This window comes from Ostrea edulis, chromosome 7, assembly GCF_947568905.1.
Source record: "Ostrea edulis chromosome 7, xbOstEdul1.1, whole genome shotgun sequence".
Classification (NCBI taxonomy): Eukaryota; Metazoa; Mollusca; class Bivalvia; order Ostreida; family Ostreidae; genus Ostrea; species Ostrea edulis.
In genome coordinates this window covers 52,579,615-52,650,189 of record NC_079170.1, presented here as the reverse complement: position 1 = coordinate 52,650,189, position 70,575 = coordinate 52,579,615, and the positions used below count along the sequence as shown (strand labels likewise).

Here is a 70,575-nt window from a genome sequence, read left to right as displayed (position 1 = left end):
ATTTTACCGTGGTACTAATCATTCGCGTATCACGAGTTTTGCCACCGTGTATGACATCTTAGCTGAATTTGTTCTAACCCCTAAAGCTCCTGTTTCATGTCTTAACGTATGCTTTTGCTGTCATAGTTACATTTGTGTACACATAACAACAGACTCTAATAGCGTCGACCTACATTTCTGTCACTTACATTCCTGAGCGGGTTTGTGATCCATGATTTATGTTCCGCGGAACTAAAATGAATTGCAAAAAACATTACTACGATAATTACTCCCTCCTGAAATCAATGCGAGCCATTTCATTTCTTTGTTTAATTAAACTGTATCCCAGATTAATGAATTCTTATATACTTTGCATTATTTATTTTTTTTTATCTATGAGCAGATTTTCATATTTATCATGACATGTTTTTTAAACGCATCCCACAAACCGGTACCCCTAGTCACTTTATATCAACCGAGAGCTTAAACTGGCGACCCTCCAGTTAATGTAAAGTGTCCACTAGCTGGTATTTCCTTATAATTTAACCACTTGAAGTTTTTCAAATAAAACGTACATCAATCTTAACCTAAATTTCTTCTACGATATACACGCTTCATCAATAAAATTAATTTTAATATTTGTAAATCTACTGTAACATTGTGCATGTAGATATAATTAAGCCTGGGGATCCATGAAAAGAAAGATAACTCATGATAGTATTATAGAATATTTTCATGTTCTCAAACTTGTTGCTACTCTTGGTTGATGCTGACGTTAATAATCCGTTACCTTTACATATATCACATTGACTTGTGGATCGCGTTTAGTCACTTGCTTATATATTTTGCTGTGTGGAATAAAATATCGGCAACAATGTTGCATGCAAGGTTATGTTTTGCTGTAGTTAACAAAATTATGCAATTAAATCCGCAAATCACTTCCTGATATTTGAAAATTTGTTTTTATGGATGAAAAGATTGCAGCTAAGGAAAAACAATGTGAAATTCAGAATGTTTAATGAATTCTTATTCTCAGTCCTAGAAACGTGTATCGTCAATATCGGAATTAAACTATAATATTGTACACGATTTACACATGGTTTACTCAATGATACATTAATTACAAGTAAATGTTAGACATGTAAATATTAGAATGAATTAAACATACAGTCATTGGTACCCGATGGTAATACACGTAGAATGATTTGTGAGCCGACATCCAGCCGTTGGCTTGATAGTGCCACATGTTCCCTGTGGGACGGGGCTAGCCAGGATGTTGAAACCATGAAGATACCTTGAGGTTTAGTCCTTAACAATCAACATTAAGGACATTCTGTCGCCTGCAATATTCGCGCATGCCATCACAGTGATATTTGTCTGGTTGGACAAGGTTCTGCTGAGTGAAGCCATGGATCCTTTCTCAGAAATGACACGGACAGGTTGGTGTTCAAAACTTTTGCCCGTTTCATCGCAATTCCAAATAGAAGCTGACTAATTTCTGAGAAAGACTGTTGATAATGACTTCTAAGTCCTTCAAATAATTATGGATGACTTCTGGATTCCCCATTCTTGCCCATGTGATTGCCAGTTTCTCGGGTTTCCAAATAGAGAGGATGGAGTGGCGTTGCATAAATCCAGCAAACTTGAAATTCCTTGTTTGAGTTGCTTTGTTTCAATTTTCATTTTTGGCAAAGTGCGCCACCTTGACGGAGTGCTTCTCGACGTGAAACGCTTATCCCCCTCAGTGTGTCTACAATAATATTTTATACTCGACCTCGGACGAAATGGCGGTACTCCCGACCAGGTTTACCGGGAGTATTGTACTTTCATGCGGAGTCGATTCAGTAACGATTAATATTCCCGCTGCTTTTCTAACAGAGTAAATTCCCTTCACGACGGAAGTCGCTGTAATTTCCATGTCTTCATCGTTGATAGGTTCTTTTTGTTTTCTTTTATAAACTTTTGGCATATTGTGGGAAACATTTTATATATTTAAAATATTTTGGAATATTGTTGGCTAAAAAGGTATACGTGACTTGTTTTTCATTTGAAATGAGTTGGGGAGGGGGGCGTAAAATAAAAAGGCAATGGATGATCTTGGGAGATGTGTTTTGATGGCGAGGGGTGTCATTTGTAGATAGATTGTGGTTCTCGTGGTAAAATGACTTTTATACATGTAGCATATATTTACAGAATAGGGAATTCCGGACAACCTAAAACGCTGGGTGATTCTTTTCATACTTAGAAAATATATAGTGGTAGGGGGATAAAGAGGTTCGCACCTGAGATTTGGAATAATGTCATTTTTTGGGAAATGTATTTTTGATTTCTACATTGAAGGAGAATTAGGAAATTAAAAAGAAAAGCTGGGGTCTCAACGCTTGTTATTGACCTACCCTTTTGTACTTAACATTTATCCAATTAATTTTGATTTGTCTGTTGGTGTCAACACAACATAAGCAACACAAATTAATCATTACATAAACTCTATACTTATAAATTAATAGTTTATGCCAATAAACTCGGAAACGTTTGCTCCAGAGTTACTGCTTGCACCTTTATTGTTATTACATATGTGAGGTGAAGTCCTTAAACTATAATAGAATCTTACCGATTAGTTAATGTCGTAAATTTAATTAAAAATCTACTTTCGTTTTCGATAAACTACCCTGAAATGGCAAAAATGAGAGTACAGTGGCGGATACGCTTTGGCGGATCTAAGCCAGTTCTATTTTGTTTTCCTTTTTAATGACATTTTCAGATAATTCAATATAGAGTAAATCTGTTGTTTATCGATGCTTGATTTTGATCTTACAGAAGAAATAAGTTTCGATATTTTTTTAATAAATAGAATATGTTAGGAATTGCGGTTAGGGGCGTCCGTTACATTTCAGTAATTTCGCAAAATGTTGTCCAGTCATCCGTTTTAAGCTTGTACATCCTTCCAGATTTTGCAGATGGAATAGGCGGTTCCAGTTTAAATGAAATATCAGTCTTCTTACACCACAAAGTATCCTTGTTGCTTGGCCATTGTGTAACCGGTCTTGGGTGTAAAAATAATCCACAAGATGGTTAAGGTCGTAGATTCGTTTAATAGTGGGAAACAATGAAAACAACCCAGTTTATGGAACTAAGCTACAGCTTCCGAAATAAAGGTGAAGCTGCTTAAAACTCTCTTATGATGACAGTTGTTCGTGTTAGCAAATCCTCTCTAAATCAAATATATACTTTATACTTTTGAGAACTCAATAATAGCAACACCCTTTGGAATCTCTTTCAAAACTAGATTTTCCTGAACTATTTCATAAAAAGAACTCAGGAATTCCCGACAGGAATTCCTATTGGCTAGAACAAAATAATAAAACCAATCAGATGACAGAACAAGTATGACACCTAAGAGATACAATCCAAGTTATGTTTTAACTGGACCCTTACGGATTAAACCATTATATTTAAAAGGGGTGTTAGGTTTCTTTAACACACAACACAAAGTTAGTAAGTAGCGTAGCGCAATATGTATTGAAGTGAATGAATGTGCATGGTAATATAAAACAAGAGATGTTTGTAAAACACATGCCCCTCATGGTGCAAAATTGAAAAGGGTTATACACACATATCATTTAATTGATAGTATCATCAATTCAAAATATTGAGCAGAAAATATCTTCCTATGTCAAGAGTGAATTGACCATGTGACCTAAAAACCAATAGGGGTAATATACTCCTTATGCTATACCAGTGTACCAAGTTTGGTGTCAATCTAGCAAATAATTCTTAAAATATAGGAGACAATATATCACTATGTCCAGTTCAACTATTGACTTTTGACCTCAAAATCAATATGGGTCATCGTCTCCTGAAGATGTACCAGTGTACTAAGGTTGATGTCTGTCAAGCAAAGGGTTCTCAAGATATTGAGCGGACAGTATATTCCTATGTCCAGCTTGACATTTGACCTCAAAATCAATAGGGGTCATCTTCTCCTGAAGATATACCAGTGTACCAAGATTGATGTCTGTCAAGCAAAGGGTTCTCAAGATATTGAGTGGACAGTATATTCCAATGTCCAGGTTAACCCTTGACCTTTAAACATGTGATCTCAAAATCAATATGGATCATCTCCTGAGGATGTACCAATGTACCAAGTTTGATGTCTGTCAAGCAAAGGGTTCTCAAGATATTGAATGGACAGTATATTCCTATGTCCAGTTTGACCCTTGACCTTTAAACACGTGACCTCAAACTCAATAGCCTAGGGATCATCTTCTGAAAATGTACCAGGGTACCAAGTTTGATATCTGTCAAGCAAAGGGTTCTCAAGATATTCAACGGACAGCTTATTCCGATGTCCAGTTTGACCTTTGACCATGTGACCTCAAAATCAATAGGGGTAATCTTCTCTTGAAGAAGTACCAGTGTACCAAGTTTGATGTCTTTCAAGGAAAGGGTTCTCAAGATATTGAGCAGACAGTATATTCCAATGTCCAGTTTGACCCTTGACCTTTTAACATGTGACCTAAAAATCAATAGGGGTCATTTTCTCCTGAAGATGTACCAGTGTACCAAGTTTGAAGTCTGTCAAGCAAAGTGTTCTCAAGATATTGAACGGACAGTATATTCCTATGTCCAGTTTGACCTTTGACCATGTGACCTCAAATTCAATAGAGGTCATCTTCTTCTAAAGATTTACTGGTGTACCAAGTTTGATATCTGTCAAGCAAAGGGTTCTCTAGACATTGAATGATCAGTATACATCTGTATTCCTATGCCCAGTTTGACCTTTGACCATATGACCTCAAAATCAATAGGGGTCATCTACTCCTTACGATGTACCAGTGTGCCAAGTTTGATGTCTTTCAAGCAGAGGGTTCTCAAGATATTGAGCGGACATTATATTCCTATGTCGAGAGTAGATTGACCCTTCACCTTTGACCTTTTGACCTGAAAAACAACAGGGGTCCTCTTCTACTCATAACCAACCCACATATGAAATATCATTATCATCAAGTGAATTGTTCTCAAGATATTGAGCGGACATGTGGTCTACCGACCGACCGACAGGTGCAAACCAATATGCCCATCTTCTTTGAAGGGGGGGGGGGGTATAAATATAAAACTAAACTAAGTACAACTACCACAATTGAAACATGGTTTTGCGTTTTTCCATAAACGATATTTAGTAAATGTAACCATTTTCGTCACCAGGGTCTTCGTCTATGATCTTCCCAATATACCATCTACTCTCGTACTTTATTACAACAACGCCATCACTGCTGTAAGACCTTTCAACCACATTGCAGGTGTCGGACTGTGCTGTATCGATAGCTGAAGTTTCCTCGCCTAGATCTTTTTCAGGGTTTTTTTCTCGAGAGAGAGAGAGAGAGAGAGAGAAGGGAGGGGGTGCTTTCAACCCTCCATAAGTCACAGAGCCTCCCACTGATACAATCATAACAATAACAATTGACTTCCCTTACTAGGATTTTCTGCGACCCCTATCCAATAACTGCGTGAATTTTCATTGTTCCTTTTACTGCTTTGATGGGTAACGTTTCTAACTCTTTGATCTTCCCTTTTTCAAATTACACCCATTAAATTGCTTTAATATCTTACGAAAGAGCGAATGCAAACTTTTCCTAAGCATACCTTTGTCACAAGTCCTGTAAACTTCTTTCAGATCTGCATTTGTCCTTCCTTGCTACAAAGGGCATTAGAATAATATGGCAGGATGTTACTTGCTTCATAAAGGCGCTTTTGTCTTAGTTACGAGGACGTTTTAATCCGCAAAAAGCACATTTGCAGTATCGAACATTTCAAAACAATGGTTACTCTTCAGTTATGTACATCATAACTTTATGTGGTGATTAAGATATTTCATGTTCCTATTACGCTATGCGGGCGTAATATCATAATGAAAATAATTCATGCTATAAAATCTGAAAGAGAAAAAAAAAAGCAAACAAGGTCACAAACATATCATTCTTATTTCTACGCTGAAATCTGAGGATGTATTTCGGTAATGGGTGATCCAATGGAAACGTAAATTACATACAATAGACGGTTATTAGCAATGTAGAACGTCAATGTAAAACGTGAAAGTTTGATTACCCAAATAGCATAGTATTTAATGTTTTATCTTATTGTACGTACGGATGATACGATTCGGCGACAGAGTAAATGAACATTCTTTTGAGCGTAAAAATGCGGTTATGACACTAGAAATTGTGTTTCCCTGACGGATGCTGTAGGAGATTTAAAAATAGTACAAGAGACATTGATTTGACCTCGTTTAAGTTTTAAAAAAGCCGGGGTTTTTCTTCTTCACCAGAACGGCTATCGTCGACAGTAACGAACATTTGAAAATATAATTTCTGTGGCTTATTTTGTTAAGGTGTAAAAAAGGGAGACTGTTCCTAATTTACATGCTACAACAAAACATATTTTTCTTTTTGTCTATCTCTGAAAAATATAGGCGACACCGTTTGTGCCCCTTTATTGAGTTTGGGTGCTTATGACAAACAAGGGGTACTGGAGACCTATTCTAACCCGGATCGAAAGGTTATTTAATAAAATAAAGAGATATTTTTCAGAGTTTTTGGCTTATTAAAAGTTACAACAATCCCGTTACCTCCACCTCAATATGAAGCAATTCAGTGGCGTAGCTAGGTTTGAAATATTTGTAAGTAGGGGTTGTGGGGGGCGACAGCCCCCTAGAAGCTGAGGACATTTTTCGTAATATGTAATAAAAAAATTAACGAAAATATTTGTAAACACGTGCATACAGTGCTACAGTGTAGCTACGCCACTGAGCATGGTACATGTAGGTGAGAAAACGCAAAATAAAGCAACAAAAAGGCGCTTGTGTGTACAGTGTGCCGACTCGACCTTCCTATTGAATGACTGACAGTTAGAGTACTGCTTATTCTGATTTCTGATAGCGAATTTTATTACATTATCATTAAAGTGTACTATATGCTGAGTTTGCTGTGTTTTATGAAAGAACAAGGATATGAAAATTGTCGGTCATGCCACTTAAATTTAAAAATAGTGATTTGTTTTTACTTTTAACACTTAATCCCTACAGTAATCTCGCACAATGTTTCAACACGTACACAAATTGCACCCTTGAACCAAAGATGGAGTTACATGTAGCCATTTCATGCTCTTCTTAAACTGATATAATTTAACGTAAAGAAACGATTTTCAACATTGCTATTTTCTGTATAAAAGATATGAAGATTGTTCTCTTTTACATGCAAACGTTTTCAAGCATGTAATTAAAGGAAAGTTAATGACTTTAAGAACTACATGTAATTAAATCTTCTTTAAAGTAATTCTGTACAAAAATAATACACGAACATCGGATCAAACAGCTCTAAAATGGACACTGGGTGATTAGAAAAAGGATAGAAGGTAATCAAAAGTCTTGAAGGAGGACCACCATCCCTGAAATAAAAAGAATGGACAAAAAACTGAGTGATAAAAAGTGTTGCTAGCGACCAACATAATTGGAGAAGTCGAATATCAGAACTGGCAAGGCAAGTGCTAAACTGATTAACACATTGGGTCATCTTCGTTTTGGTATTTATTTATGAAAGCGGAGCTCACCCTATAGGTAACACGTATATACATGTTTAAAAGAAAACTATAAATGAATAACCAAACCATACTCATGGAACTTGAAAATTGTAGTCAAAATGGTGTGAATTTGAATGCAAGCGCAGACATGAATTTCTCCATTTTAAATTTCGTCTACCCAAGCTCACGTCGTTCTGAAATGTTACACGAAATCCGTGACAGCATGTTAACCTTGTTTTCTTAATCATATTTATGATATACCCACTCCTCGATTAACGCAATTGTACCATGTCTCCTAAACACCGACGCTGAATATGACGTCACAATACACTGTTCACATCATGCGTTATATTTCCCGCTTTCAATGAATAGGCGACTCGTGTAACAAGGTGTTAGCATGCTTTGATAGAGCTCTGTCCCCACACGTTAGGTGCTAACTTTGGGATATTTTTTGTTCTGTTATGGAAATAGATACTAATCCCAATACTTTTTGCGTTGCCCTCAAAGACGATCACGCCGTAAGACATTATAATTGTTAAAATTTGTAGAGGTTTGATAATCCAGTTCATTATATCTCAGTGTATATTTCTCTATATGAAAATATGACGATAACCTAGGGTACCTGTAAAGTGCGAAACGAAACGAAATCTACCGAAACGAAACGAAACAAATTGTATAACCGAACTCTTTTAATTATAATAATTAAAAATGGTATCTTGGGTCGGGTACCTGTAAAGATCGAAACGAAACGAAATCACCGAAACGAAACCTACCGAAACGAAATGAAACAAATTGTATAACCGAACTCTTTTAATTATAATAATTAAAAATGGTATCTTGGGTCCCTGTGAAAGTTACCACTTATAAATAAAATTCGCCTCCCCTTTCATATAGGCTTTCGGCTTGACTGATACAAAGTTTTAAAAGTTAGAGGGGGAGGATGAGTAAGCACAAAGTACATATCCGAAGTTGATTAAATACCATGTGCAATTAGTTTTGGATCCCTAAATTTCAGAACGGAGGGTTACAGTCTCAGAGGTCTGGGGTCACTGGCCTTCGGTCCACCTTTGGGCATAGCTACATTGTTTGAAGAAGCTGGTGTCTGATGTGTACTTTGTGCTTAACCCCCCACCTTCCAATTTTTAAAACTTTGTATCAGTCAAGCCGAAAGCCTACATGAAAGGGGAGGCGAATTTTATCTATATGTGGTAACTTTCACAGGGGCCTACGATACCATTTTAATAAATTGTAATTAAAAGAATTCGGTTGCACAATCTGTTTCGTTTCGGTAGGTTTCGTTTCGGTAGATTTCGTTTCATTTCGATTTCGTTTCGCACTTTACAGGTACCCCGATAAGCCAACATACCTCTGCTGTGTGCTATATGGTTTCTGTGCTAGCTGTAGTCTCTGGTGATAGTCTTCAAACTATTTACCGCCAGCATTCGATTTCCCTCGTTTTGAAGTCACGACTAGAGCAGCTGTGTACAGTACAAAGGAACGATTTGCTTCATTGTCGGAAGAGGACTAATTGTCATCCTCGATTGGAGAGATGCTACAAATACGCAAAGAGTCATTCAATGTTCCAAGAACATCTTGAATAAATATTTAAAGTTCAAAAACGGCGAAGGCAGGGCTTAACGGAGCTGAAACTACCATGATTCATATACAATTACATGTGTATATGTTGTTTTGCATTCAACTCAATTGGTACCGGTGTTAATTGATAAAGGTTCATTCTGCTTTGGCATATTAGAACACCTATCCAAAGACTATAGGAAGACGATAGCGTGTTTGTGTTCCCCGAATATTCCCCAAAGCGGAATAGTTTCTCTCGGGTGACAAAAAACACGCTACACCCTCTTAGCCATTGGATGGGTATATATCTTATACATGTAGATCTTACATAGACAGGACGGTGGATCTTATATAGACATTTAAATAGACTTGTCTGTATTAGTAATATAAAGAACACAGTAAGATGCGGATCCATGCTATGAATAACAAACCTCAGGTTTGAGCAATGTATATAATCAATTTACTTCAATCGATAATTATCGACGCTTTACAACCACTCCTGTCGATCATCACATCTCTGAATTAAGACATTCCATTTTATATTTTGAAATTACAGGTGTGGAGAGGTCTTATATATACTATTTCAACGTACCGGAAACCCAACCATTTCTACTTATCATCAAGAATCACCTGCACAGCTCTTGTAGTACGTACAGTATATATAGCAAGTGAAGGTTTTCCCAAGTGCCTACACACCAATCACATTTGTTAACTACTTTTCTCGACAACATGATCACAAACGTTCATAAACTAATCAACGACGAATCATTACCAGCTATTCTGAATAAACAGCGAAAATGCTTCCATACTCAATTACATTGTCCATGCTTCGTCAATATATAAAATCTGTGTCTCAATGTACAATTCTCCAGTTTACTTATATGCTGTTAGGCTAAGGACAAGTCCGCGAGCCAGCCGTTAAGGAAGGGAGTTTCCCTACTCATCAATTTACATCTCCTCCAGAGAGAAAACGAATCAATTAGCTGGAACCAAAGGCCAGGTATACAGACAGGGATCCTGTGAAAAGCTTCTGAATTAAGGACTGAGTTGTACCTATAATTGGTAGTGATGATGGCGGAGTGTATTTCAAACTCTTTGACGGAGAAAGGATCAGTTGTTATGGCAATAGACTATAGCGAAAATTCGGAGTGGGCTTTTGACTGTAAGTAGATAGGTATTATATATATTGGCAGCATAATTATACATACGATTAACGTATTATTCAACGAAAGAGGAAAACAAAGCCACGAATCGATAGAACTGTTTATTGTAGTGACAGCCAGTATTCCAAAGTATTTCGAACTCACTAATTAAGCAAATCATATTTAACATCTTTCTTGAAACGAACATAATTATTTCAGCGATAGAAACTAATGTAACACAATATTTCTAAATGATCATATTCTTAAAGGCGCCATTTTCTAGAAAGATTAACAGTAATACTTTTGAGTGTTGACTATTCTCCAATTTAGTTAATCGGTAACGCTTTCAATCAGTAAGAATATTTTGTCTTCAAAAATCGAGCATATGTCATAAATCTAACATATCTGAGGTTGAACTATGAGTTTAATGATTAGAGTCTAGGATATGATCTTGCTAAGTTGGAGAATATGCTATACTCTTAATCAATAATAAAAGATGTACTAGAATGAATGATTAAAAAATTACAGTCTGAGACACCTAAGGTGTACTTGATCGGCTCACAAACACATCCGTTTTTAAACCAATAAAGCGCATGATACGTGTATATTCATTGCCGGGATCTATTAACACATTACGTTTCTATGATGTGGAAAGTGTCCACGTATATCTGTAAAAGTAATATGTTGATAGGACTTTGAAAAAGACCTCACAATTCACGATTTCATAGGGGTACGTGTTTGCCCAACTCTCTGTTTTGTATTGCTTATAGGAGCTATGATATTGATTACTGTTCGTTATCTTCGCCTTTCATGTACCACAAATTGAATTTGGATCCGATACGCAAAATTCAGTGTGACGCTGTGTGATATCTCCTCTATTAACTTCAAAATTTAACTTCCTATCTTAAATAAGAATATTTCTCAATATGTTAGGCGAAAACGATATTGCATGCATGGAACAGTATTTACATGTACCTGTAACACAACTTGCACAAGATATGTAAATTTTTTAAAGTATCAGTTGTAGTTTTTTTTTTTTTTTATATATCATACTTACCTCAGTCTAATTACTAATTATTTGATCAACGTCCGTGGATATCAAAAAGGATTTCAAAAAGGCAAATGCAGAAAACTATTTCGTTGACATTTAGATTCTTATAAACTTGCTCTATGATCTGCCTTTATGAGAGAGAAAGTGTACTTTTATTATTGCTTGATTTTGTGGTCAGACACAACCATCAAATTGAAGAAAAGGCATATTGATTTCAAATTCGTTTCTTCTCCATAAATAACGAATTACAGAAATGGCTATTATAAAGATTAAAGAGCAATTTTGGTCTTGTTCTGTGATATAAAATATTGATGTAATATCATGATGTCGTTGGCAAAATAAAAGCTAAAAGCACTTTCTTAATCCCAAGGGATGTGGTATAACAAAATAGTATTAATACAGATTTAAATATTGCGTGATCAATTTCCCTCTATTTTTTTCCTGAACATTTGAACATTTTGTTTTATCATGCAATGAAATTGCAATTTGTGCATTTGAATATGTGAACCGAGACCGTAATTGGAAATTGGCAGACTAAGTAAATGGCATCATTTTACTAGTCCGCAGTATATATTCATGGGTCATTGTATGGTTATGTCATATAGAAACCAAACTCAGAGCTCATCAATTGCTAGGAAGTCTCTAGAAATTGCCATTTTGCCCTTGGGTTCTAAAAGGATACGCCAATCACGGCATTGAGAGTGTATAACAAATCAATTAACACTCGTGACACTGCATGTATCAATCTTAGACAAGTAAAAATGAAACCCACCGGTCAATGGCACGGACGTTTCTAGGTGTCCTCTGTTAATTGTTTGGCTTGGATTGGGATATCTGTAAATGAATTGAAGCCTTTGAATTATTTAGATTTATTTCACGATAGGCTGTAATATTCAGAGATTGACTTAGATCTATAATACATGTATATTCTTAGATCATGTAGATATATAAAGGAGCAGTCCAGCTATGGGTCATGCAATACTGAAAATAATTGATTCATCATTGGAAAGACGACAATAAGGACACATTTTGACATTCTAAATATATTATAGCTCTCTATTATAAAGAAATAGCATAGCTCTCTATTATAAAAAAAAATATTATAGTTCTATATTTTAAAAAAATATCATAGATCTCTATTATAAAAAAATATTATAGCTCTCTATTATGAAAAAAATGTTTGATATATCATTTTTTTGTAAACAATAATCGATTGAAATGTCTAAATTGAATGGTTCTACGTGAACACATTATTTCACTGTAAAATGATGGTCGTAAAATACAAAGCAGTGTCGTCTGCTCCTCGTGTGATAAAACAGTTCAATACTGAAGACATATTATCACCACACTTATTAATTTAAATATGTACAAGATGCTTGAGGATCTGGGATAAAATCAAACATATATCTACATCTATATAGCTCGCACATAGACTGTCTTATAATATATCTACATCTTACATCTAAATAGCTCACACATAGACGTTTTATGAATACATCTATCCCTGATGACGCGCATGTTACGACTTCATCATACTCGTTCATGACGTAATATAATATAATTATATTGATAGGAAAAAACTTTGAGAACTAATCACAATTTTTGATCAAATTGGTTTTAACTCCATCAGGAACTAGTGACATCATTTACATATTCTATTTTAAGATCTACATTAAGCCATTATCACAATGCATTAGAAACAAATTGGATAAATACTTCACGAATATTCATCAATGACATTGTTGTTTTCATACAGCTTTCATTTCTGTCCACTGGCTCTACAGTGCATATAATCAGTAGATGACGTTATTAAATTTTTGTCATTCCTAATTATCTTCTATCATACTCCTCCTAGGCACCTGACCCCACCTCTGGTGTGTCCAGGGGTCCGTGTTTGCCCAACTCTCTATTTTGTATTGCTTATAGGAGGACGAGATTGACCACTGTTCGTTATCTTCACCTTTCATAATGAGGTTGTATCGTACGAAGAACAAAACTTGTATCATGAGTCGTTTTAGGAGAAACATTTTGACTTTGAAGTATATTTTCGACTAATGTTTTCATGACTTCTTTTTTTTTATATTAGCTATCCAAAATTCTTTGTTTCCTTGAGTTATCCATCATTCTTTGTTTTCATGTGTTATACACGAGTCTTGTTAGTTTTCGTGAGTCATCCAGCATTGTTTGTTTTCTTTGAGTTATCCAGTATTGTTGATTTTGTGAGCTATCCAGATTTATTCGTTTTCTTGAGTTATCCATCATTGTTCTTTTCGCGACTTATCCAGCATTATGTTTTCATGACTTATCCGGATTTGTTTGTTTTCGTCAGTTATCCATCATTGTTTTTGTGAGTTATCCATATTCACCTACCTTCTTTACTTCTGCATCGGACTGATCATTATTACATACAGACACGAAAAAGAAACGCAGCCTAAATCAAAAGTCAATAATTTTTATTGATTATTTATTGATAGCGATTTTGAATTGCATGATGCCATACCAATTCCCAAGCAATTCATGGATTAGCAAGTGCTAGATGCATGCAGAATTTTCATGATTCTCAGACCTGTTTGATATCCTTCGGGTATCTGGAAAGAATAATATCATGTTGAAATTCGTGTCGCATTAAGAATGTCTAGGCTACATAGATATGCACGCTACAGGGCAGTGCAGTTACAATGTACTGTTTGTTGGGAACATGGAAAAGCTCTGAGTGTCTGATACACAAAAGCACAATATTTCATTTCTACAAACGCCTTCGACTGACTAGTACAACTGCCGACCCCCTTAATCTTGTCAACCGAAGGTTACGACGCCGCATCAGAATCGTACCATAATGTTGCAGCATTTGCGCAACTGATTAGAACTGCACACAAACGGTAAATGAGATATCAGAGACATATCATCCAAGAATTAATCGTACTGAGGCGAGACGCTTCTATGGGGTCAAATGATGTCGCGTTGCAGTTGGAATCGATGTGACGCCAGACTACAATGGATAACGTTCAAAGGTGTTTCTTAGGCAAAGATGGCACCGACGAATCTAGGTTCACACTTTACCACTCAGATGGGTGTCAGAGTGTGACAGGTTTGGTGATGGTAGGATTCTAGTGTGGGACGGAATTTGTAGTGAACGAAAAACCCACTTGGCTATCACTGAAGGTAATTTGACAGCTCAAGGGCCCCTGTCATCGTGTTGTTTGTCCGCCAGCATAACTTAATTTTCCAACAAGACAATGCCTTGTGTCGTGTGGGTACCATTGCAATGCGCTTTCTTCACCAAAACAATGCGATACGTTACCTTTCCCTTATCTCTTGGCAATGGAGCATGGTGGGATATGTTAAATAGACGTAATCAAACGCACCCAAATCGACCAGAGGCTCTACCCGCTTTTAGTCAAACACTTCTGGAAGGGTTACAGAACTTTCCTTTAGCACAAATAAACCGTGTAAGAACTTTATCAGCAACAAATGCTAAAAGGGACATAAGGAAAATATAAATGGCCACCACCTCTTCAGCCTTGATATTTTTGCATCAATTTTTACAAGTCACGATGGCTAACTTTCAAAACACTGTGTTATGAAATGGAATAGATGTCTATCTTCTATATTAGTTGTAAAAAGTAAACGATATATAGGATTGAAATAATAGAAAATATTTTCGCTGATGGAAGGTTGCGTTTCTTTTGCATATCAGTAAATTAATTGTTTGTTGGTTTACTCCAGTCTATGACTTGAAACGGTTTGTAGCTATATGAAATGTGTTTGGCGGGTAAATATTCTCATGATACTAGTCAGCTCTTAGTTATCCCTTTTAAATCACTCAGATAAACGAAAGGCTTATCTTCCTCTTCGTGAGTACCAGTAAAGAAATAAACCATAAAGTCACGTAGTTGTTAGAAAATGATTTCATTAAAATCATTATATTTTAAGATCACGAGAACTCGTTCAAAATGCATTCATACATGTACAACGTTATCTTGATAGGAAAACTAAAACGAAAATGATGTATAGATGAGTGTGCGAGAAAATCCATATGTTGAATGAAAGCTGATTTCCTAAATATTGCATTGATCTGTAAAATAAGTCTCTGCATACAAGAACTGTTACACACTAGTATAATGTGTCATTCTAAGCTCATTTCCAATTTTACCTTTTGATAAATATTCAATTCTTATTAAATATGAAGCTAAAAGGCTTGAATAAGTAGTGTTCTTATCGCAACATTTACGTCTAAAATCCTGGAATAGCACTAAATATGATGGCAAAATATTTCGCCTCTTTCGGTAGTGATTGCTAAAACCATACAATGCTTAATACTCATGTATAAAATACATGTGTAAGTCTATCTTTTTTTCTTTATCTATTTATCATCACTACTTTGCACAGGTCACATTATAGTGCGCGTTGAGGCATATGTTTTCTGGCATGGATTTCTCGGGGGGGGGGGGGGGGGGGGGCTGAACTTGAGTCAATACGTGGACTTAAACGTGTGATATTTTACTCAAATTTGACTGCTCAAATAAGGATCTTTTCCTCGAGAAATTCAAGCCAGCTCATATTTCGATCAATCAAAAAAAAAAGTTAAAAGATTTTTTTATGATTTGATTAATGCCTAATTTTGATAATATAATCGAAACAGTATCCCGACGTCATAAATCATTTGATACATCGTGAACAAACGTTTTTAATCAATCCGATCGCGACTCGTTGTATTATCACCATTCAAACAAAATGTAAATGATAAATTGACCTTTAAAAGAAGAATGTAAGCTGTTGCTTGGATTTTCCTCGTAATTAACGATCGAGGCTTGATTTGCTTCTTTAAATGTTCAGTTGTGATATGTGAATCATATCTGGCTAATAGATTTATTAACTCTGCTTCTAGAAACTTGTTACTAAGGTGATGGCTGCTGTAACATTTCCCAGGGTTTGCATTTGATTATTAAGTTAGGATGATAAGGAATAAAGACATTCCCATTAGTGAGTATGTATGCGATTCTCAATATTCTAGCTACTCCGGATATAAAATCAAATATGCTGAATGAACTCGAAGGAAAGGTGAAGTCAATTATAGGTTACAGCGTAGAGACCGACAGCAATGCATCAATCTAATCATTGGACAGTTTAGTCTAATGAAAATATAATGAAACTTAATAGTTTCGTCATTACAACGTGGACGAAAATTCCACTTTTTTCAGATTGAAAAATTAGTACATATATTTGTACTCTGTCACGAATTTTATGTTATGAATTAAATGTAGCAATTAAGGTTGATCGATCCTCATTTGATGTCAGGTTTTGCAAAAATCTTAATAATTCAAACTTTGCGCATGATAGAAATATATCTTTCTGAGGAATTTTATTCACTGGATATAATAAAAAATAATCTGGTAAACTATTTAAAATACTGAAAGTATATATTTCCCATAGATAGTCAATTATTTATGATTTTAAAAATGTTGTCAAGGGCAATAACTCCTATGCTGGAATTTCCTCTACTGGGTGTCTATTATACATTGGTTTCCCTAATATCCGCAATTAATCTATACATATTTATGAATTAGCAGGGTGGTTTTTTTTAAAACTGTTGATATTTAAATTTTGTCATTTCATCAAGTTTTTGTCTATTTTTATTATTCTGTTTAATGAAAATGTGTGATTTTCAGATGTTGATGTATACTTCTGTTTTTGTATGTCTGACATCTTTAAAACGGTGGCAACATATACATTTTCTTTGGTTATTAATTAAATTAAACTATATTGAGTGGAAATTAAATAAAAAATGTCCACTTTTAACCATCAATATTGATAAGTCACATGAGGATGGAACTACCTTAAGATTTATTGGCAGCGGTCGAGGTAGAGTGGTGTTTAGGGAAGCCGGAGCACTGGTCGAGTGTTGGTTAAGGGAGCCGGGGCACCGGTCGATGTAAAGTGGTTGTTAGGGGATTGATCCAGTTGTCGCATCAAACCTAACAGTAGTAACTAGGGAAGGCAGATATATTAAGAGCTCAAATTACTCGTGATATTCAGTACTAATATCCCACACACTACATGTAATCTCTACATGATTTTCACCTGGTCAAATCATTTTATACGTCAAACATTTATAAAGTAGTTGTGCACGGAAGCCGGTTAGTGCTAAATGTGAGAAATATATTTAATCTGGCGGCCGCCAAAATATATTTTATCTGGCGGCCACCAGATATAATTAGTTAATTTTATATAGGGGGTCGTCTCATAACCACATAATACTCGACTAAACAAAAATAATAGATGTGGATACGGCTGTTAGACTTTACTCGTGTATTTATGAAAACGTGAAGATAACGAATAGTGATCAATCTGATAGATAGTATAGAAAATACCAAATTTAAAGTAGAGCAATAATCACAGACCCCTAGAAACACCAGAGGTGAGGTTAGGTCCCTAGGAGGAGTAAGCATCCCCTACTGATTGGACACACCCGATGTGAGCCCTATATTTTGATCAATTGAACGGAATAATCCGTATTCAAAATCGGTTTGCCACGAACGTTCCAACAGTTGAAATGAAACATGTCAGACAGCATTTGACCTAATGACAGGTTGTATTTGCAAATTCGATCATTATAACAATCATGCGAAATACTGATTTCAAAGGAGATTGTTTAAACACCTGTAACATTAACTTATTTGACAGTAGCCTGCCTTGATTTAAAGATTTATCTACGCAGCTAGAACATGTTCTTGCGTATAGGCTACATAAATATGGGAAGTTGAAGATGGAGAAGCTGAAGTCATTTGTCATATAGATGACTTGTTACACGTCTCCATATGAGTGAAATATTTTCGAGAGGGGTGTTAAACAATATTCAATCAATAAAATATCCAAAAATGAAGCAGATATGGAAGACTCTTCGGTGTCTTTATAAAATATATGTCAATTTGTTTCATACTACACCAGTTATATATGCGACAAAGTGCAAATCTAACCATTAAAAGATTGGCAGAAATTAATGCGAAAACTGAAAATGATCAAAGGGAATTTCAGAAGCAATCTGGGATACCTTTTATGTTAATATTGATGCGAGTATTTAACCGTTTTGTTTTTGCAAAATGACAGGCGTATGCCCATACATAGTATTTATACTGTGGATTATGACAATATTTGTAATAAACCACACGTACTTACAACTACATTGTAATGCCTGCTCTAACTGAATTTCAATGTCAGACTGCGATTTTGAACTAATATGAAGGAAGAACATAAAATTTGAAATAACAATAGATCTCTTTAGATATTGTGATACAGTTATATCAAACATAAATGTGTTACATGTACCACAAAAAAGGTTCAAATTATTTTAATCGATTAATTTAAAAGAAAGTTTAATTACTTGTATATTGGGTGCGAGACACCGAAAGTGACGTTGTTCATTACCATCAGGAGAAGTGAAGGAATGACACGAAAAGTGAGCGCGAAGAACCCTTCCTGTTACACGCATCGTTTAGGGTGATTTTTATGATGGATCAATGACACACATGTAAATATTGGAATCAGAACTTTGTGGTGGCTGACGAATTCTATAGCTAATTTGACGTTTTTGAGTAATAAAAATCCTGTTTTCATTTCATTCCTTGTGATTAATACGTCCCTCAAAGACGGGATGTACATGTGTATTATGATATGGCGTCGTCCGTCTGTCCGGAACTTGGAATAAGGTGTGTTTGTACCAAGTTTGACGGTCTTAGCCCCAACACTTCGGTCTGTATCCTGCCTGAACTTGTGAGCAGGAGACAGACCGAACTGAAAGCTCCAGGATTTTACAACTTGCAACATTTGATCACCATGATGAGGGGTACATGCCTGTTGTTTTTCAAGGTCAAAGGTGAAGGTCGTAGTGTCACTTTGTGAGGAAAATCTTGTAGGCAGAATACTGAAAAAGTTTATATTTTCCATAGATAATCAATTATTTATGATTTTAAAAAATGTTGTCAAGGGCAATAACTCCTATGCTGGAATTTCCTCTACTGGATGTCTATTATACATTGGTTTCCCTAATATCCACAATTAATCTATACATATTTATGAATTAGTAGTTTTTTAAAAACTGTTGATATTCAAATTTTGCTATTTCAACAAGTTTTTATTATTCTGTTTATCGAAAATGTGTGATTTTCTGATGTTGATGTATACTTCTGTTTTTGTATGTCTGACATGTGGCAACATATACATTTTCTTTGGTTATTAATTAAATTAAGCTATATTGCGTGGAAATAAATAATTTTTTTCCACTTTTAACCATTAATATTGATAAGTCACACGAGGATGGAGCTACCTTAAACTAATGGATTATAGGATTAAACATTCTTTTTGAAGAATTTATCGATGTGTAAACTCCGGACATTTTACTCACAAACTGAATAAAAGTGCGAAGCACTTTTATGTTAAGTTTGTGAGTAACATGTCTGGAGTTTACACATCGATAAATTCTTCAAAAAGAATGTTTAATTCTTATAATTCCAATTGATTCACTTTATTAACAATTGCAAAAATTTGAATAGTTTCCCCGCATTATGTTATTTGTTTTCAGGCGTGTATGAATACATCGCGTTTTCGGATTTACTGATGTATAAACTCTTGTTCAGCTTTATTTTTGTCCAATCAAAACAATTGTAATAAATAACATTGGAATTATACGGTGATAAATGTACGTAATCACACGGTCCCGTTAACAGTTCAAAATCAACAAACCATGTGTACAGTGTATCTAGTAAAATGAAGATGTATTTTTCTAAGACAGTTATAGACTGGGTCCTTGGACAACAGCTGCAAGTTTCGTTTGACCCACGAACAAATCTGCCTACGGCTTCGGGCAGTAGATCGGTTCTTGGGTCAAACAAAGCAGCTGTTGTCCTCGAACCCAGTCAATAACTGTATAATATTGTTATAACTAATTACTAGTTAAATTGTGCGTACCCCCGAGGGCCCTTAATTGGTGAAAAACACGATTCCTATAACTACGTAAGACATCTAGCGAAACTGGTCCTCTCTGTCTGATATCTCATTGGGAGATAGGTGGGTTTGTTTTCAAAGTCAGGCCATAGGTGGCAGTTATCCGAGAACGCGAAAGGAAAAGTGGAAATTCAACTGATGTTTAAAAGCGCTTCGGTGCTTTAGAAAATATACCACTAGAATGATGCGCATACACTCTTCACATGAATAAAGGGATTGTGCTTCATTAATCTTAGGGACTGTTACCACGTATAGTCCATGTATTTCCCCGTGAGGATCCGGGTCAGAAAAAAGTCCTCAGTATCCATTGCTTATCGTAAGAGGCAACTATTAAATGGGATGGTCCTTCGGATGATACCGGAAAAACCGAGGCCCCGTGTCACAGCAGATCTATGTGGCGCGATAAAGATCCCTCCCTCCCTGCTCAAAGGCCGTAAGCGCCGAACATACATGTAGGCTTAAATTTTGCAGCCCTTCATCGGCAATGGTGTTGTCTCCATATAAGTGAAAAATTCTAAACAACATACAATCAGTCAATCAATATAGTCTTTTTGGCACTACGACTGGAGCTGGTGACGTCAAGGCAAGCATATAAGTGGATGATCTTCGAAGGCACCTTATCCTCTAAACAATATCATTTTAATTCAAATATTTTGCTAATAGAATTCAAGGGTATTATATGATGTACAAATTAGATAAAGGAAATTATTTATATATACACATATATGTACATTCAGATGCATCAATTCATTTTTGGTTGTTTGACGCTAACTGAAATGTATGTATCAATTTTCGTCAGATTCAGGCAAATATTATATTATTTTCACTTACCGAACCATGCGGAATGTCTGCTGGGGGTTAAAACAACTCTCGTGTACAATTATTTGTAATCCTTTCACCTGATTTATTTAGAAAGTGGTATAGAGGCAGCTCATCTGCACGCAAATTAAAGAATCTACAATCGCATATAACGATAGCATTTCCATACTAAATCAGTTACAAACAAAGAGAATTATTTCACTTCCATCTGCCTGTCAGTTTCAGGGGTTTATTTCAGCGGACATCACTATACATGTAAATATGAACCGTGATAACACTCGTAAACACTCTATTGATTCCACGTCAGAATTATTTCATTCTGAAATGATACTGAGCGTTCTGTCATTTCTAGGGCACTTCATTTAGAAAGCAAAGCTGGGAGGGGTTTAACACGTCCGTTTTTAAACGGGGGCATACCATGGTTGTATGGTGTTTAACGTCCCACTCGATAATTTTTCACTCATATGGAGATATGCCGGTGCAGGGCTGTCAAATTTAGGCTAGTTAAATTATGTATGCTCGGCGCTTATGACCCTTGAACAGGGAAGGGTCTTTATCATGGCACACCTGCTGTGACACGGGACCCCGGTTTTTGTGGTCTCATCTGAAGGACCATCCTATTTAGTCGCCTCTTACGACAAGGAAGGGGTACTGAGAACCTATTCTAATTCGCATCCCCACGGAAGGGCATATCATGGAACAGCTATATCCGAATGTTCGTCCGTACGGGGTTTTCCATTTCTATTTTCATTTCTCTGTCACATATTTAGCGGACACTTGCTCTGTAGGTAGTTCTTTCAGAATTCTAGGTGTATTAAATTTTGATCCATTTCGATCTCTCCCGCTGGAGTTTTATCACTGTTGATTGTTACATGTACAAATGTACATACATGTACACATGTATATATGAAGGGTAAAAGATTTTCCCTTCAAACCTCACCCACAGATTTCAAGTGAGGACCTCCTTATTTTACAGAGTGTTTCCATTGATATCGAAGATTCTTCATTTTCATACGCTCGTCGTCCCGTATTGTGGTATGGCGTCGTCCGTCTGTCTGCCCGTCCGTCCGGACATCGTGAGCAGTATACAAACCGAACCGTAAGCTCCAAGATTTTACAACTCGATATATTTGATCTCCATGATGAGAGGAAGATACCTATTGTTTTTCAATGTTAGAGGTCAAGGTCACAGTATCACTTAGTAGGAAAACAGTAGGCAGGATACAAATCGAACCGTACGCTCCAGGATATTGCAACTTGGTGCATTTTATCACCCTGATGAGAGAAAGATGCACTTGGTTTTTCAAGGTAAGAGATTAAAGGTCAAGGTCACAGTATCACCTAGTAGAAAAACCTTGTATAAACAGGATACAAACCGAACCGTAAGCTCCAGGATATTGCAACTTGGTACATTTGATCACCATAATGAGAAGAAGATACCTATTATTTTTCAAGATCAGGGTCGCAGTATCATTTTGTCGGCAGTATACAGACCGAACCGTTGGGGCTAGGACCGTCCAACTTGGTACAAATACACTTTATGAAGTGGAGGAGTCCTGTGGGGATCCGGGTTAGAATAGGTCCTCAGTACCCCTTGCTTGTCATAGAAGGCGACTAAATGGGGCGGTCATTCGGATGAGACCGCAAAAACCGAGGTCCCCTGTCACAGCAGGTGTGGCACGATAAAGATCCCTCCCTGCTCAAAAGCCATAAGCGCCGAACATAGGCCTAAATTTTGCAGCCCTTCACCGGCAGTGGTGACGTCTCCATATGAGTGAAATATTCTCGAGAGGGACGTTAAACAATATTTAACCAATCAATTAATTAAGTGGAGGATGCCTATTGGTTGCCAAGGTCGTAGTAACAGGATACAGACCACACCGTTGGGGCTAGGACTATCACAAACTTTGTACACATACATCTTATGCCAAGTGAAAAAAATTACATAGGGAGTATATGATTTTTCTGTTTTTACGATACAAAGAAAGTATGTCACGCCCTGATGATTGCTGATACTACTTGAAGCCAAGTTCTACAAATCATGGTGTAAGAAAAACGCCCTTCATGTATATTAGCTTTTCACAGGCGTATTATGTACCAATGGCGGTACTCTTGTTATAGAAAGTTACAGATTGCTAGACTTAGTCAGTTTTGCGGAATTATTTCATAGAAAGTAGATATTTCTTTCCTAGTTTTCAAACTTGGACCTTCTTATTTTACAGAGTGTTTGTGTGGTCACTATGGATATTGAAGATTCGCATGTGGCAAGGATTATCATTTTCGTCAATTTATTAGAAAATGTGTGGTTGTTGAACTTAGTTCTGTGTAAAACTTATACGGTACCAATTTTGATGCACCAGATGCGCATTTCGACAAATAATGTCTCTTCAGTGATGCTCAGCCGAAATTTTTTATATCCGAAATAACAATTATAAACTTGTAAGAGCTATATTAGGGGGGGGGGGGGTGCCAAAAAGTGAATGATTAGAAATAAATGCACTACATAAAGAGTACATGGTTTGTCCGTCTACTTCGTCTGATAGTTGTAAAAGTAGGGCCTTCTTATTTTACAGATCAGAGTGTTTGTATGGCTATTGAAAATGTGCATATTGCAACGGTTTTGATTTATATTAAATGGTGATACCTTGTTGTACTTGGTCAGCTTGGAGGAAGTATTACAAAATGAGAATAAAGTTTGTCCGTCCAACTTCCTCGCACACTTTTAAAGCTAAGACGTTTGTAAAGAAATTGAAGATATTTCCAACAATTTTCTAAATATCTTTGATGTTTGAAGAAATTACATGTTGTGAAATTTAAATAATTTTTGAGAATATTTTACACACATAGCTCTTTGTTTGATTTTGGTAGCCAGTGTCAATGAAAGCAAACACCTTGATACATGTACATGTAAAAACACCACTCACCCTCCAAAATATTAGGAGGGGAGGGAATTAGTATAAAAAAAAATTTAAATTAAAGTTTAATACAAAAACAATGTTGAGTATATCGCCAAGGATGGGTTTGAACAAATTATTATTAATATTTTAAGTTCTGGAGACATTACTTTCTACTTTAAAAAAAATACACCTGCAGTTTGATTATTCTAATCCCACGGGGATCCAGGTTAGAATATATATTCAGTGTCCCCTTGCTTGTTGTAAGAGCGACTAAATAGGGCGGTCCTTCGGATGAGACCGCAAAAACTGAGGTCCCGTGTCACAGCAGGTGTGGCACGATAAAGACCCATTCCTGACCAATGGCCATAAGCGCCGAGCATAGGCCTAAATTTTGCAGCCTTTCGCCGGCAATGATGACGTCTCCATATGAGTGAAAAATTCTCGTATATTAACTCATACGTAACTGTCTAGTTTTAAGGCTGAAAGAGCGTAAAACAACGAATTATTAAGAGGTATTTGATATTTTTATTTCTATTAAACTTATGGCACAGTACTGTTTTAACAAAATACACAGCTTTACACAGATAAGACCACCGATGATCTGAAAGTTTGAACAGGTCACGTGACTGTCACTTGAAATGGCAGAGTGACGCGATTATTTGTAAACATCAATTTAAAATCAAATAATTTTGGTTAAAACAGGTGAAATAATGTATGATATGTCATACAGCCTCATAACTACATACGTGCGATGATTTAATAGCGTTTTTACGAGATGGAAAAAAAATAATGTAATTCGGACCATACTGGTCTTTGTATGATAAAATGAGATTATATACAACGTGTATGATTCTGCAACTATTACTAGAACTAGAAAAGGTTGACATGTGTTAATCTACTTCTCCAGAGAAAAACAGCAACAATAAGAATATGCAAGCTTGTGGGGAAAGATAAGTGATGTGTTAAATTTGTATAATACAAGTATCTACAGTCATAATTACATATAGTGTGACATACAGACTTATCGGTATTTGTCCTTTACCATTTTAAAAAGAAACCATTTCCTTGGTAATCCAAATTTGCAATATGTAGTATTTGAATTTTTTTAGTAATGTCTAAGAAAATTTCAAAATAAGAATATGCAACCGCTTCTTAGATAAATTATCCTGTGCTTGAGTTTTAAAAGTCACTTACTATACCATTTAATTACCATGTAAAACTTATACGGTACCAATTTTTGATGCACCAGATGCGCATTTCGACAAATAATGTCTCTTCAGTGATGCTCAACCGAAATGTTTGAAATCCGAAATAACTATGAAGTTTTAGAGCTAAATGTAGCCAAAAACAGCGTGGCAAAAAAGTGGAGCCAAATTCGTCCAAGAATAAGAGCTATGCACGAAGGAGATAATCCTTAATTTTGAAATGAATTTCTAAATTTTATAACAGCAATTAAATATACATCCGTATTTTCAATGTAAGAAGTTCAGGAACCAGGCCATATAGTTCGACAATTTTGTTGTGACGTAGGAAATACGTGATTAAAAAGATTTATTGGCGAATTTTCAAATGAATGATATAGAGCCTAGTGTCGAGTAAAACATACTTTTGATAATCGATTCAATGTTGAAAACTATGCAGGTCCTTTTCTCTTAAAACAAAATTCGGATGAATTCGCGCATTATGTGCGTAATTTGGAAAACCTGAGAGAAACAGTTGAATTATTACGTCATATACTAAAAATTTCTGCTATGTATAAGTATATGTCATTGATTGGATATTGTGAATTATACCCATCCGCCGTCGGTGCGCGGAAGCAGACATCGCAAGTTCGGTCCGGTTTTGCCACCCGACAAACCTCAAGTGGGCATATTTTTCGTTATTTCGTTAATAATTCTTTTACTACATATTTTTTAATGCATTTCTAATTGTAGTGGAGCACACGTTAACATTTACAGTAGTAGTTACGTCCATTAATATTAATTTGTAAACAGGTCATGGTTAGATGGAAGTAGATGTTACGTCAGAAATGAGTGAAAGTAGGCCCTGGGTAAAAGTCCCGGTACTCTCTATTATAGAATCTACAAGAAAAATACATAATAAAGGGAGGTATTCATTTAATTTATTTGTCACTGCAGTACCCCGGCAACTTTAATTTGATGCATTTCGGAAATGGATTTTCTAGCTAATGTGTATATGTCCACTTGTATATTGTTCTTTTTATATTATACACATATGAAACCGTTATGGTATGATATATATTTTACTATTCTCTATTCACAAATCAAAAAGTCTGGTCATTCCCATTGCGTGAAATCAAACTACATGTATTGGCTTATGCTCTCTCTCTCTCTCTCTCTCTCTCTCTCTCTCTCTCTTCAGAGCTCTTACTGCAAATTTCTTCTGTCATTATTATCCAAGAGATTTCCTTCTGACGACTGAGAAAAGCTAGAAACTCGTGTTTGCTTAAACAAGATTGAGCAATACTCTTTGTTCACTCCTAGCTGAGAAAACCCAGAATAAATATAACAGCATATATGATGAGAGATGTTCTGACGAGAATAGTTGTATACTGAAATGGTGAAGAGGGTTCTGCTGAATTCTGTTGTTCAAAGTGTATTTTTCATGGCAAATACTTTAGTACCGTATACATTTGGAAGAAACGGTTGAAATATGAAATTCAATGTTTATTCTTTCAGGGGGTAGCACAAAAGCCCTGACCTACACACAAGTTCACACCAAGAAATTAAGTTGTGTATGCCTAAAAAAAAAATATCATATATGCCTACATGTACCTCCGCTCTTTCTGGTTAGGTCACCTTGGTATGTTATTTCCATTAACCAGCCAGGACCAAATAAGTAGTACATGGCGGCTGGTTCTTTAATGTTTACCATAACATCTAGATAATGGTACAGAGTACTAACAAAAATAAAGTTCAATTATTGTACATGCGTATTCAAATTTTTTTGTATCCTGGCTTTAATCTTAATTTTCGTTTGAAATTTTCGACTAGGCTAAATTAAATCAGGGGATTAAAACGTTCTCTCAAGCCTGAATCAATATGAAGATAAATCGGCCATCTTATGGCATTTCAGAAAGCTTAAATCCGTTTTCAGCAGGGGGCTGGACCCCCTACCAGAGCCCTGGCCTGGACCCGTCGGTGCCTACATTTGTTACGTCCATGTCTCTGGATCATCTAGCGAACCTATTTCCAAATTTGTACAGCGTATGCTACAGTTTCTCATAAATGCTACCAATGCATTCAGGTCTCATTTTGTATCCAATGCTCTTCAGGCAGTGAAATATTTGTTCAATACCAGGAAAATGCTATCTGTAATACGTCAGTAACGTGTGTCGCTGTAGGATAATAAATTTTGCATGAAAAACAGTCATTAAAGGAAGGATCTGAAAGGATCGCGTCTTCGGAAGGCATCAAGGAATTTCAGGTATCAAAATTACCTGTACAAATGTGTTATATTATACATGTATATGGGAGAAGCAGTAATTTAAGATTCAAGCATCAGGTAGGTCTAGAAAATAATTAACTCCTCTAAGAGGCATTGTAATAGAAGATAGTATTGATTGCTTCTTGGAGTGTTGTCTTTTGGAAAAGGATCAAAATTGTAATTATGTACTCAGAGCCATGACATAGCGATATAAAATTTGGTTGATAGAATGATGCCTTGTTTTATAGCCAGAATCGAAACCATTATATTGTTGTTGGTTTTTTTTATCTTAAGTTATTTATAGGATTTCAAAATTCCAATCAGATTCCCTGAGACGTAAAATAGTTAATTATTTTATATAGCTGCATGCAATGAGAGTCACACACCACAACCCAATCCAATAATGGTTTAGGAAACATTATCAGCTGTACAAAATCTAGAAACTTGTCGCAACTACACGAGTCGGAGCTGAACGTGTCAGATTAATTAGACAATAACGAGACGAATGTGAAAAGAAGGAATGACGAGGACGGGGTCACCTATCTTGGTTACATATGCATGTTTTCTTCTGTTACCAGGAGACGTTTTCTGGTATGTTTAAGAAGATTTCCAATTTTCGTAACATGTTGGCGGAGTACATCTCCAATGCTCTCTCAGAGAAACGTACTGTAGTCATGGCGATAGATTACAGTGACGATGCAGGACTGGCATTTGATTGTAAGTACTGTTGAAAAAAATTCCATAACTTTGTTCACGGTGACATTAAAGGCACCTAAGACTATATTGTCTTTTGCATAGTTTGAAAAGAAAACATTGTTTCAGAAAAAATAAATGCATATCAGAAAAATGTATTAGTAAAAATAATGTCAGACGTTTTTAATATTGGTTGTCATTCTCGCTAGTTTAAAAATTAAATTAAATCAAATTCAAGAATAACTCACTCTTCCGCAACAAAATTAATGGATGTACAATGTATAGTTAAAGCAGACTGCTCTTTCTTGTGTTGGATTAAATCAGCAATTTAAGTTAACGATACAAATATGGAAGTATGGTTTTTAACGTACAGTGTAATAATGCATTAAAAATTCGAAATAGCTGGCAGCAAATGTTTGGATAAAAGTTTAATGTATATGAGTGTCTCCGACTTTTAACTCACGCTTGCGGGGGATTTTGTAACTAGTTTATGCAACTTTAGATCTTATATAAAAAATGAAATTCCTCTTTCGATCTGTCTTTTTCTGGGAATATTCTCTTTAGTATCTTAATGTTCCAGAGGAAACTCGCAAACGTTATCGGAAAATCGAAGAATTTGTTTCGTGACAATATCTCTGCATATTTCCTCATTTTTGTTCTTTTCCATACAGTTAAATGGTTGATAGGGATATAATCTAAGCAGATTAATCACATGCAGGAAGTCGTGCGTGGTAGCTACAGTACCATTCAGGACTAAGGCCAAATTTCTTTTTTCCTCCTTTTATAGAAATATTACACTGGCTTAAATTTAAGTGAGGAAAACCATACAGAGTTCTATATTAGCGATTAGTGCATAAAAGAGTTTTATACACATATATATTAAGTATATGTACTAGGTTTCAACAACACCAGATAAAGAGTGTTGGATCCTACCATCTTTAATGGTCGTGTGGTTGGTTGGTTGAATAATGTTTAACTTTTCACTCATATGGAGACGTCACGAACTGCAAAAATTTAGGTCTACGCTCGGCGCTTACGGCCTTTAAGCAGGGAGGGATCTTTATCGTGCCACACCTGCTGTGACACGGGGACTCGGTTTTCATTGTTCAAAATCTACCCAAATGCAAAACAGTTTCTCTTCATCCTACAAACCTACTCCCCACTTTCAGTGATTCCAAATTCCAACCTTTCTTTGAATACTTATTTCCTATGCTCAACATTGTCCTCAACGATTATTGTGCAAGTGTACACGTATAACTGTCGTGCGTTTACTTTTTGTGCGCTAGACATACTCTCTAGAGAGCGTATCTTCGCCTTAATCGTCACTTATAACATCTGATGAGGAGCAGTTAATTCGATGCAGCAGTGTAAAAATCGATACAGGAACCTCTCATTTTCCCTTGCGATTTTTGGAATACCTAATTCATCATTAATCTCACAACAAACAGATTTGTTTAGGTTATAATTTGGTAATAGCTACAATTTATAAGTACAAACGGTACTCAGGGGACTTTGTTTTGGAAATAATTCCGCCGTTTGTCTCATTTATAAATACTCAATAATTCACAAGAGTTCACCTGAGATAGAGTTTCCTTGCCAGATATTTGTCTGCACGTCTATCTCTTCTACATGTAGAATTGAATGTTTCACGTACACTTGAAATTCCCCGATAGGAAGAGATAAAAGCATCCCATGTCCCGACGATATATTATATCTATTAACAATAATGATTTTCATTCATGTGTCGATTCGGTGTATCCCAGTGAACTCGAGGTGGGGGACGCCATGGAGTCGTCCAATTCTGCTTCATACTTAGATATTTTATTGAAAGTAGATATTAACGCCAAACTGGCGGCTCAACTTCATGACAAATGGGATTATGTCAACTTCTCCATCGTCAACTTCCCATATTTATGTAGCAATATTCCATTATCACCTGTATATGGTGTTTACCTCTCTCAACTGATTCGATACGCAAGAGCTTGTTCTGCGTATGGTCAGTTTTTAAATCGAAGCAGGCTGCTGATAAACAAGTTGATGGTGCAGGGGTTCCAACAGTCTCGTTTAAAATCAGTATTTCGCAAATTCTATGGTCGTTATAACGATCTAATTTGCCAATACAACCTATCATTGGGTTAAATGCTGTCTGACGTGTTTCATGCCGATTGTTAGGCCGTTCTTGACACACTGATTTTGACTACGAATAACTCCGTTTACCTTATCAAGATATAGGGCTCACGGCGGGTGTGACCGGTCAACAAGAGATGATTACTCCTCCTAGGCACCTGATCCCACCTCTGGTATATCCAGGGGTCCGTGTTTGCCCAGTTCTCTGTTTTGTATTGCTTATAGGAGTTATGAGATTGATCACTGTTCGTTATCTTCACCTTTCATGTAGTTTGCTTAATGAATCCGGTACATGCATGTTCCTTCGATCTGCTTGGTCTGTATGAGTTTAATTTAGGATACTTACTGCAAACCAAATCGAACTTCTCTGTTTTCAGATATTTCAATCTGTACAAAATGTGAATAAATATGTAAAAACATGTAATAATAGCAGCATTACACACTGAATTAATTCAAATTGATCAAATTACTGGGTATTTGTTGTCAGAGCTTTCCAGTATACTCTCTATTTTGTATTGCTTAGAGGAGTTATGAGATTGATCACTGTTCTTTATCTTGACCTTTCATTGATGTAAAACGAAAATGTTCTAGATGCAAGTATCTTAAAACTGTAATCCACCGGTCTACATTAAAAGGTGAAGATAACGAACAGTGATCAATCTCATAACTCTAATAAGGGATTCAAAATTAAGAGTTGGGCAATACCAGAGGTGGGATAAGTTGCCTAAGAGGAGTAAGCATACCCTGTCAGAATTGAGTGTGTAAAGAAGGCCTAACAATCGGTATGAAACACGTCAGACAACATTTGACCCAATGATAGATTGTATTGACAAGCTAGATCGTTATAACAACCATAGAATTTGCGAAATGCTGTCTTTAAACGTGACTGTTGAAACCCCTGTAACTTTAACTTGTTGGTCAGTAGCCTGCCTCGATTTAAAATTGATCATACGGAGAACAAGCTCTTGTGTATCGAATCAGTTGAGAGATATACACACCATATGCAGGTGATAATGCAATATGGGGAGTTGAAGATGTAGAAGCTGGCAAAGGATGCGCACTGTAATTTAGAATCGTCTTTTCCAAACCACTTGATCAAAGATGGTAAAAGTCTGTGAAGGTTTTTTTTTATTAGTGCATATTCGATTGTAATTCGTGGTTCCAAATAAGAATCGGCAATAACACGAATTGACGACTAAGTCTCTGTCGATCAATCGATCGATCGATGCCATGTAGATAGACATATGCATAATGTATATGTGGACTGGGATAACAATGGGTGAGTTGTAGATTTACAACTCATTTTATTTAGTAGATTAGGGTCTGATCGTTAACCCTAGGACTCGAGAGGGTTTATTGGTGGTCTTACTTGAGAGAGACATAATAAACTACACGCGATATTATCTCGGAATAGCAGTATAACTCATGTTCGAGTGCTGTAGAGAAACATTAGCGTAATAAACTAAAATAATTTTGGCCTATCCTTATTTAACAGATTATTTTAAAAGCATTCTGTATGATTAATATTATTATAATATTATCCTTCAATTGCGCAGCTCTGTTTGACATTTTCTGCTGACTCGTTAGATGTCACGGTGATGGTGGGCGTTACTGTATGTGATTGTGATGATGTCACGGTGATGGTGGGCGTTACTGTATGTCATTGTGAGGATGTCACGGTGATGGTGGGCGTTACTGTATGTGATTGTGATAACTAACTGATAACAACTTCTGTCGTCACATCCCAATACAATCGGTAGTTGTGGATGTTGACGTTCTCCCTCTGTAAGTGATTGATAATTCGTTTTTGATAAGACGTTGCCTCTCTCTCTGTTTATATTGGGTTCGCTTGAAGATTCTGGGAAAAAAGATAAAGAGTTCATAAAATTTAGCCTATTTATGTGCATCATGTTCTACACTTTCGACTTTTACTGATGCAATCAAGTGCATGCATATTTCTCATCGGTTCAAAATAATGCATTTGTTTAGAATTTTAGACGTCATTATTTCCCCATTTCCAAACCGTCCCAATATATCGGTCACAAGTGTTATGTATTTAGACCCTGTATTTTTTAAATCTTCTAATTCATAGATGTATACAGGCAGTATTACAACAACCAAAGCAAAGAAAGTAAAGTTAACTGATAGTTAACTTTGATTTATAGTAAACTCTATGCTTCATATATAGTCAATCAAGCTGTTTCCATATACTTTGGTTTACATAGTGATCTATTTGATAAGGTTTAAGGGTGTTTGTCGTAGCTACATTTAAGCTGTTCCCCGCACTGAAAATTTTAGAATAATAAAACAAAATCAATGAATATAACTTTGTTAAAATCTATTCAATCTAAATTACAAGCACAGGTTCACCTTTCCTGTTTTCAAAGTATAGGCATTATAGTACACTATGTGCATAAGCATTATTGAAGAAATTATTTTTTTAAATCCTGCAAAAATCCGATTTCAAGATATATTTGTAATGCTTTTATCAATATATGCTAGTAATTGAATAGGCATTCGGGTGTCGTATTACTACTAATTATATATTTCATCAATTTTTACCTTTTTGTTTCATACGTACATATATATGTAGGGGTAAATTTTGATTAAGTATTGTATCTTTCTTTTAACGCCGCTAGTTTAAGGAGTTCTACTTTTGCTTGCAGTTGTGAACTTTGTCCAATAAGATTTATCGAGATTTAGAAATTCAATTTTCTTTCAAAATTTCCAAGCAGTGAGGTTTAAGGTGGCTCATTACAATCAGATTTCTAACAAAGCGCTAGCGGAAGAGTAGGAAATACGAGCGACCCCCCCCCCCTCCCCACCCCCGTATGTTTCTTCATTAACGAAAATTATACTTTTGAAAAATTTATCTGTAATGATATTCGCCAAGTTTAAAATGTTTTATGCACTATCTACATAGTAGTTATGAAGTCAACATCTCCTCCGGCTGCCCCCCCCCCCCCCGTTTTTCTTTTGAGAAGTGATGCTACCTGTATGCTATATTATTTAAGAAAACAACATTTGACATGTTGATTTTAATTCTTTCAATATTTGACATGTTAATTTTAATTCTTTGGAGTGGGTTTTACTTAGCATTTATTTTATATACATTGTAATTTAATCTCAAAGGTCGCAGCCCTTCAACGGCAATGGTGACGTTTCTATAGGAGTGAAAAATTCTCGAGAGGGACGTTAAGCAATATACAATCAACCAATCAAAGGTTGTTTTATGTGGTAGTGGTAGATACCAATAACCATCATTAAACGGTAACTGTATACTATATTTGATTAATTAAGGAGGTACCCTACATCGTCATAATGGCTTGCTTCCTTTTAAAACATGGATGAAAATATAAATATCAGTAATATTTGTCTATTCGTTTCCAATATCATTGCCTAACTGAATAGCTCAGGAAATAGTTAGGGATTATTGAATATATGTTGTCAATTTCGAGGGGCGGGGGGGGGGGGTATTACAATTGATTCAATATAGTTGTCTTGATGGTGTGAATCCTCGAATTTTAAAACATCAAATTCAATACCAATTTTGATGACGCTGAAGTTTAATGGCAAGGCGGCATGAAAAGCTCCAGGACCTATCAAATCAATTTCAAAAATATACCTGCATAAGATTTCACTTAAACAATGAAGAGACTTCTTTTATCCCGCAGGTTATGATTAATTTTTTTCCTGCAATGCTTTGTACCTTCACCACCCGATTAAACAACAAAGAGAAGCATTTCACTGTTTATATGTATATGAATGTAAACTAGATTTAAGTATCGTATCGTTGACCTATTCGTTCCATCCATTATACCCGTTGACCTTGACGACGCTCTATACATGTATTTGGTTATGATGTAACTAAAAAAAAACCGGGATCGATCTAGTTTTTATCGTCGAGGATGAAAGTAATGTCAATTTTTAAAAACTATATGAGAAAAAAATTCAGATTCGTTAATATATGTTAATGGTGAATACAACTACATGATAGATAAAAATTAAATCCAGGTTAAGTTAACTATACTTGCAACATGTTTTGTTTATAATATGTGCTTTCATCATATCCTCTTGTTTCAAAAGGATTAACCTCCCTATTGATTTATATTTATGACCCATTAGCACCTTTACGCCACGACTTAACTATCGGTAGATTGACCTTCAACATAATCCTCATGGCGATTTCTTTCGCAGTTTTGAAAAAAAAAAAACCCACAAGCATGAGTATAAAAAACATCATCCTATCATGATAAACCATAACATGTAATGACGTGTCACCATATCAATATAAAAGAACCACAGCATATAATGAAAACGCACACAATAAAAAAGCACCATCTTATCATGAAAGAACCACAGCATATAATAAAAAGCACCACTTTATCATGAAAGTACCACAAAATATAATAAAAAAGCACCACCTTATCATGAAAGTACCACAGCATGTAATAAAAAGCATCACTTTATCATGACAGAACCACAGTATATAATAATACAATCACCACCTTATCATGAGAGAACCACAACATATCATAAAAAGAGCACCAACTTATCATGAAACACACCCACATAAGGCAATTATGGCATTCCATATTTCTTCATTGATGTACAGTCAGACGGAGATTGATTTGTAAGATATTCGGTTTCAGCTGGTGGCTGGTATTATATATTTCATATCATGAAGCCGTCATCCTGTAGAAACGTTATGTTTTCATCCATAAATCTTTTGCTTTCATCACATTTTTTTGGTAACTGCATTCAGACTAGATTTCTTTAAATGTCCTGTCGATATCTTCTTGATTTAAGGAAATGCGTACGGTTAACAGAATGAATAACGTCAATTTCTAGGGGTGGGTGGGTGATATATTACAATTAATTCAATATAGTTGTCTTCATAGTACGAATCCTCGAATTTTAAAATTTCCACGAACAAAAGAAACAACTACAATAATTTTAACGGTTACCAAAAAAAAAATTAAGTTCTCTCGTGTAAGAGCATTTGTGTTTAACCAGGAAAAGAAGTGCAACAATCCAATTCAGTTTTGGTGACACTGATGTTAAATGGAAAGGCGACATAAAAAGCTACGATCTGGACAAATCAATTTGTAAAATTTTGATTCCTATGTTATCATGCTCTTTGAGGCACTCCAAAAATCTACAGGAAACGACTTTTAAAGGAGCCATTTTTCCATATCCTATTCCGAATGTTTCTGCAAAAGAATGTTAAGATAATTTTCTTTGCGTATATCTAATAACATCTGTCTGACTCGGAAAATTCAAGTTGCGAAGCATAAATTCAACACCTGATCAACTTGGAAAGATTGAAAATCTTGTAGGTTGATTAATTTTCTTAGCAACTTTGCTTTATATCGAATAATTCATAAATCAATAATGAGCCTATGCTATCATGCTTAGGTGAAATAAAGCATGCATTCTGACAGCAGACACAAACATTTGATTCCTGCTGATACTAGTGCGGAAGCGTGCCGTTTTAACGTTCATCGGATGGTAGTTACCACAAGTCACATACATATCCTCAAACCTTCAAGTCCGAAGCCATTACAACAAGCCAAGCTTTATTTCCAAAAAGGAGGGGTTACGTTAGTGAAATAAAAAATCTATAAACATTCTGTTTCATGATGTGTTAGTTTCACGATCTGCTGAAGATCGAAAATTAGAATTGAGGAAGATAGGACAATTATTGGAAAAAGCACATCCCTGGACCCGCGCGTCAGCTTATAAACTGTTTGTGTTAAACATTAACTTTATCTGGAACCGAGGTGGTATATAGTAAAGAGACGCATTTAAGTGAATGGACAGCAAACCAAGGTGTCTAATTCTGCTCTGAGTACCAACTGTGCAATTTCAAAAAAAATTGTTACGATGGCTGAGTCCGTTACAAACTCGGTCTCGGAGAAAGGAATAATTGTGATGGCAGTTGACTATAGTAAAAATTCGGAATGGGCTTTTGACTGTAAGTATACCTGTAATATATCCATAAACTTGTAATCTGTGAGACTAGGCAATTGAATACTCTAACCTAACACCAGCAGAAATATTATGAACTAAGTAATTCCTTCAAATGACTATTCCTTATGAATTTTAACACACTGAAAGCACATGCAGCGTGATAAAGATAAAAATATTTATAAATCTTATTTTAAACCGAGTAAAATGTTATATTGCTTATAATATATGAAATTAGATAATTGAAGTATAATTTTCTTCAAATTGTGAATTGAAAGCAAACTGTTTCCAAATTGTCAGGGAAAATTATCTTCCCAAGTCAAGGGTTTGTGATCCACCACATCTAAATTGTTGTGTCAAGAATAAAGCGTTGTCGGGGTGCTGTCAAGCTAAATGCTTATATTAATTATCACGAGTTCCGTTCCAAAATAAAGAGACGCAGCTCATCAACAATTCTCAAAGATAAAATGTTGTTACCGAAAACGAAAACCAATTAAAGACTGCTGAGCCTTTGGAACCCAGTGTTGTATAGGCATCGGAAAATAAATGAATGTGACGAAATTAAATTTTCTATCTCAGGCGGTTAATCGATATATGTCAGTGTTAACGGAGGGAAAGTTAGAAAACACGGGACTGTGGACGATATGCATGTAAGGGTCATCCACTAGATCGTCCCTAGTGTATCCATTATTGAATTAACTTTGTGTATGATAGGCAGTCAAGATACGAGGACAAAATAGTTCCTCGAAGACGATACTAAGATAACGAGATTTAATTTTTAAAATGGCTAGAATTACTTAATTGTCTCTGTCACTCTCCTCTAGATAGATAAACAGAAACTGTTTTACATAGCATTATTCACATTTTTTCCTTTGATCTTTATGTTGTTATTGGCATGAACTGGGAAACATCAATTGAGTGTATTCGATTGCATTCATTGTTTGTATGTGACCGTATGATGCTTTGTATTCAAACTTTGATTTTTCACATCGATTTAAACATTTTTCCAGATACAACAAGAAAACATCTCGCTTCTAATTCAATTTCTCTGTTTTATAAAATGAAACAATTTCAATATTATGTCCAGCAACAACTGATGCATATACATGTTTTAGATTGAGATGAAAACAGAAAAATGAAATAAAGCCCCCCCTAGGATGTTTCTATTGATTCTGTTCTTTACAAAATGAAATTCTAATATCCTTGCAAATAATACAACCATATGAGAACACGGGTCTTCTAAAGCAGCTGCTCCTTGATCAACATCAGACAACGGCTCGTCTGAATCTGCCGAATGACGTTTCCCATTTAACAGGAAGTCGTCCAGTGTGATAATAAAAAGAATTTAAGGTTCAAGATTTTTTTCATATGCTATATTTTCTGATTATGACAGAATCACTTGGAAAAATAGCCGAGCAAAGGGTACCAGACTGATTTGTTTTTATCGTCCTAGACTTATATATCTTTGCAATGGCATTTTAAAAATACGTTAATCAACAGCTTTAGTTAACAATATACATAACTCTTTTTATTTTAGATCCGATATGAGTTTCATGCAAAGATAGATTCAGTATCTGAAACAAATCACGCAATCTTCGCGCTAACATTCGCCTCGTTATTTTACGAACAGATGCATTATAACTTCAGAACAAATTTTGACTCTGTAAAATCTGTGTTACGTGTGAGAGATTTAATAGTGAATGTGTTGTATTGGATACATTGAACAGACCACCGCAATATGAAAACAAACTGTGCACATTTATTAAGAAATTTCTTGGCACCAGAAAAGCTCTCAGCCCAAATGTGTTTCGAATAATTAGATGAAGTTGAATTGGAGGTGGTGATTTTTAGAGAGTTAGATATGAAGTTTTTTCAATTTCAAACAAGATACTACTAACGGTAACAACAATCTGAAGTTGGGAATGGAACACCGATGCATTCCTTGTTTTTAAATGCTGCTTCTACATACAGTGTATTGTAATTTGCTTCCGATGCATGTACTGATACATGTATATATAAATCAATGCAAGTGTATTAAGCAGATGCACTTTCCGAGTTGAACAATAGTTGTTTCCCTTTGTTGAATTCGTTTCACGTAGACATGCAATCGGAACTCCTCGAATGTCTCGCGCACTCGACATAGATATCGAGTGCGCGAGACATTCGAGGTGTTCCGATTGCGTAGTCATGTACATGTATTGCATATGGTGAGACGAAACCGGTATTTTCATACACACGCGGTGGGTACATATGCTTTTCGCTACGATCATGTATATTGCCTGAGCAAAAATCACCAGCTGCTAAGCAGCCACCCGAACTGCAGGGAAACATTAGTCAATTTATTAATATCTGAGAATAAAATAGCTCAAACGAAAATCGAAATTTTTCATCTTTCTTTGGTATACATATATCTATCTTGTTGAAGAACAAATAAATAATAATGGCATATTTAATTAAATAGCGTAATTAAAACAATTTCTAGATACGCTCAGTTTAGTGGTGGATTGTCTGATACAAAAAAAAAAGGTTTTATCTCCACCTAAATAATGAAACATGTACATGTACGTATACAACCTGCACTCGCTCAAGCGTTCCGTAGAATACTGAACGTACCTCTATCTTAGTAGAAGTTTTGTATTGGTGAATCTACAGCCCCACGCCTTTGATTCTGAGAGAGAGAGAGAGAGAGAGAGAGAGAGAGAGAGAGCTCTTGAGCTTTTAAACAATCTCCTCTTCAGTGAAACATGAATGTTACATATATGTGTGTTTTATTGCAAAGTCCAAACTGTAAAAAATATTTGAAACTGGATAATTCTCTCAATTTCTTTCTCCCTCTGTTGAGTGAGAGTATGCATCCAGGAACATGTCAATATGTACATGTAAGTACTTCAACCAAAAGCACATTGCAGCCTTATTGTAGAATTATCTAGACAATTGATTATTTATACACTGGTTGTTTTTTTTAATTAAATGATGGCATTCCATGTTTATGACTTAAAAAACAAAACCGAGGCAGGCGTTGGCACGATAAAGAACCTCACTGCTACAACCCCGAGCGCCATGCATATAATAGGTGACGTCTCAATATCTGTGAAAATGCTTGGAAGAAATGTAAACCTAAAACCAATACACGACGAAACAATTACAAATGTATTCATCTGACAATTTTCTTTTTGTTTCTCTTTTAAAGCAATAAATCTTTTATGCTTTAAAACTACAGTGTTTCGCAAGATTTTATACTTATCGGTAGAGTGTATTATGGGGGAGATAAAATGCTGCAGTCGGCGAATTAGCATATTACTTAGATTTATCTCTTAAAATTGTCTATTTTCTGACTGAACTTAAGGCGATGACCCGATGAATAGAAGAAGACAACCTTTTAAACTATATAAGATGTACGTGTATGTTTGCCCAGAGATGTATTATCTCAAGAACTAATTAAATTATCATCTTTTGATTACCTTTATTTTTTGATATTCTCCATTTCCGTTGGAGAAACTCAGCATGAACTTTAATGGCATAATGAAGTCAGATGCTGGTATTTTGATTTCAATAATGATACATTTATGTCCATTAAGATAGTGAGAAACCATAATAATACACGTACTTTTTTACTCGCCAGGCCGCGCTTGCTGCTTTGTCTCTTTAGATGTGTATATTATATAGGAAAATTACTAGATCGCAAAATAACATTTAGACAGAATGATTTGTAAGAGATGAACTCCGTTTCTGAGGTTAGTTCATTGCTTTAATCCCTGGTCTAACTCCTCGACGTTCAATAGAAACGTTTAACATATACCCATGAGATTGGAGTTTTTCGAAGCACAATTATCAAACCTTATCACGTGCTGAGATTTCACCACGAAGCGTTTAGTTATTTTTCTTCTCAGCAGCGAATCTCTCTCTCGCTCCCCCCCCCCTCTCTCTCTCTCTCTCTCTCTCTCTCTCTCTCTCTCTCTCTTAATTGAAATGCTTTAAGGTGTTCTTATCGGCGTGTTTTATCAATCGCACTATGTAGCCGATTAATGATTTGATGGCGAATATGGATAGTTTTCAAATAAAAAGAAATATAGAAACCAATGTAGCATAAATTTCTAATGATCTGAGTTTCAAGTTAAAATTATCAAATTATTAGTGATTGAATACGCATTTAGGAATATTACGTTTTTAGTATCAAGAGACAAGTTGTAACTCATACTCACGAAATGCATGTAACATATATTTTTAGCCGAGTTGCAACGAAGTTGAACTCGGCTATTGGTTTGGTGATGCGGGCAGGCGGGCGGTTGGGCGTCAACAATTGGTTTCCGGATGATAACTCGAAAAGTTAACAATCTAATCAAATGAAACGTTGATATATTGTTGGTTACGAGGTCAGGAAGACCCCTATTGATCTTGGAGAAAAATGGTCAAAAGTCAAGGTCACAGGGACCGAAAATAGAAAGAAAATTTGGTTTCCGGATGATAACTCAGAAAGTTTAAATCCGAATTAAATGAAACTTTGATATATTGTTGGGTACCAGGTGAGGAATACCCCTATTGATTTTGGAGAAAAAAGGTCAAAGGTCAAGGTCACAGTGACCGAATATAGTATGAAATTTCAGAAATATTTAGTTTCCGGATGATAACTCAGAAAGTTTAAATCCGAATCAAATGATACTTAAAGATATTGTTATGTACCAGGTAAGGAAAACACCTATGGATTTTAGAGAGAATAGGTCAAAGGTCAAGGTCACAGTGACCGAAAATAGATTTAAAATTCAAAAAACAAATTTGGTTTCCGGAGGATAACTCGAATTTTTTTTAATTTGAATCAAATGAAACTTGGATATATTGTTGGATACCAGCAAAGCAAGGTTCCTATTGATTTTGGAGAGAAAAAGTCAAAGGTCAAGGTCACAGTGACCGAAAATAGATTGAAAACTTCAGACAAATATGGTTTCTGGACAGTAACTCGAAAAGTTTAAAACTGAAATTAGTTCTTCACAATTATAAGTATGCCACATCATTCCTGACTTTACAATGTATTCCATGCAACTCGGCTTATGCACCCCTGGGTGCATATATTGATTTTTAAAAATTTATTTTAGATTTTTTAGTTTTGATTACGAACGCACACAAGCATGTACACGCACACACACTACGAATAGCTGTAAACCCCACATACACTGTGCGTACGTGATATATGCTCTTGAAGTACAATGCAAATAAATAATAATCAAGCTTTCAGCCCGGGATAATGAAACCTTCCACATGGAAACACAGCGCATCGCATGAAGATCCCGCGTTACGTAATTTTGTGCCAGCTCTTCATGAAATGTGTTTATCTCTCAAAAACAATATTTCATCCGAGGGCCTCAAGGTGGGAATATGTAGATAATAGGAATGCAATGCCTATTTAGTATCAGCTTCTGCTAGAAGCATATCCCCGTGAGAGAGTCAATTCATTCCTAGAGATAACCCCAATTTTGTACTTTTGACGAACGTTGTGCAAACCCTAATAATGGCGGAATCAACTGCTGATTCCGCTAAAGGATGCGCCCTGTTAGCTGTGGATGACAGCGTTCATTCTTTCTGGGCATTTGATTGTAAGTATGAATATAGCTATTCTTTTAAAGAAATACAGTACCTTTAGGTATCTTATTTGACAAAGTAAATGTTACAAGCTCAAGTATTCAAACAATTCTTATCTTCAAATCAAGGTGGGTTTTTCTCTCAATTTGAAGGCACTTAACTTGTTTCTTGTGACAATAAAATACTAGCACGTGTATCAGTGGCATCTTGTAATATCAAGATGTGTACGTGAAGAGTGTTCTGAAACACGTGCATCTGACACAGTGTTTTTCTTGATTTCTGAATTTGAATGGAAGGAATGCCTGATCGATGTGAACAACTATCATACATATTTCTTGAACTTGGTCTAATTTCTTGTGATAAGTGATAACTCTGACATAGTTTACATCAGCACTTCTCCGCTCAAAGGTATCTCAAGAATTTCGAATAGAAATACGAGTCTGAAGTGCAGACACTTTGAAAAAAGCAGCATTTTAAAGTAGAGGTATATTTCTTCTACTTTCGTTAAGGAAAACATTTACAGAGAAAATCTTAAGTATAGTGTTTAATTTAGCAATGAGAATAATGAAGATCACCCATTATGAATGAAAGCGGTAAGCAAAATCATCATTTGGATAAATTGTTTAGGCCAAGACAAAGATCCACTTGAAGCGCAAAGCGTGTGCTGGTCCTTTCATACTTAGCAATTAAAGTTAAATGAGCACTCCTCTGGATATATTTAGATCCACTTATTGCTGCTAGCTGTACACGAATGAGTTGAACCAAGGTAAAAAGGGCAATATTCGGACGTTTCCGTGGTGGTTTTCTAATGACTGGAGGAATATGACTTGCATTTGGACAACAGAGACTGTAATCAGGCAGACACAGTTTCAGAAGCAGTGCACATACATCTGTACTCTCTCTCTCTCTCTCTCTCTCTCTCTCTCTCTCTCTCTCAGCTCATGTAAATTAAAGAACAATATACATGTACATAGTTTATTTCAAGTCGAGTATTCAAATAAAGAGCATCTCATTTACCTTAGGTACAAATTACGAAATAATAACAAATTTGGGTCATACGCGGTAATATATTGCTATATTTGGGAATGAAGACAAAAAAGAAAACGTTACAAGTTTTAAAACTGGTACATGCACAAGTGAAGATAACGAACAGTGATCAATATCATAAATCCTATGGAGAATACTAAACCAAGAGAGAGAGAGGCAAACATATCAAAGGTGGGATCAGGCGCCTGGGAGTAAGCATCCTCTGTTGACCAGTCACACCAGTCCTGAGCTCTACCGGAGTAATCAGTTTGTAACGAATGGCCTAACAATTCCACCGTTCGTTCACTGTTCAAGTGGGAAAGTAGAGCGTGTCAGAAACTGTGCCCAGCACAAATTCTATAGAAGCCTAACTTTAAGGAATATCGGATTTCATAGGAAGAAAATTCGCATCCATCTGCCGACATTGTTACTAATTGTTTTACTACAATCTCTCGGGAACAGTGCTGCCTTTGTTTCATACAGTGTAACAACATGTAACTGCTGGTAACAAATTTATTACCTTCTCTAAATTTCATTCCCCAGGGACGGATCCGGACAATTTTCAGAGGGGACAGTTGCGATCCAAGATGGCACCTTTTTCGCCCCAAAAAGTTGATTGCAGACTCCAAAATGGCACACAGTGACAATTTAAAAAATTCCACTAATGGGGGGGTGGGGGGTGGATTGCAATCCTCATAACCTCTCCTCCAGACCCTGAACTGTTCCCTCCGGGGGAAAAACCTAATATAGTCATATTGTCACTGCCAGTACACATGTTTATCGAAAACCGGTCGATGAAATATTCATTTATTGTCAAACACGTTCTCAAAGATATTTACTTCCTGTTATTTATTTTCCCGTTTAGATTACACTGCAAGCGTCCTTTATGTTTTATTCCAAAATATTCCCAATATTTTTACCTTCGATATCTTGACTAATTGAAATGAGAGCCATTTCCCCATGAATGTGAGCGATCTGCGTATGAATCTTGATAGATATAGTACGACTATTTTAACGACTGGGAATGAAAGTAAGATATAAATATAAAAATAAATTTCATTTTTGAAAATACAGGAGGGTATGAACAGCAACACTACATGTCATTATACTTTTCATGAAGCGAAAACGCACTTATTTCAAACACGATCGGTTTCGCCGATTATTCAAATTTCCCAGATGCTTCAGTTCCAATATATACGATGACATGCCATCTTGACTACATACATGTAAGGTTTCGACCCAACTGTATATTTGTTACCTTAATCGCCCTTGCATTTGCTCAATGTAGGTTGTGGAATCCAGATGAAGACAATCGTAGCCATCTCGGGGAAATTTATTTGTAAGAATTCTATCTTATACATGTATATTTCATTCGCATTTAGTTAGGTTCATGTATATTTGAAATAGGAAGAATAACTGATTTTCCTTGACAACTGAAGACGACTTAGCAGAGGTCTTCAATTGTGGTGTTAATTAACAGCAATGTTGTGTTTAGAGTGGCTGTCAGACTTGTATAAGTCAGATCAATATTTATCGGAGGAAGACCTGAGAAAGGAGTAGAAATGCGGTTATTTACATGTAGACCGTGTATCATCGGTGATCACTGAGATACCGACATTTCAGTGTTAACTTCCAGTGTGTGTGCTCTATAAAGCTTTGATCTTTTAAGAAATACTGGGTATGATACAAAACTGGGCGGGTTCTCTCTCTCTCTCTCTCTCTCTCTCTCTCTCTCTCTCTCTCTCTCTCTCTCTTACATGATGTAAACTGTTTTAGTTTAGATATTCTGTGTAAAATTTCTGAAAGTCATTGTCAAACAGTCAAATTACATATACGTTGAAACGTAGAACAACAGTTTAAAAAAAATAAGCATCTTTTAATATTTTTCTGAACCTTATGAAATGATTGGGTAGATGTAAATATCCATTTTGACATTTTGATGAAGAAATTAAAAGAGTCTTGATTTTCGTTTATAAAATCTGGTATATTGTTTTCATTATAGCTATATGTAATGATACATGTACATAACAAAGCATAATTTTCGTCACCTATCCCTGAAATACGAGGCTGGAAAACCTTCGACGAATCATGAAATGCAAAACTATAAATCAAAAACTCCATGATACTCTGACAAATTATATACATTTGTTTGTCACTAACACCAGATTTATTCAGTTTTAAATTAACCTGACAGTCTTGCGTGCTAAATCGAAGGTCTAAAAAGATATCAAGGTGGTTTCTCCCAATTTTCCCCTCCATTCATTCACAGAATAGTATATATCTATAACGTCAGTTTTTCATTGAACATTCTTAATTTTTCATTCATTATGTGTCGGTGTTAATTACGTGTATTTTCAAATGTAATTACATATGTACATACGGGAAAATTTAATGTACATGTAACATTTCACAAAGCCTAAATAGCTAACCCAGCATTGGGTCAAATGCTGTCTTCCGTGTTTCATACCGATTGTTAGGCCGTTCTTGGCACACTGATTTTGACTATTGATAACTCCGTTTACCTGATCAAGATACAGGGCTCACGGCGGGTGTGACCGGTCGACAGGTGATGTTTACTCCTCCAAGGCACCTGATCCCACCTCTGGTATATCCAGGGGTCCGTGTTTGCCCAACTATTTACTTATATTATATGCTTATAGGGGTTATGAGATTGATCACTTTTCGTTATCTTCACCTTTCATGTAGCTAATTTTTTTAACAATGCATTCTTGGGGTTTTGTTTTTTAAAGTTATCCCATTTCACAGATGTTGAATTTGACAAAACATTCAGTCCTGTATACATGTACTAGCTTAATATAGGAAAAAAATGTTTGCGACTCAATGTTGACAGCAACTCTCCATCTTCTCATTAACTCTAGTCTTCGGAGTTCACTGCCGGCTAAAGTCAGCTGACCTATTTTCCTGGTGGCGCTTCCATATTCTCCATAATCTAAACCGTCTCTAGCTGTAAATTACAAATGTAATCTGGCTACACTGGCGTAGAAACCCTACTTTAGGAAACATCGAATTTCGCTCCTACTACAGACATTATACTTATGGTCTTTAAGTGTTAGCGAAAAGTACAATGCCAGATAATTGACAAATGAACAGCTGGGAACCAGTTATTATTCCCATACAGCCGCACTTCATAAAAAGAATAGACTAACGTGGGATCTTGGAAAGCTGTTCTGCGAGTAACTGATGTTGCCTACGAGACTATTTTTAGAACAATGTTCTATGAAATGAAAAGAAATAACTGATTGTCTGCAACTCGCATTTTTATAATTCATTTATAGCGAGGAATATATTGTTCTGCGTATCTTGTATCCTTTCCACTAAAATCAAATTTTTGCCTAGTGATCGCGCGTGCCATACAACAAGCTACAATGAACCTATTTAAATGAGGTAACGTTCGCTTCTTCGCAAGATAATTTTTGTTACAATATTGCTGAGCTGGCCTACGCGTTTATACAAGCAAGATTTCCTATTCTTCCTCCATGAAGTAATTAACAGAGGGATGTTCTGCATAAAGCTAGGGGCTTCACGATAAATTATTGTCGTTTCACGTCCATGGTAAATTGCGTTTTAGCAATTAAATCTTGTAAATGAATTGCATGGATAAGAATGCGCGCATTCGTAGAATTGTTTTTAAAATTCGTTTTTTATATATATAAAAAAAAAAATGATGCCACGAGTCATCATATGTTTTGTGTTCTGATACATAATGCACCGAAAATATATGACTGTGTGTGTGTGTGGGGGGGGGGGGGGGGGGGGGGTAACCAGGTCTTCCTATTCTTATAGCGTCTTACAAGCAGAAAGACATACATTATACACAACAAAACCTCATACAGTCTTGCGAAAAATGAAATTTGATTGTGGATTATTCATATTTTGTTGGAACTAACTTTTCTTGGATTTCGCCGCATTCAAAACCTCAATGAAGGGCACTATTTAATGTTACAATCGACAGAGTCCATATCCACGAAATAACACCCGAATGTAACTGTAATATCCACGGGAAACTGCCACCAGGAATTTTGATTAGTTCACAATATCTTTTGAAACACATCAAATGTCGGAAACTATGCAATTCATGAAAAATGCTATAATTCCTGTCGATTATAATGATTTAATGCATTTTTACGTTAATGCAAAATAATTCATTTTCAAAATTAAAAGTTGTGCCCATTCGAAAATAGCACAGCATTCTGTCTGGTCGTGTATCGAATTAGTAAAATTGTTAAAAAATCATGTGAAATTTTGGTATTTTTTCTATGTTTAAACTTTTTAATCAATAGACCTTGTAAAATTTATGCAGAGTGGTTTTTAGATGAAAAGGTACCCCCCCCCTCCCACTGTTTGAGCATTACAAATCTATCTGTGGTTTGTTTTGTGGTCCTTGTCATTTGTACTGCATGTGGTCCTTGCGGCTGCAAGATCGATATTGGAAATTACATCTAGAGCCTAGATATTTACTGGATAATCAACAATTCTAGGGCAGGTTAAAGTTTTGGGATTCAGTCACATTTTCAAGCAACTCTAGAACCCACCTGTACCAAACTCGCATCTATGAATGTTTACCACCATGCTTGCTAAAGTTATTAAAGTAGGTTAAAGGTTGTGAACTTGATTACCTTCCCTCGTAACCCTAGAACCAACATGAAAGTTTTATCTAGGAATGTTCACTATCATGCGTGGTTGGCTTGCTCAGTGTAACCTTTATTCTATGGTTGATTGACCAGATGAGATATTCAGAGCAGGTTAAAAATTGAGTAATATGAAACTTATTTCTTTGTTCAAACTTAGTCGAAAGTGATTAGAAACGTGAATTTTCATTGAACGTCCAAAAATAGTAACCAATCGTATCAGCTAATTTATTTTTAGTCCAATGTGGACAACTCAAATGTTATTAATATTCACCTGGAGGTGAATATAACGTTTATACACCTCAATTATTTCCTATATAAAACTAATATGATTTAGAACTAACATTTTAACTGTTAAACCAACCCTTACGCTCATGGTCTATTAACCGGTGAACAGTTCACGCACTACTGCCTAGGCAATAACCTGCCTTATTTCTATTGGCCACGCAAGTCACATGATCCTTGGTTTGATTTGTTTATGTAATGGCGAGGTTCACTAATTCGACTGATGTTGAAATTCAGAATTTATGATATGAAACACACAGCAGAAACACGAAAATATTATTATTAATTAGGATATTAGGTATGTTTTCTTTTAAACTAGTAGATACAGTGATAAATGTAGGCAATCACACTGTCTTGTTAAAAGTTTAACAAACATAATAATAAAACAATTATAGACTGGGTCCTCGGGCAACAACTGTTTTGTTTGACCCTCGAACAGATTTGTTAGCATCAGCCTTTTTGGAATCAAACAAAACAGCTGATGTCTTCGACTGTATACTATTTTTCTAGTTTGTTGAATCTTAGCTAAACAGAAAGCACGAACTTATTCAATCATATTCTGAAGTACATTAAATCATAAGTATATGTATTACATCATATGAAATTATTATCATACCATAGGATAAATGTTGGTATCATAATATCAGTAAAATTATCTCGTATAATTATGAGCACGCTATACATCATTACAATTTATTGACTATCATTTTGATGACCTATGTCGTGGGGAACTGTAGGGGTCTTGCACACTCTATGTTTGCAGTGTGACGTCAGTAGAAACAGTATCAATGGGATCTAGCTTTGTCGTGTTATCAGCTTGTTTTGCAGCAAAGTTGATATTTGTCAATGCCATATAAGATGGAGGAAAAAAAACCGGAATTGAATGACAGACTCCTGTAATTAGTATAATTCTGCAAAATGGACCCAGAATCTTCTGATATCAGAACTACATGATGTATGAGAGTTACGCAAATGTTCGCTTTCAATAAAGCATATGTTTTGATGCTGTCATGGTATTTTGACGTGAATTCTTAATTCCCAAAACCGTTCATGCGCAGTAATTTATTTACCAGAGCAGATGGGTTAGTCCGTCGTTCATTTGTCATTCAGTTCTTCCATTCATGCAGTAATATACAGATTATTAACGATCTGTTAATGATCTTTATTCGGTTTTTTGGGGGTTCTATCTTCCCATCCCTGGTAATCCTTTCAACCTCACAGGCAGGATAATTCTGAAATCTACAATTATTATATAATTTTATAACCTCCATCTCTTTTTGCACTACCGCCGTGTTTCTACTACGTTGCAATGTATCGACATGAGGACATCAACCATCCATTCATTCCACTAGAAACTGATTGCAGTTATCTCTCTTTATCAACAAATTTTCTCGGAAGCATGCAATTCTCTGTCATAACCTGAGCAGTGTTTTCATGAGATTTCTAACTTTTTGCGTGATATGCTGGCAATCTAACAGGGAAAATATATTTTGGAGGATATCCATGTGACTACTATTCGATTTTTCTAAATGGGTGAAGTAAACTTGGTATTTTTATACGGACGATTGTACATGTACTTACTTATCAGTTACGAAAGGCTGTACATAGAAAACTACAAGATTTCTCCCCATTGGATACTTTGTAAAACAATTACGTGCGTGATAAATTTTATAAGACCAAAAGACTACCCTACGTGAATCAATTTAAGATGCAACTTTGAACAGTGATGAAATTGGTATTGCATTTTAAAGTATATTTTAGATATTTTCAATGCAATTTAGATAAATTAGATATTTCTTACTAGTGTTCTCTATTGTCTAATGATTTAACAGAGTTAAATTGACGTGGATTTTGGCACATGTGTTTTAATTCACCTGAGCATGGCGTCCGTCTGTCTGTCCATCCGTCTGTCTCTAAACTTTACACATCTTTTACTTCTTCAGAACGACTGGGCCAATTTCAACCAAACTTGCCATAACACATAAATGAGTAAAGGATGTTCAAAATTGTTCAAATGATGGGTCTCACCATTTTCAAAGAAAAGATAATAAAGAAATAATAAGATAGTATCTTTTTAAAATCTTCTGAAGAAACACTGCGCTACAAATGGCAAAAAACCTATTTGAAAGTTTCATTAAAGAATGTACATTGTACAAATAACCCACCCACCCCCAACCCCGGGAATAGGGTTTGGCCACAATAGGGAATCAGTTTTACGCGGGATATACAGGAAAATCACTTTGAAGATCTTCTCAAGAGTAGCAGGGTTAAGATTAGTGATGTTAGTATGCAGATAGTTCAGATTCAAGTTTATCAAATCCTGACCGGGAGGGTGGGGGTGTAAGATGGGGCCTCAACAGGGGATTGATGTTAAAACATCTCAAGAGCAACGGGACCAGAATTAGTTAATCAATACCCTGGGCCACAGGCACAGATTTCACATGAGAAAGTATAGAGAAATTTTTGAAAATCTTGTTTTGTTTCAAGAATATATATGGACCATAGGGATAGAGTGGGGCTAGAATCATGGATAAAATTTATGATACATGAATACATGGCATCCCTATGTTGAATGGATTCAAGTTGATTTAAGTCATAACTCCAATTGTCTTAGGCGTGGTCATGATATAGGTTCAAAAATTTTCATGGTAAGAAAGAGGGTAAAGATCTCTTAAATCTTCTGAAAAACATCAGGACCAGGTTAACGCAGGTGAGCATTGTGTCCTATGGTCCTCCTGTTTTACTGTCCACGTACAGGTAATAAAATAATAACTGAATTCAGAGTTATCCTGTTTAGAATAAGTTATTTAATTCGAACTTCTACTGTTGGGACTCAGTATAGGACAAAGTTAAGTTCACTTGGTTCCGCCCTTACCGTATCACGTGGATTTCACGAATAGTAATAGTCATCTTCAAACACGTCTGCTTGTGTCTTAAACATTTCGTTGAGTATATAAGACGAATTCGTTTGCGGATATCTTTTTTGTACATGTTGTAGGGATCAATACAAATACTCTCTCAGTAAATACTTTTTTTCGTTAAGGTCAAACAACATTTCGCATTGTAGAACTTTTCAATACATATACGAATGTCACTGTATAATAGTGGCATCCCATGCGGGTGAAATATAAAGATCACTGGCCCGTGTTCTAAGGTGAGGAAAAAGGGGGATGTGCTTACATTTCTTCTGTCAATCATAAACACATGTAATAAACATGAAAATCAAATGAACATATAAGTATGACATCAGGAAAAGGAGAAAAAATGCATTATTTATCAAGTATGTTGTACTTAAATCATAACATTGTAACTAATCATACTATGCGTGCAAACAAACATGCATACTATTGTAATTATTGAGAGAGAGAGAGAGAGAGAGAGAGAGAGTCTGTTCATATCGAATATTGATTGAAATATACAGATCTATTCACATGTAATGCCAAGTATGTCAGTAACAGCGTGTGCGCTATGTCACGGACATTTTTTTCTTTCGAAATGTCATATCAAAGGAATGAAAATTGCTATCGATTTGTGAAGAAAATCTTATACAATGACAGAAAGCTTAAAAGCACATTCGTGGCAGAATTAGTGACGCTGTATGGAAATGATTACCTCCGCTTTCCCAGCAGTGCGTTTCTTCTCTAAAATCGATATAAAGCGGGTGTTACGCAATTTTCGTGCTCAAATAAATCTGTCATCTACACGGGTATAATTAGGAGTCCGTATGTCACAAAGCCATTCCCCGTGCCATTTTAGCAAGTTTATTAATGATTTATTAATCGCTTGTTGCATATAAAATTCGGCTTTTAAGTAATTTAGGGTCTCATTTCTTGTTATAAGGTCAAAATAGAAGAGATTTTCGCATTTGCTGAGAGGAAAAATTGCCCTTGAAAAATGAAAGCACAGATAAAAATTTCATAATCATTTTGAAGTTTTCTGAATTATTCATGAGGGTTACTCCCCTTAGTCTGTTGATTAAGCACCCAATTTGCCAAAGCCGCAGCAATAGACTTTTAAAACAGGACATTGTCAACTCGCAGTGAACATTTCAAAGTCCTCAGTATCAAACGAACGATGGCCACTGTTGTAATAGCAATGGATGAAAGTGAAATTTCGGATATCGCTTTTGATTGTAAGTACATTATCTAACCACCTTTATTCTTTTTATATTACCTCAGATTAATTTAATGGGCATCTGCAATGATATTTAGATGTGCATGTAATAATGATAATTACATGTATAACATTGGGGTACTAGTATTTGAATAAGTAAATCATTCTTGGTTTATCGAAAATCGAAAAGCCTACTCAATACCTTACTACATGTACTATTTGTACTTCATAAACACTACAAAGGATGAACCCCGGGTGACGTGATGCAACAATGTAAAGGAAACGGGTACATTCATTATTTTCAACTGTTTCTCGCACATTTCCAAAATAGAACCACATTCTACACATTACTCGTAGTCTTTGTTTCCCATCAAAAATAATAATGATAATAAAAAAGAAGCATTTGAAAAATCACCCAAAAAATTAAAAACAAAACAAAAACAACAAAAAACTTTAGGAATTTCTCTTACATATAGATTGGTTTCGGGGCAAAAAACGTCATGGTCAAACATAGTTCTTTGTATATGTATGTCTTTGATGTAGTTTTGAATAGAAATATTGGTGTTAACTTTTATCTCTGTGGTTATCAACACAGACATCCCTATAATGATATTGAATAATGTAATGGGTATGTTCTGTATTCTGTAAAAGGGTTTTGGTTCTGGCTCTTCAAAATATAAACAGTAAATTGAAATGCTTGGGATTGGAAATATATCTACATGTTTTTCAAACTTGTATGACAAAACCATAATAACACATGTATTCACGACCAGTTTCACCACGCTTCTTGTAATATGATGTCAGAAATGAAGCATGTTGTCGTCTGCAATCGTTTTATTGTTTGCTTGCATTGAAAATTCCAAACACGTTGAGCACATTGGAAACTTGTTGTTTTTTTAATTTATCAATCTTTGACAAATTCATATTTTTAGTTTATTGACATGTTTTAAATATCTACATGTATTATAATAAAACATTGTCTTCTTACAAACAAACTAAATCGTGAATAGTTTTTTATAGGAAAGGCAATTGTTTTTATTATAGATATTTTTTTAAAAAAACGTCGACCGCCTGTACATTTTGCACTTATTTGGTTATTGACATTTTGGTGGGTTTAAAATACGATGGTTCTGTAACCCAAGAAATACGATATTCACCGAACTCTCCAGTTGGCATACTATAGAAAATTTCATAATCTGCATGTGACCGCGGTCCCTCTGTATCGGTTCGATCCAGTTATTCAAATTTGATCTCTTTGTACCGATTCGATCCATTTATTCCAGTTCGATCCATCTGTTCCGGTTCGATCCCTTTGCACCGGTTCGATCTAACTGTTTCGGTTCGATCCAATTGTACCGGTTCGATCTATCTGTTCCAGTTTGATTCATCTGTACCGGTTCGAGATCATAAAACTTTCACCGTACTCATATACTCAAACTTAGCCATGTTTGTTTGGAGTAAAAATCTTAGCAAGCTTCAAAGCATACTCGAAAAATCTTGAGCATGTACTCCATTTGAGTTTAAGAATGATTTTATAAAAGTTTTATAACCTTCACTTCTGAGTATGAGTACGATTTAGAGCACGGAGTTCCAGTTTGAGTATAAAAACGTGTCCAAAAAAGTTTTATAACCTCCAGACCAGAATGTATATTATGACGTCACGAATACAAGTACACTGTCAGTTTCCTTATGATGGAAAATACAACAAGAGTACCGAAACGGTGCATGATACACCCCTCGCAAGCTTATACAGAATATTATTTTTTAAATCACGAGTTGTAGAACTTTACTTAAAGCAGTATCAACCCTTATCAAGCTGTGATATACTTTCTTTGCATCGTATAGATAAAAGATCTTAAAGACCGACAGTAGGTAGATAGCTCTGTGTGTATAACATATTTCTCCAAAATCAACTAAGCTCAACAACCTGTAATTTTTCCAACATCAAAGAAAATCAGACAATTGTTGGGAATCGAAAGACTTGCAATACACAGTATTTACAAAGGCCTTAGGTTGAAAACTACATGTATGAGGGGAGTTAAATGCATGGATAAACCATGTACTCACTTTGTAATTTATTTATTTTTCAAAATGACCACGTTCAACACGTTTTCTAAAAAAAAAAATGAAAAATAGGAAACTGAAGAATAGTCAAAATTCTTGCCACATGCATATCGTCATTACCCACACAACCGCTGTGAAATAAGAAGATAGATGTGGGAGGTGTTAGACGAAACAATCACCTACCCTCCATATAGTTTTAGATAAAGTGACAAAACTCGTGCATTGGAGGTCGATATGGATCAAAATTGCAACATAATCTAGAGTGACCAACAAGGAAGCTAAATAGCAAGTTTCAGCTTGATGTGTGACAGAGATATGAAATTAGGAACAGAAAACCCCAAACGGGCGGACGTATAGACATCGCTGTACATATCATAAAACGTAAACACGTTCCGTGTAAAGATGAGCGTATAAATTAATGATATTGAAGTTGTTTGCACTGTAAAGCAGTGTGGAACAGCATTATCTATAAGTATGCATTTCTCGGGGCCACAATATCCTAATGCAAATCATTTCCTTTCCTTTTAAATGCGTTTTGGGACAATTTATTGCTCCGCTGTAATTAATGCATTTTTCACTCGTTTCTTTTATTTATTATTACCAACAGTTGATCGTACACTACAACAGCACCACAGAAGCATGTACAATGTATCTTTACGATAGAGCTCAAAAGCTCTACCGATTCATGTCGTTTTCAAGGTTTTCCAATGTGATATTGGGAAGTAATGTGAAAAATGGCTTGAAGCTTAAATGAAAAGCAAACGATTTCTGAGAAATTTCGCAGAAGAAGTAAACATTTCAAAAACAGAAGTGGTGTTATCTGAACGAAGACAACCATTACGGGTTTAATTGACGATCCCCACTAGCCAGAGTCACGAAACATCTCCTACTTAAGCCAATATTTGCATACTACACGGAAATCACATACATGTTAGTAATAAAACAGCTACCAATGAAGTGGTTGCCTGATTATGTTATCAGAAAGATGGTGATTATAAAATTTGATACTTGTGTTATCTATGTAATAAATTTGTTTGTATTACGGTGCATAAAACGAAGCAGGCTAACTGAATAAAAAGAGAGAGAGAGAGAGAGAAGGGGGGTCACGTTGGAAAAATAAGTTTTATCAAGCGTTGTTCGAATTGATTCAATTACTTACGCATACGTTTACTTTAATCACTCATATCAATATTCTGTGCAGGAGATAGACAAATAGATGAGAATCGTATATTAGTTTTAAATGACGTCTGCACCTCCCTTTCTGCAAAGTTTATCTCTGCTGCATTTCTCAATATGTGTAGTAGAATGTGCTGGAATTGATGGCGAAATATTTATATTTACTTTGTTTAAGCCTTTGATATCTTTGCAAATCATAATGATAACCCATGTAATGCAGTTGTAAACACTGTGTGTATATGAATCTTGATATTTATATAGTACATTTATTTTTTCAACACCAACGAAAGTATCTAATGTCAATATAACTGTGAAAAATAAGATTTCATTTTTGAAAATACATAGGGATATGAAGTGCGATGCTTTACGCCGGGATACTTCATGAACTGCGATATATTTTAAAATATATTCTATTGTCTAGAATTTAACTGCACAGTCTTAGAGAAAAGGCCCTGCAATACATTGGAAAGCGCATAATTTCTGTACGCTGTAAGCATACATTATTTAACAGTACTGGTGAGCAGGTTAGGACGCTCGCGGCCAGAAGATCCAGGTTAGTTCCCGACATCATATCAAACCTAAAATGTGTAACAAAGGTAGTGATTGGTCCTTCGCCAAGCACCCGACATAAGATTCTTTCGGATATGAACGTCAGCACCATAACGCATTGCTATACAACCCTTAACCACATCGTCAGAATCTGTGTCACTTCACCTGAAACTGGTGACGACTCTTTATGAGTAAAAAATATGTGCATATTTGGTGTGCCTCCTTGCCTCCTATTCATGAGATGATGATATTGAATAGACAGTGTTGTGTTAGTAACAGGGGTAAGTGACGTCACATGGATGCTTATATAAGCAGCTTACACACACCTGTGGGGTTTTGAGTCTGTATCCAGATGACCCACCCTGCCCCACCCCAATGTTCTTGCTTACAATTGATAATGTTCGAAAATGATACACAAGTTTTTACTACTGTTTAAATCTTTGAGTGAAAGTGTAACTTTCTCTCAGTTTAAGATTCGAAGATCTAAAGAAGTATTCATAGTTTTACATGTATTTAATTTACATTTCCACTGGTCCCGTGAGGATCCAAGTTAGAATAGGTCCTCAATACCCCTTACTTGTCGTAAGAAGCGTCTAAATGGGGTGGTCCTTCGGATGCGACTGCAAAAACCGAGGTCCCGTGTCACGGCAGGTGTGGCATGATAAAGATCCCTTTCTGCTCAAAGGTCATAAGCGCCGAGCAAAGGCCTAAATGTTGTAGGCCTTCACCGGCAATGGTGACGTCTCCATGTGAGTGAAAAATTCTCGAGAGGGATGTTAAACAATGTAAAATTAATCAATCATACATTTCCACTGTCTTTACTCTCATTAGCTTTACAGATTGAAATAATGGCCGTTTTCGCATAAATATGAGCGTTCTGCACTATGACTCGATAAATATAGTAAGACTATTTTAATGGCTGGGAATATTCCGACAAAAATGGAAGTAAAATGCATGTAAATATAAAAAAAATTAATTTCATTTTTGAAATTAAATGAGGGTATGAAGAGCAACGCTTCATGCCAGCATACTTTGCATGAAACGTGATTGCGATTAATGAAGAATAATGGCATAAAGCATCGCAATTCATGATCATGCCCTCATATATTTTCAAAAATAAAATTCATTTATGGATTAAAAAGCTTTTGATATGTGATATACATGTACATGAAGTGTATATATTGAATGGTTCAATGAACATGACATGTAGGTCTGGCTCAAGGTTTCCTGGCTTTGATGTGACGTATATAGCGATATTTCAACTGAAATGTCACTTTCGCCTATTGATCTGGAAAGGCCGCTTTCTTGAAATAGGAAAATACTTTTTTTCCCAAATCAACAATTTGATCCACTCCCTAAAACACAAATGAATAGCTTCTTAGTACAAGTGTTTTCCCCTCTTTTTGCGGTCATTTGCATGCGAGTAGTGAGCATGAATTAATGTGTTATCGTAATTCAATATTGTCCTGGTCGCATTGAGTGCAGCTGAGAGGATTCTAAATAATCCTCGTCTGTCCACTTATGATCTGGATATCTGACTGTGTCACACATTCCACTGCTTAAATACCCGGGAGAAAATACTATTTGACCCCATTTAAAGAACAGAATTTGTCGTGGACGCAAGGAAATTGTAGAAATGGTCACTGTTGTAATATCCGTTGATGAGAGTGAATTTGCTGACAAAGCTTTCCAATGTAAGTACATGTTGTCTTTGGTAGTATATATTTAAGGTCTTGCAGCATTGGAGGACAATCATACTGAATTTAACTCGAGGTCTTGTAGGAGGTCTTGTTTACGCTGTAATTCTAATGACTGGGGGTTCTTATGATGCTTGATAAATCAGTGCTCGAAATGAATACGTTTTGTGATGATTTACAAATTATATATGTACATGTAGGAAAAATTTAAACACATGGTCTACAGCTGAAATTGACCTTTCCTTGACCTTTTAAGTAGGCTGTCCGTTCAATAACCTTCCCGTTCTACTATAACGTCTTATCTATAGCAGTAAGCATTAAAGTGCTAGAATCAAAAATTTTAATACATCGACAAAGTAAGACGATTTCGCGGTCGTGTCTTACCGCGGATTAGCCCGCACTGCTTGTTTTGTGTATCGATGTTGGCGAATCTGACGTGAGTTTTGCAGTAACTTTGAGTGGAATTAGATAACCTCGATCTTCGGTTGACGCAGTCATTTTTTATGATCGTCTGACACTGTCTATCATCTGGCAAATATCGCTGAGACAATGTCACATTTTTTTTGTTTTCTTCGTTCATCGTTAAACTGTTCAGTCCGCACGTGTTGTTACATGTACATCAGAGTTACAAGAAACTACCGAAACAACATATTTTGTTATTGTTGAATTGGCATCAGTTGAGAACAAAGAGTGATGACACATGAAATTAACTATTTTCAGCCTAAACCTTATTTTCTTTTTGAAATTTCTGTTTTTACCACTGGTAAATCAAATTTTACACTCATCAGTGGTCTACTCATATGTTTTCATTTCATGCCGTTTTGATGTATTTCATTTCTCGATAAAAGCAACTCAAAACTTGGCAGATATATACCCTTATAATGCAATCAACCTTGACATGCATTCCTTGATTAAAGCACGAAATGCAACATATGTGCAGCTACATGTACATTTGTACCTTGACTTATAATACATACATTTGTACAGAAAGACGTAAATGACTTAATATGGTTTTCGCAAGGTGTATTAACAGCTGTTACTTGTATTTCGTAATCCAAGAATGCTGTATTGTATCAGGATTCTTTCTGGGGATTTAAAAAAAAAAGAAGAAAAAAAGTCGTATGCATTGCATGTGATGACTTGTTGATGTTCGTAAATTTATATACAGTGTAGAATAAATGAAATTTACATTTAATCGGGGTGTATATTTCCAGGGTATGTGACGAATTTCCACAAGCCGGGGAACAAAGTAATTCTCCTTCACGTACCGGAGAGCTACATCAACGCCACCACCATGAGTAAGTAACCTAAAATATTCAAAGACCGTCGTTTAAAAAACCCCAAGGAGATTGTGCACTTGCGATTCCACTCACATATACCTACATCGATTAAATCTGAATAATGTGACGAATAAAAGTTGTCAGTCTAGTTGAGAGTGAAGAGAGCATTGTGATTGGCTTTACATAGATACACTTCATTAGGTTTACACGTCAATATTGTATGTGCAAGACGGTGTAACTCACAGTAAGTGCATGAAACAATTTATTGGTTGTGAAAAAATGCAGACATAATTGTTAATTTGTTGTACATATATCAAATGATACATTAGTACAGTATATATAAAGCATTGGATTTCAGACGCCAGACCTATTTCGACTACCATAATTCAAATTGACACAATGTAATGCAGCAAAAGTTTACTTTATGTCCCAAGTCCTTTTCTTCATTAATCGCGTTTTGCCTCCAGTTTCCATTGCAGTCGTATAAACTCAATAAAATCGTCGGACAAGTACCAGAAGTGAGTTTCAGGGGATCTGAGACGGCAAATTAAAGCCGCCACTAAGTAGCATGTCGATTGCGTAATAATACTAGGGGGAAAGAACAAGCATTGCCAACTGTAGACCTCCATTTTCCTATACTCTAGATCTCTTTCTTGAATCAAATATAAAAGTTTAGTGCCAGTCTCTTCACCATATTATATGTTTTAGATTATCAGACTCTTTGTGTGTATGTTAATGTCCTCGTGATTTGTTTTACTATATGTACAGTAAGGATTGGACAGTTTGCAGCCACAACACCTCCAACATTCGCTCATTCAATATTTTTTCATTCAAAAGAAACAGGAAAACGTTACATGTACATGTATATGTTTTACAGTGAGTAAACAAAGTCGAATGGTTCGACATATTTTGACGTCGCCATCTTGAACCTTAAACAATATTAACTAAAGTGTTTTGATAGGTTGAAAGGGTATATGTATCATTTAGGTCTCCACTTATATATAGATTTGCAAGTCATAGCCATTGGGTCAGGAGGTCATGCACAATTACTGAAATTTTGTATGGTCTGACATATTTCATTACTACTGGATATCTGAATATGAACAGGTGGTTTTGTATACCAATCTTGGATCCAACATGACGTCACTATCAAAGTCTGCTATATATTTGCAGTATGGGTCGCAACAATATACATTTATAGATATATCCCTTCTGTGAAATTTTTTATCTATAAGGGATGTGTTTACCTCAAGAGTTGCGACAACTCCATCCGCTACAGACCTAAGTCTTTGTTTACTGGTATAAGTACTAATAACTGTCGATACACCAATCCTCAGTGTCCCTCGCTTTTCGTAAGAGGCGATTAAATGGGGGCGGTCCTTCGATCGGATGAGACCATAAAAAACCGAGGCCCCTTGTCACAGCAGGTATGGCACGATAAAGATCCCTCCATACTCAAAGGCCGTAAACTCCGAGCATAGGCTTAAATTTTGCAGCCCTTCACCGGCAATGGTGACGTCTCCATATGAGTGAAAAAGTCTCGGGATAATCAGTCAATCCATACATATAACATATGTTGGGCGGATAGTATGAAGACTGCTGTTTAATCTCGAGTCTGACAAACATTTTGCCCAAGCTCCTAGTATCAAATTTATGATGGATTTTCCCCCCATTTAATATTGAGTGGTCAAGATCATATATTAGATCATAAGTCGTAAAAGACGCACCAGAAATACACATGGAAGCTGATAATCATTTAGAGATTGTACATATCTGGATTTCCAGATCGTATCTGCAAGGAACTAAAGTATTGTGTCCATATCAATTTATCTGGACATGCATGACTAGTTCTAGTGCTGTATAAAGTAAATAAAAAAGCTGATATATATCAAACTACAACCGGCATTACGATTACATTATCCCTTTTAGATGACTATTGGCAAATAGAAATAACAGAATCCCTTCTCTGGCAGTGTCCATCGAGATTGATTCCCGATTCCCGATTTGTTTTCGTCCATGAGATTTCCTCAGGGAAAGATGTCATCTGCGATCAATAGTCTGTTTTCCAGATAATTGTTTCACTAAATTCTGATTCTGAACAAAATATCTTCTGCGATTGCTGATGACTTGGATAACGTCTTCAATAAACAGTGAGCACTAGCCGTGTGCTTCAGGATTGAACAGCTCAGAACATCGTTCTGTCCAAACAGTGATGATTAACACCTCAATTTGAGGAACACACTTTATTAAATATGGTTGATCTGATAAATATTTAAGATGATTTATCACACGATGTAACAACACAATCTGAGATGTATTGATGAATACAAAATGAATTAAAGCCATGAACGCAGGTCTATCTGTTTGCCAAAATGAAATCAGTCGACATCTTTAGCTTCAATAGAATGACTTTATCCGCGGTACATGTAGAGGGTGATTGATGAACTGACATTTGTGTCCACAAAAGCTAAACATGGATGTGCTTGCGAGTGCAGTGCATACAGAAGTTAAAGAATGATTGGATTCTTTTTCTGAATGAACGAACATCATTTTGTTGCGGATATTACAGAGGAGTTTCAATCAGTTGGTTGTATTCTGTTTCGTTGCCATAACAGTTTTTTATTCTAACTTTTACCAGGTCCTGGCCGAGTCGTGGAGCTGCAAAGAGAGTCAGATGGGAAAACATCAGATCTTAAACAGAAATTTATTGACAAAGCCAGCAAATTAGGGGTATGGAAATGATCGATCAACCTATCGATTGCTTTTAAAGTCTCAATCTTCGTGTATGTGTGTGGGTTTTTTTGGGGTTTTTTACGTTAGTGTGAAGTATTTGATCAATTAGTATAATAAATACGTATATGTATATTATTTTTAGACATGTGTACAGTTATTTTGCTTCATCGCTTGAATTTTATTGACTTGTAAGCAAATTGGTGCAATTGAAAATCACTCAGGATCAATCAATGAGACACAAATATAAAAGATTGATATTAATTTTGTTGACAGATCGAGGCTGAATTCCGAGTAGAAAATGCCGACAAACCTGGTCATGCTATTGTAGATGTCGCCCAGAAAGAGAACGCCACCTTTGTTGTCACTGGCACACGAGGAATGGGCAAGTTCCGGAGGACAATTATGGGCAGCGTCAGTGATTTCGTCGTCCATCATGCCCATTGCCCAGTTTTAGTTTGTAGACACAAAGAAAAGTAGATTGAATTAGTATCGACCTATTCCACGCTGCGCGCCAGTAGCTACATGTGTGTACAGCTACACAACTGGTGTCTGTATTAAGAGTGTACAGTAAATATTTACTCATGGACAGGTGCATCTTTTATTCGTTAAAGTAATTTAGATTCAGACAACATTTTACATGAACCTATTAAAATCTGATTTAAAAAGTTCCCGACAGAGGTATATTTTTCTTTCTTTTATTCATCGTTTTATTCGTCTGATACATGTTTTCATACACACAGAACAGGATAGTGATTTATAGACCCTAGCTCAGTGTCGCATCGTCGAATCTTGTTTGTTTATCAGTTGTAAGCATTAAGACACACACTCTTTAGAGCTCTCAGCTGTTGGTAATTTTGTTGTTGCGATTTTATGCTGTTTTGATGACAGGAATGGGTGTTGTATGGAATGGAAATTAATGTAACTCTATGTTGTGATTGTCTCTCATGCTTATCATGATAGGGTATTATTTATTGTTCTGTGTTTTGATTTTTAAAGAAATAAAATAGCAAACTTTACTATGGAATTCAAGTTTCAAGTTTTTTTCCAAGAGAAATACAAACTTCATTTCTTTTCCCTGGGTCGCCTAGACACGTGACCTACATGTATTCGAATCCTTGCCCGTTCGTCTCTTTGCGTCGTCTGTCTTGCACAACCTCTTCTCGGACACTGACCATTTGTCACCAATTGTTTTGTGTGTAGCATCATTAGGGATACTTAGGTAACAAAATGTATCAATTCTGCACCCTTTGGTCCCCAGAGACGTGGCCAAAACTCACACAGCAATTGTATCTGGATTTCTTAAATGGTTACTCATCAAAAATGTTACATTATGTATATCAAATCCTTCTCCCTAAACGTGGTGTTGTATATTTGAATACTGAGATGAAAGGTGAGGATAACGAACAGCGTTCAATCTAATAACTCCTTTAAGGAATACAAAATAGAGAGTTGGGCAAACACGGCACTGGAAATACCAGAGGTGGGGGTCAGGTGCTTAAGAAGAATAAGCATTTCCTGTCGACCGGTCACACCCGTCGTGAACCCTATATCTTGATCAGATAAACGGAGTAATCCGTATAAACCAAGTTAGACAGCATTTTACCCAGCATCGGCAAACTAGATCATTTTAACGACCATAGAATTTGCGAAATGCTGACTTTAAAGAAGACTGTTGAAATTATGTAACTTGTTTGACAGTAGCCTGCCTCGATTCAAAAACTGATCAAACGCAGAACACGTTCTTGTGTATCGAATCAGTTGAGAAATGTAAACAACATATACAGGTGATAATGGAGTATTACTACGTATATATGGGAAGTTGACGATGGAGGAACTGAAATCATCCCCTTTGTCATAAAGTTGAATAATTGTAAAATTATTCCACAAACACAAATGGATCGGTCCTTCGGATGAGACCGTAAAAACCGAGGCCCCGTGTCAATCAATTCTTTATTCTCCTTACCAATAGTACAAAGGTATTGAGAAAATACATATATACAATACAATACAATATACAATACAAATATACAATATGATGTGTTCACAATATACAAATGTACAAACTGCAGCAATATAAACAAAGTCATTATAGAGGGGACAGGGTATGATGGATAGCTTTTAAGAATTTACTTACTTTTCTTAACGTGACAATATTGTCAGTATTAAAAATAGATTTTGTTGTTAATGCATTTGGTTGCGACCTTTGTCGTGTCAAACCAGGTGTATCCTTGCTCAAAGGTCGTTAAACAATATTCAATCAATCAGGCTTAACATTAAAATAACACCTCTAATATAAGTTAGTATTTGAGCACAGAGAAGAAAAAGATATGGTGCAAAGGGTTCGTTGAATATCAAGAAATCCATTTTATAAAATAGTTGCCTTAAAGTTAGTGTTTAAGATTTTAATCCAGCTGATAATATGTTCACCATATCTATAAGAATTAACAACTTGACCATGATATGGTGTAGTCCATGTCATTTCTGGTGATGTCGATACAGTATAGTTGAAAATGAGGACCTGAAATCACAAAACCCCAACCTTTCAATGGGCGACATAACTCCATCTCTGTTATAAATGTTGTAGGAGATTATGCCAGACGATGTGAAGATATGAAAAAGAAGAATTTGATACCTAATCAGAATGGATAAAAAGTTTAAGAGAAATATAAAAATCACGTATTAGATACATCAAAACAAAGGTGCAGTCTGTCTGTCTTTAGTAAACCAGGAGTGGTCAAAGAATTAGATAGGTTATATGAGGAATATGTTTTGGTTCCAGCTGACAAAGCTAATAACAACATTGTCTTTGTTTGTAAGGCTCATTATTACATTGTATTTTAAACCAACTCGGCATTATTTCCAAATTTGGTTATCTTTCATACTTTAAACGATGAAATTCTTCAAAATCATGTTTCAATTCCACCGCGTTCAACGGAGCATTTGGGGTGTTAACTATGTGACGATCGGGGTGTAGATTTCTCGGACAAGGCGAGTTCATTTCCAATTTTTACAAAAGGGATCCATTGCCTGATTAAATCTATTACTGCACGAAAGGAAGGCATGATAAGGGTTTCTTAAACTAATGACAAATTAGATGTATGTCTTGCAAACACATCCACACAATTTGAGAATTCGGCTCAAAAAACACATTACCCGATTTGCGTCGATATCTTACAATCAAAAGCTTGCGTCCAAACAACTAATGGTCTTAAACTTTAAAAATGGTACGAAAACATGTTCCTCATCATCCGAGGTCGAAAATACGTTCATTAAAGACTAAATCTTCAAAATTAGATGTTGCATGGATGTAGGGTGTTAATTTCCTGTTCCTCACGGGGTGAAGGCTCTGGTTTTGTTGGCATATGAAGGGCGAAGATAAGGAACAGTGATCAATCTCATATAACTCCAATAAAGGCGAAGATAACGAACAGTGATCAATCTCATAACTCCTATAAGCAATACAAAACAGAGTTGCGCAAACACGGACCCTTGGGTATACCAGAGGTGGGATCAGGTGCCTAGGAGGAGTAAGCATCCCCTGTCGACCGGTCACACCCGCCGTGAGCCCTATATCTTGATCAGGTAAACGGAGTTATCCGTTGTCAAAATCAGTGTGCCAAGAACGGCCTAACAATCGGCACCTGATCTTACCTCTGATCTATATGCAGGGGTCCGTATTTGCCTAATTTTCTACTTTGTATTGCTTATAGGAGTTATGAGATTGATCACTGTTCCTTACCGTCACCTTTCTACGAGGGAATTGCTAGTGTCGATGCAATATAATATCCATTTCAGAGCTAAGCATGTTCAGGAAAATGTCATGCTCTCTCTCTTAAATTTTCAGTGTTTCAGGGAAGCTTCATACTTAATCAAACAACCAACACATGTTCCATGCCAGCTTTTGCATATTTAACAAAAAATGGCATACGATTTCATACAAGTATCTCTCAAACCTGCTTCACAAAACCCAAACCTTCATACATGGAATAAATAAACCCATTGGTCATCATTATCAAATCTTACTCTCCCATTACAACTTTCAACAATTTGTAAACTATTGGCCCATCTTTATGAAAACAAATATTCAGCAAGCACGTTAGGATTTTTCAGCCATTTCATTTCTTCAGAAAATGTTGAACTTACTAAACCCATTCCAAATATTTTGTCAAAAATCATGTCATGCACCATTCTGGAGATTCCCGATAACAGGAGGAAATCTTGTGAAACTCATCAATGTCATACATCATACAAGTTCCAATTTCATTTTCTTCACAGTTACTTAATGACAGTGTTGTTTCTCACTGCCCTTTGTTGATTATTAAGACTAGGGGAATTAGTTATCAAGTCAAAACAGACAATAAGTCAAGAATATACCAAGGTCAGACATCCATTTGGAAGCAAAAGAAGGATAATTGAGCCGCGGAAGCTTAATTTTACGTCTTGCAAAAACGATGCAGTTAAGGATTTATGCTACACCAGAGAAATTTTATATGGATGAAAAGTGGAGGAAATGTACAACAATAGTTTGAAAGTGAAAACTTTCAAATTTACTTTATTTAGTCAAAAATGCTGTTTAAGTAGAAACCAATCTGAAAAAAAAATTGAAAACCCCTGCTAGATTCGAACCCGCGATCTGCAGTTGAGCGGTCAACGTACTAACCTACTTAGCTACTCAGCTATGCGATGATTTTTTAAACGAGTAGACGAATATTGCTGATATCTATATTTCCATCCATGTTTTAAAAGGAAGTCAGCCATTATGACAATGCAGAGTACATCCTTAATTAGTATTTGCTTAAATGCCCAATCTGACAAGGAATGTTGTCCAGTTCTTGCTCTTTTTCACTACTTGCATCAATTCAAACATTCTACATAATATGTAATGATTCCCTTTTTCAGTTTATTTACGGCACCTCAGTTTCACTTTCATTTGTTCCAAAACAATTAGAGCTATTGCATTCATTGGTTTATACAGGACACAGTTTTGGAATCAAAGCAACAACACATGCAGCTAGGCTAGGATATTCTAAAAACACAAGGAGTGTGATGTTTCTAGAGATGATATCTTATATAAGGACATTAAAATTGAATTTAATCACTGGAAATTCGACACTATTTATCATTATTTAATACACCCCCACAACACCGACATGCGTATCAAAATACCTTTATCATGAATATCTGCTGTCTTAAGTGTGTTCTTACTAAATATCATATTGGTAAAACTCGAATACAGAAATACCCAATGACATAATTTCTCGATCATATGATGGTATGAACCATTTCAACAAAAACATCTTACAATATATACATGTACATAAAATACTATGGAAATGACGGACTATCGATTTCCAATAGTAGAATATATATTGTTTTAACATTACTCTTATTGTTTTCATTTGGTCGATCTACTACGCAACCCAAATTTTCCTGCGCAAACGGACGATCTGCACAAATACAAGATTGCATTGTTTACATCAATTTCTTGAAAAACAAGTGACAATACCTATAGTCTACAAAACATGATATATATAAGTATGTTATAACATTAGGCGGTGTCAAGTACATTTTATTTGCAATTTTATAGAAGAAGATTGAGACTGTGTGTTCGTTCAAACGTTTAAATTGACTACCAACTCTCGCGTCAAAACAAATTCAAGCGTCAAACGAGCCCTATCACACTGTGTTGCGTACTATCACATCATAGGATATGAAACTACCCAGAGCATCACATTCTTATTTTTTTGTGGGGAGGGGGGGGGGGTGATTTAAGGCCCAATTCAATTTGCACTAGTCAACTTACCCCCAACGCACTGCACAACCTAATGTGAATCGCGCGATTAATTGTTCTTTCGGTTGCTCAGTATCTCAATTGGTGACCGTGTTTTAAACATCTCCAAGCGAGTTATATCGCATTAATGAAAATAATTAACGGCACGATACCTTCAGTTCGTGATAGAAGTAACACTTTATTTCAGCTACCATGTAGGAGTGCAAAACATAATCGAAAGTGATTAGAGACGCAAGTTTTCATTGAAAGACCGAAAAATAACAGTCGTATCAATTAGGAAATTTCCAATTTAAGTTTAGTCTGATGTTGGAGAAATCAAATCAAATTTACCTCAAAAGCACGGGCAGGTGAACATGATGTTCTATTTTTATCAAGTTTTGTTGGCCAATCAGAATTATAATTTTTTATAATCAATTTTATCACAATTTAACAAGGTGTGCTTTAGATAAATTCCCTTACCACGTACGTGCTTACAGAATAATTTTGGGATATTGTTGACGTTTAGAGTTGACTACGCTCGTCATCTCATATACAGTATCAATCTTGCTATTTCAACTGAAAAATGGACATAATTGTCCGCATGAAAATCTCGAGGTTACCGGTACTCCGCCTGCCATGTTAGATGAATCGCGCAATGTCAGGACTTTTGAAATACACGTGTGTGAAAAAGATAGGCAAACAACATTCAGTAGATCTGAAAATACCTTGGCAGTAGAGTTTTTTTTTAGACTAGTAACTTTATCTTGGGTACATAAATATGTGTATCCATGCACAGCTCTACCTGTAGAATGATGCTAAAGTCCAACGGAGTTCGTGCTGACCGAATTTATAACAGGTCAAGTGCTCACCAACTTATCTGTAGGATTGCATCATCCGAGTAGTCAACTCATAAAATCCATGTTTTGTATTTGAAAACTTGATAGAATAGGGCAAGTTTGTTGTAACTATTTTCATGAGTATATTTGTTCGAAGCGTTTCTTTCTATTAAAATATGATACTGTCAGTAATGATCATTCAATAATCCAAACACAAAAAATTCTTTTTTATGAATACAATTAGTAAAATGAATGTATCAATCGAATAAATTGCTTTATAGTCTCGGATGCATATCAAATTTGCGTCGGAGCCAAATTACGATTTAGAGGACTTCATATTACGGATGTATATCGTCAGAGCCCGATTTAATTTGCACTGTTGATTTTCTTCTGTTTGATACAGACACGTGATTGAACCGAAATCATTCTTTTTCATTAATTTCCAAGAAACTGGATGATGATTGTATAGCTGAAGAGATTGTCAATAGAAAGAATATTAACTTTAGCTCTTATGCCTAGGTCACACATAATGAAGCTTACAAGTAGTTTACAGTCTTCCTCGATATCACTGAGAATATATTGAATTCTCCTAACCGCACGGGCAACGTACATGCCTTGTGAACCGCCTACTTCTTATTTTAGGGTTAGGGCGAATAATATGACGCATTTCAAGGTTTTGTCCTGTTCTAGCGAGAAGACGACAAAATTATGGCGAAAAGACAACAACACAATAACCAAATTAATTTTAAAAGACTCGTAATTTAGCTAACTAAATCTGCCGTCTTTTCGTTCAGCTTACAATCGACCTCTGAAATCCTTATTTTAGTCCCGTTTTTCGAATTCCAATTTAGAATTAATCATTAATGATACACAAAAAACTCAGACATACCGGATATGTCAATAACGGCAGTTTTGGGAGTTATGGCACAAACATTTCTAAATCTGTCAAACGCAAAAAGAGGCAATGAAATAACTACTTCCGGGCGACAAACAGTCTATGAGACTGGTTGATAGACCTCCAAGTCGGACAACTGGTACCCATACAAAATATTACATGTCCCTTACATCAGGGCAGAGTGATCTAAATACACGGATATTTTGGTTCGGTGCAAATAGTTTCAATACTGATGTCGTTTCTGGGCGCCACACCGCTAAATAGATCCCTACTAATAAAGGTACACATGCACTAATGTTCATGTTATATCTTACTAAAGTTAAAATTACTACGGTATGCTATGAATAGTTTTCAACACATTTAATATCCCAGCCAATGGGACAAACGAAAATGAGTTACTGTACCTATACTGGATTCCAAAACTTCACAAAACCTTCATAAAGATGCATTGTTGGATCCAGTAAATGTTCTACTAAGCCCTCTTTTCTCCTCACATACTGCTTTGAAGGAGAAACGATACGTACCACAACATAGGCGAGAAGTGGTGTAAATCAAATGTGAATTCCTAAAAATTCCGAAGAACTACATGTATTAGTAAATTTGAAATCATAAATCTTTCTCCAAATCAAAAGCATTAAAACATATGACTTTTCAACACTTTACATGACCATTCCTCACAAAATTGAACCTGGCTTTTTTTGACGTCAAAGACAGAGCTCTGGTTTTTCGATAAAAATAGAACATGAAAATATTCATATTAGGTGATCAGTCATTAAAAATTACTTCGTTAAACACCACCCTGATTCTACACACAAGTACTACGAAGTTGATATATACAAAATATGCCAGAGTTCTTTGATAATATCTACGTGGTCTTGGGTGATCAGGTCTCCAAATGTCTATTGGAATTCGCATGGACCCGAATTGCGTTCCTTTATTAGCGGACCTATTTTTATAGTCTTATGTTGCAGAATTTATTCAAAAGCTTCTACATGAGAAGGATATAAATATCTTGTTGTGGCCTTCAACTCGACTGTTAAATTTCGTGTTAAATATATCGAACAATTTTAATCTATTAACAATTTTCATTTTCATTCATACATGTATGTCGATTTAATATATCATAGTGAACTCGAAATAAATAGAACCCCACAGTTTTCCAGATCTGTTTCATATTTGGATATTTTTCAACATATATTAACGGCAAACTCATAACTCAACGGGATGATTTCAGCTTCTCCATCGTCGACTTTCCATATCTATATACCAATGTTCCATTATCACCTGTATATGATTCTTATGTTTCTCAACTGAATCAGATTCATTACGCTAGAGCATGTTCCGCGTATGATCAGTTTTTAAATCGATGAAAGCTGCTAACAAATAAGTTGATGTTACAGGGGTTTTAATAGCCTCGTTTGAAGTTAGCGTTTCGCAAATTTTAAGGTCATTATAATGCTCTTATTTCCAAATACAACCTATCGTTAGGTCGAATGCTCTCTGACATATTTAATACCAATTGTTAGGCCTTTCTTTCCATACTCCGTTTACTTGATATAAAGATGTAGGGCTCATGATGGGTTTGACAGGTCAGCAGGGGATGCTTACTCATCCTAGGCACCTGATCCCACCTCTGGTGTGTCCAGAAACCCG

The 70,575-nt window shown here is 35.8% G+C and overlaps 1 protein-coding gene across 8 annotated transcripts; it reads left to right on the top strand.

The window, feature by feature from the left end:
• The first annotated feature begins 10,136 nt into the window (after positions 1–10,136).
• On the top strand, positions 10,137–62,437 carry LOC125653261 (uncharacterized). 8 transcript variants are annotated; one of them, XM_048882638.2, is made up of 6 exons: positions 27,367–27,485; positions 28,064–28,202; positions 44,164–44,214; positions 58,623–58,706; positions 61,327–61,418; positions 61,695–62,437. In XM_048882638.2, the coding sequence occupies exons 2-6, from the start codon at positions 28,079–28,081 to the stop codon at positions 61,896–61,898; spliced, it is 555 nt and encodes a 184-aa protein (XP_048738595.2). In that variant the 5' UTR covers positions 27,367–27,485; positions 28,064–28,078; the 3' UTR covers positions 61,899–62,437. The 8 variants fall into 8 exon arrangements, with proteins under 8 accessions (XP_048738597.1, XP_048738595.2, XP_056000687.1 ...); XM_056144712.1 differs by having other exon boundaries at positions 27,482–27,563; XM_048882636.1 differs by lacking the exon at positions 44,164–44,214 and having other exon boundaries at positions 27,482–27,563.
• The last annotated feature ends 8,138 nt before the right edge of the window (positions 62,438–70,575 follow it).

Bases quoted from the DNA above. Each gene is read 5' to 3' on its own strand.
- LOC125653261 (XM_056144712.1), top strand. From the start codon at position 27,507: ATGTGTTATATTATACATGTATATGGGAGAAGCAGTAATTTAAGATTC. The intron at 27,564-28,063 runs GTAGGTCTAGAA...TTCTGTTACCAG, and splicing joins ATTTAAGATTCAAGCATCAG to GAGACGTTTTCTGGTATGTT. The intron at 44,215-58,622 runs GTAAGAATTCTA...GTATATTTCCAG, and splicing joins CATCTCGGGGAAATTTATTT to GGTATGTGACGAATTTCCAC.